Raw genomic sequence first — 72,089 nt, forward strand, 5'->3', positions numbered from 1 at the left:
CATATGTTATGTTTCTTACATGGTGATCTTCATAAGTTAAAGGAGAAAAACAAAGCTTGAGTACACAACTTCATTATTTGATAATGATAAGTGTCACTCATTACTTTTATGTTGTTGTCATCATGCCTTCAAAGATGCATAAATTTCATATGGTGCAGTTATGGATGAGGATTCCTATAGTTCTTGGCTCTCACATGGTATATTGTTTGAGGATTGTTGCTTTTGATGGTATCAAGAAAGTTTGACAAATGATTGTGAGTTCATGGTTTTCTTTCTCATTGATGAGATGCTAGATACATGATGTATCTCTATGATGGATACATTACAGATAAGGATCTCATGGATGATGATGGATACATTACAGATAAGGATCACATGGATGATTACTTAAGTTGCATATTGGTAAATGATGTTGGTATAAAATATCTTCTTGTATGAAGAAAATTGGCCAAGAGAATGGTGTTATTGCAGGTTTCATGAAGACATGGCTATTTGGAGACATGGCTTACTTAGTCACATAATGATGATGATAAGGAATGATGAATACTTCTTCCTATCTTACTTTATGATGATAGGCTTGGTTCTCACATATGTTGATTATCATGGTTGATGCTTATCAGATGTGGGATGTTATAAAACTCCCTAGTGATGACACATGGCTGATATGTTAAGGGTTGTTATGGAAATAACATGCAATTCTTACTACGATGATTTGAGGATGATGTTGTGGTCATGGTTGATGAATATGGTGCTTCCACATGTATATGATATGATGTGAATGGTTTTGTGAAGATATAGGCATTATTGCTTGGATATATGGCATGTGCTTAGTTGATTCATGAAAGGCTATGTTTTCTATGAACATAGATTAAGGCTTTTTCTACTAATGAAAAAATAGAAAGTTGATCTTGATAAGGTCAAGAGGATGAGTTGATAGCAAATATATATGAAAATCTATATGTAGCATACTTAGTCACAAGTTGATGGTATTAAAGCTACATTTTCTTATCTTGCAAATTGATGATGGACATATACAGGTTGTTGTTCTTGATGTAGCTGACAAATGCTTATGGTGCAAATCATATATGGTGTATGATAGTTGTTGATAACTATCATGGTCTTGTTTAGGTCTTTGGTCCTTGTTAAAAATGTCATGTATATAATTTGATGTAAAGGTCATGTGGAGACATATTATGTAATAATTTCCATATTCAATCATGTATGGACTTTTTAGATCATGTCAAATATGTGTCCCCACTCGATTGGATGATTGATGTAAGTATGAGTCCTTAGTGATACGAAGGTCATACTTGGTTGAGTTATAGAGTCATGTTCTTCATTTGAAAAATTGTATTGAAGATTTAGCATGTGCTCAAGGGGAGCATGTACAGTATAGTGAAAATCAGATCCAAAGGGGGAGCTTTGGTTTTCCCTTTACCCTTGATGTCAAAGGGGGGGAGTATCTTGGTGTTTAAATAATGGTTATTTGATGTATCTAATAGGTTTCTATAGGTTGAGGTGATCAACACCAACATGGTTTCCATTAAGTCCAAAGGGGTGGATTTGTGCATTATGATGCATGTGTTGTCCTTAATAGAAACTCACTTGTAACAGAACAAGTATATGGTAACTAGATGAATCCACAGGTTAGTTTGGAGGTGACAAATTGATGGAACAAAATAACAGAATGATGGGACAAAGGTTTATAGATCAGAATCATAAGTTTGATAAAGGTAAATATTTGAATATCTAAATGTGGGTTCGTCAAGGCCAAGTTGTGTATACACACAGGTTTGGTGAAGCAAAGTCACGTACAGTTTTTGCACCATGGTATTCTAAATACTAGTGGTCTTTACCATGGTATTGGTCCATAGTAATGAGCAAGACAACGAATATTGATCCCGTCAAAGAATATCATTGGCATAACTAAGGGTTTGACCCATGGTATTAGCTAAGGATCTAACTATATAAGGAGGTGAAGATCAAAGTGCTAAGTGTGCATGTGAAATGGTTTTTGATTAATACTTCAATCTAAAGTATATTTGCATGTAAGGACCATAGTTGACACATAGATTTGAAATAATTATGCACTGATGAATACAATGATGGATCATGATCATGAGACCTGAAATGACTTTCCATTGTATGATCTACTCATGGATTGACTAGATCTAAGTACTGGCACATGTTTTTATCTTTGAATATTATGATTTGGGTCTCTCTAAAGTTTTGAAGAGATGTGCAATTTTAGGTCAAAATTTGCAGATCTATATGCAGGTTGGTCTCGGTGAAGTTGTGTATACACGTGGGTTCACTTTTTCAAAGTCGCGTACATAAAGGAAGGGTTTCTGCAAAATTTGCAGATATGTATGCAAGTTGGTCTCAGTGAAGTTGTGTATACACGCGGGTTCATTTCTTCAAAGTCATGTACATAAAGGAAGAGTTTACGCAAAGTTTTCAAATCTGTATGCAGGTTGGTCTTAGTGAAATCGGGTATACACACAGGCTCATTTCTTCAAATTCATGTATATAAAATAAGGTTTTATGTTCATAAATGAATGATCAACCTGATCAGTTCTGTTGTATCTCTATTGTTTTTCAATGATGTCCTCATGTTGATCTAGGTTGAGTGACACTATTTGAATTAGAACTGATTTAATGATGAGGTTGAATTTGGTTACATGTTGATTGGTTGAAAATATTATTAATGTTGCTAATTGTATGAGGGTTATGTAAGCTAACATAATATTTCATAATAACTCTAATCAACTTTGTGTCTAATTCCAAATTACAAGTTTTTAGTATATTGAGATCTGTATGCAGGTTTCTCTACATATATACGTGTATACACGTGGGTTTCCTTAAGCAAAGTAGCGTATACATTTTGACAGATGGTTGATCAGGATTTGCAGTAATAGAATATGGTTTTTGTGATGTGCAGTATGATGTTTGATATTCTGGTTACAATGATCTGACTGTTCCAGTTGATTGGTTGAGTTTTGATTAAGTTTCAGTTGATTGGGTTTCAGTGATTGGTTGATTCAGTTGTGAGATTGATTCTTGCGTTAGAGTGATGAGTTACATTTTTATTATTGATATTGATCTTAAGTGTTGGTAGTGGGTCCAGTCTGAAAATTTGATGAAACGTGGCCTACAAGTTATGATATGTTGTAGCAGGTGGATCTAGTGTGAAATTTATGAAATGTGGTCTGCGAATGTTGCTGAGGGTTGGAGCCTTTAGTGAGGAAGTCGAAGCTTCCTGCTAGTGGTAGTTGGTAAATTAGATCAGGGGGTTGGAGCTCCCTTCCAATAGTAGCTGGAGAACGAGTGAAGGTAGTAGTCTTCTGCAAGTTGGTGCTTGTGTACTGGTATAAGTTTATGCCAATACAAGAGACATGGGGTTGGAGCTCCCTTCCAGTAGGATCTAGAGAATTAACAAAGGTTGTAGCCTTCTGCAGGTGGGTTCCTATGTACTGGTATGAGTCTTCACCAGTACAATATTGTAGAGATATTTTTCTTTATATTAAAAAGAAGTCAGAGAGGACAACAATAGTTGGTTTTTTTCTTGCATTAGGTTTCCACATTAAATCCTAGTGTTGTGTTTCTTATGTGTGATACTTTATTCTATTCTTACTGCACCTACTTACTACGTATGAAATGCTTGATAAATCTCTTACATTCTGGTTTAATTTTAACATATAAATAATTAGTTGTTTTACAAGTTTACTAAGAATATGCATGTTTCTTTTACAATAGTTGAATATATACGTGAGTTGGGTTAAGTGAAGTCACGTATATATTTCAAAAAAGAAAATTATTATTGTGAGTTTTTAAAATACTGATTCACCCCCCCTCTCAGTATTTTTTGCAACAATATCATCATCTAGAACATGTTCTTCTACATTTGGTTCAACTTCTTCAAGTTCTTCATCCAATAGAATGTAAATATCATATAGTTCATCCAAACTAACATTGTCTCAATTAACATATATTCCTTGAACTTCTTCGACTTCTTCGTCTAACACTGCATGAACCCTCTACTCCTCTACATCATCTTCTTCTTCAATTTCATCTTCTTTCGCTACATTATACTTTACGAGCCTTGCTTTGGGATCATATCTAAAAACATATGACCAACCCACTTTACCTAGAACATCTACATAAAATATCTATTCACATTGGCTTGGAAGAACATATCTCCTTTATCTTGGCTCAATATTCCTTGTATCAACCATGGTAAATCTGTTAGCATGCTCAATAACAGTTTTATCAGGGACACGTTCATGGATTCATAGCCTAAACCATTTGACATCGAACAAAATTAGTTTGAAGAATTCAAAGTCAGACTCAAGTATATCATTTAGATACCCATAATATCAATTCTCATATAGTTTTGGATGTTTGTCACCCCTTGAGGAAACATCGATAACTTGAAATATTGCAGTTATCCCACTATCAGAATTTTTCATCTTTTCATCCAACCTTTTGATACGAAATTTGTGGGCATTGAACCACATTTTGTTGTGGAGTTTCAATTGAAAAACATAAAACACATAAAAAATGCATTTTCAATTGATAATCATGCATATTTATACTTGCAAAATTTGAAAATTAAGAAAAAAACACGCCATATGCATAAATATAATTGTAAAAAAACTAATTAGTATGGGTGAATATGCTTGCTTGATAATCTTTCAAACCATATGATAAATCAATTTACCTTTATGTAAGATTGGTATCTCCAATACATCGATCTTCTTTAACTATTGAAGACACACCATACCATGATAACCTACCATTATTAGCTTGTTTGCATCGTTCAATCCATACCTCCATCCAATCTTTATTGTTCACAATGTATAAATGTATTGCATCCCACTCTGTACTGGTTTTATTAAAATAAAACAATTCATATATACATAACTAATTACCATGTTATACCTTCATAATAATGGATTATGTAGGAAGACTAAAAACAAAATTATAAGTATGATATACATAAAAAACAAATAAGCCAAATGTGTTATAAATTTCCACTATCTACTTACATCTCACTTTTCTCATTCTACCTTTTCCCAATAGGTGATCCCCTTCAAAATTTTCCATGGAGTTGACATCCCAAATGTGATCCAATACATTAATACTTTATCTTATTTCATCACTGTAATGATTAATATAAGCCATGGTTTGATATACCATATATCCCTCTACCATAAAATCTTGAGGACATGCTATTTGTCTGACCAAAGATTTCAGTGATTTCATTTTCAAGTGCCTCTCAACCATCCACATTGATCTTGTGTGTACAAGTCCAAACTTTTAAATCTCCTCAACTTGGTGTATAAGGTAGTGTTCTTGTGTATTGAAAAATGTCGGAGGTAGATACTGTTACAGGGAAAAGTGTCTATTTAGAACTGCTCTATCCCACTAAGGTGTGACAGCTGCCTTAGAAACAAATAGAGAAAAACTACTTTTGTATTTCCTTTATGAATTATAGATAGAGAGGAATAGAAAGAACCAACCTGTGTCTTGTGCTAATCCTTTGATACAATCCCTCTCTTCTTTGATAGTCTCCAGCTACCTGCTCCCTTGCTTGCCCAGCTTCACAAAGTACCTGTAACATCACAGAAGAAGAGCACTATACAAAGACATGGATCTATATTCATAAACAACTTAGGATCAGATTTAAGTTAACCATACAAATGTAACAAGCATCAATGATACAAAAGCATGGAGGAGAACTCAAATAGTTTTTATTGATAAACAAGAAAAGATCCAGGAGGAGTTACAACCAGTGGTTCCGACCCAGCATCAACCTCCCAGCAAAGAAGCCCCTCTTCACCTCAAACAAAGCATAAATCACCCAACAATCTGATGTTTGTCTCTAGAAACCAACAGCAATTCCTTACAATATGCAAAATTCCAGCCTCTGGATCTTTGGGATGAGGGATCCATATATAGATATCTGTAATGAGGATGAGTCAGCTTGTGATTTGATTAGTGTCTTCTCTCTATCAGTTCTTGCTTCCACTTGGAGACTGAGGGGCTCTTACTCATCCTTGGTCGAATTCAGTGAGGCAAGTGTCACAGGAGAAGATTCTGGAAGCTTCCTTTGCCTCTCCACCTCACGGAATGACACTGCCATTTGTCATTTCTCGCCCATCGCACCCTACAGAAGGGAGTTTTGAAATGCAACGCACCCTCACAATGTATTTCGGTGCAATGCAACGCACTTAGCCAGTGGAGCAACTGAAATGACCCTGTTTTGACCAATTCTGAGCAGTTTCTGGTGGAGAACTTCTGGGAGAAGCTGTAATCTGTTGACCTTGTTCCTTAAGGGGTTAGAACAACACTTTTAGGGACTTAGGAGCCCTTGGTTTATGGAAATTTCATGCTTGGAGTTGTAAGGCACAAAAATGTCTATAACAGTTGCCCCCTAAAGTATGAGGTCGTTAACCTTTTGGTGTCAGGTGAAATGCTTTATTATGAGGATCCGAAGTTCTTTCAATGCTGGGAGGAAACCTGTAATAAGATACAATACAATACATTATCTTCATACTGTTTTCATGATCTAGCTGAGGCGGGCATTCCCATGCTCAGCTTTATAAATTCATTTTCATGTACATAGGACAGACAATCGTCTGAGTGTAGACTGATGATTCTGATAGAGCCATCATCCTTTTGGTAGGATGATTATCTGTGCTGCAATGTTGTACATTAAATGTCTTTATTTCCATGAATATATATCGCAGCCCAGATGGATGAAACTAGATCCAGGGTCTTCAATCTTGTCTGATCTTCACTCAAAGTACAATTCGATCCATGTGAGAAATGTTCTGAAGTCGAACATGGAAAGACATCGCTTGATTACCAGTCAATGATGTAAACTGTTAACAAGTGCGAGAGGAATCATCGATAATGATAATGATCCTCAAGGTACTGCAGTACAATTCACATGGAGTGAATAAAGGACTTGGTGTCGAACACCACGCAAAATCTTTCGGTCAAAGGCCATTGATGTAAACCTGTCGCCGGAAGTGAGAAACTTGCCATTGAGGCATGCAAGCTTCAAAGTACTGAATGGGGTGTTCCTAGATCAACTTCTTGGATAATGAGATGATGTCGACAAGAAGTGATCTGTCACAGGAGGGCCTTAATGAATCCCACATCAATGACACGAAACGTAGCAAATTATTTTGATGGAGGTGAAAACGATCTGATGATATAAGGTTCAGGGTGGCTGTCATGAAAGAATGGAGTATAATGTATGGTAGTGGGTGAGACACAGGTGACTTCTCTGGATGACTTCCCTTGAACATAGCGGCGACACTGATGTGATGGATTGGTAGCATTAACCCCAAATGTGGATGGTATGGCGTGACCATGGTGATGTGACCGGTGAATGAAACAACCCAACCCGACTCGGACACGGAGTGGAAGTGTCATGTTCAAGAGCGACTTGCTACCAACAAAGTTTCTTTGAGTTTTCTTCCCAATTTTTCCCCAGTCATTGCTGACCAGTACCTCTTTATTTTTGTCAAGCTTGAGGAGGATAACATATGCTTGTTCTATAATTTGCCCTTCGGGCAAACCCATCGCTATGTTTTAACGAGCTTAGCGATAGTGAAACTCGTTCTCGTCTAAAGACAAGTTTGTCGCTATTAATCTTTTTAACGAGTTTAACGACAAAGATAACTCAGTCCTTTTCAATTTTAGAGAGTCTGAAAAGGAACATAAAGGTAACTCCAAAATTCCTTTTTCGTCATCTAATCCCTTAAGTCCGAAAAAGTATAAAACAATACAAAAGGGATGAATTTTCGATAGTTTTAACGAGCCGAACAAAACAAGCGCTCGATCTTTTTGTGTAATAATCCCTCAGGTCCAAAAAGATTAAAATCTAGAGGAGGGATAGCACTTCCTGTCCCTTTAACGAGATGGAGAGGCCAATGGCTCGGCAATCTTTTCATATTTTATGAGTCAGTTGAAAAGAGCTTAAAGGAGACTCGTCTTTTGAGGAACGAGTGATAAAACGGGTAGCAGCTGATTCCAAGTAAGGTTTGGAATTTTCCAATCACGGCAGTGTCACAAGGATGGCTAGTGAAATCACTCTTCGCAGTTGTTCCTCAAAAATGGGTAAACAATCAAATGGAGGTGAATGATCGACCAATGAAAAGTGGAGGTGACGGTGCAAACACGACCAAGGCTTTAACGGCTGAAGTATTACATTCACAATGGTTATTTACCGAGGAATAGTTCATTTTTTAATGAGCTTAAATGCGGGTGGAAACATTTGCTCATGTCTTATGTTTATTTTTTAACGAGCTTGAACTATGTGCTAAAACTGCTCGATTAAATGGTCTTGTTTTGATTTTACCATAAATAGCTTTGTCCTTTCAAAGATCGTACTATATTTTCAACTGCTTCATCAAACTAGTCAGAAACGAACAATATATGCTTGAAAACGAGTTAGAACACTAATATTTTACTTTGAACTGTGTAAAAGTAATGAAAAAGTGTTTTTACCTCTCATTTTACCATTTCATTTGAACTTGGTTTGTTGGAGCTTTGGAGGTGCTTTTCCCCCTCGATTTTCATCAGCTGATTTCGGGAGATTCTGTGGACGATTCTCGGCGCCGTCTGGACCAGGTAAGAGTTAAACCTGAGCTCTTTCATTTCATGGTTTCCATTTTGCATTTTGAGCTTGATTCCTAGCTTTTCTTAGTCCCTGGGGTTTAAAGAACTCATTCTGCCACTAGCGCACCCTCAGTGTATCGAAAACTGCGTTGAATGTTGGCCTGTCTAAAGGCTATCTGACATTCAATGCACCTAGAACACTGCTACAGGTGCGTTGGGCGCAAAAAGGGAATTTGATGCATAATTTTTGATGGAATTTTTGCCTGTTTCTCACCAAAATCAGGACCTAACTCCTCTCTTGTTTGTTTTTCAGAGATCTTTGGAGTAAGATTACCATTACATGGTGAGAACGTGAGCATGAAGAAGAGGACATGCTTGCCCTACATGATCCAGTTACAATGAACGCGCTGCGGAACTGTGGCTTGCTGAAGTTCTTCCGCATTTCTAGCATGAGACAACAGATCAACTTACTACAGTATTTGCTCGATGCTTGGGATCCTACCAATCAGGTTTTCCAAATCAGGGGCAAATCTATCCCCTTGACTGTAGTAGACATCTATTTCTTGACAGACTTGTCGAGGCGGGGTGCCCCCATCTCTTTGTTAGGTTCGGCTCGAGGAGGCGATTCTGTGAGAGATTATGTCCGCCGGTACTACAGAGAAGGATCTCAGCCGAGTAAAGACGGCAAGATCATCATCCGTGATGTCACTGACAGGTCCCTCAGGACTATTCTGTTTACTTTTGGTAGGATGGCCAGTGGTGCGGCTCTTCATGTAGCCAACCGATCTTACATGCAGCATGCCTTGGAATGCCTCCAACCGAAGGTGCTCAACTGGTGCGACGCAGTACTTCTTGTGATGAAAGAACAGTTGACCAAGATAAAGAGCGGGAGGTTGAAGAACTTTGGGTATGTTTCTATTTTGACTGCCTTTGCCTTGGAGAAGATACCACTGATGCAGCCGCAGTACATTGCACTCGATTTACCTTCTCCTACTGAACCACGTATGCAGAGATGGGTTGACCATATGTCTAGGCATGCTGGCCAGTCTCAGATTTCATTTTCTGATACCTTCTTCAGGTGTTTTGATCGTCAGGAGATGGTTTATTCTGAGTATCCATACACTGGCATGGACTTCCGGGGTGATCCAGATTTAGTACTGTCGGATGGCGAGCAGTGGGGCGCCATTGGTAAAATCTTTGACCGCATTCTTGTTTATAATGTCCTTGTGCTTTATTCTATCAAGACTTTAATCAAACTCATGTGTACATGCAGATGTTGGTCCCGTTCATCCAGTAGTTCGCCTGAGAGTACCAGTTGCTGCCCCAGTAGGAGAGGCCGTCGGAAGGGCTATTCTTCGTGACCTCGATGTGGCCGAGACTCTCATAGCATTACAGGAGCAGGTTGAGGGCCTCACTCTCGGCATTCCAGATGTGAGGACCGACGAGCTACCTTTGCGGTTACAGCGGCATACTACTGGCATGCCCAGACGATGGACTCGTCTCTTACGCATGGTCGCACAGGCTATGATTTGCTATCACGAGCATCATTAGACTAGGGTGACCCCTAGCATTTTTAGTTTTTGGGTCATTTGACCGATTTTGTCTTGGTTACAGAACATTATGTGTAAACCATAAACAGTTATATATATTTTTTATTTTCGGAGTTTTATTTTGGTTGAGCTACATGATCCACATGCAAAACTTTGATGGTGTGTTTCTTTTTACAAATGTTGCAAATGTCTATCTAACACATAGTTTGCTAATGAGTCAGTTAATGTGTTTAAGTTTCTGGAAATATGTTGATATTGAATAAGATCAAATTGTCTTTCCAAAATCTTAACCCTTAGGAACATGCGATAAATAGCTGGGTTTCAGACGGCATATATACCATTGAGTTGTAGTATTACGAGTTGTGAGTCTAGCCTGACAATTAGTCGGCGTATACCATGTGTGATGGCATCAGAGAGAAGTTCTATCAACGCGCTATATTCAGCAATGTTAAACTTACTAACTCGCCGCTTGGATCAAAAATGGCCCAGGCTGCGGAGGATAGGTTCCGCGAACTACGACTCGCTCCGTCGGCATATCCAACACATGACTCCAATATGTTTGACATCTGCAACAAATGTAAAAAGTGGATTACTTGACCAAAATAAACACTTTAGCGAAAACAAAAATATAACAAAAGCACACAGGTTACCATTACGCATAGTAACGCTTGAGGTACAACCCATTACGAGGTTGTGCCAGTGGAATTCCGTCATAATCCATTAACTCGTAGGCTCCTTTTGCCAACACTTGTTTAACAATATAGGGGCCCATCCATAGAGACTTAAATTTACCTGCTCCCAATTTATCGGATTCTTGGTCGTAAAGCAAGACTAAGTCACCTTTTGAGAAGACACAGGGTTTGACATTTTTGTCGAACTGCGCCTTGACTCGTTTCTTATGGGCTTCATTAGCCAAATCGGAATCACGACGGGTTTCATCCAATTGGATTAATTCCAAGAAACGAGCTTCTTCCTCTGAAGTTCTGGGGAGGAGATCAATTGCGAGTTTGAGAGACGAGATTTCACACTGGATTGGTAAGACTGCTTCCAGGCCATATACCAGTTGGAAAGGTGTGAACCCGGTTGCATTCCTTACCGATGTTCAGTAAGCCCACAAAGCTGAGTACAAGATCAGGTGCCATCTTCTTTTGTGAACTCCAATCATCCTTTGCAGCATGCGTTTGAGGACCTTGTTGATTGCTTCAACTTGTCCGTTGGCTTGCGGATAATATGGAGTAGAGCTGTCGTGAGACAACCCTAGTTTGGCAGCTAATTCGACCATCATGTGATTGTGAAAATGCGATCCATGATCTGTGACTATAGCCTGTGGCACGCCGAATCTGGCGACTACATGATTAAAAAAGAAGAGGGCAGCTGTTTCACCAGTATTATCTAATGTAGGCATCGCCTCGGCCCATTTGGTAAAATAGTCAACTACGACTATGATGTACCCATGCCCCCCGGTCGAGGTGGGGTTACATGTCATGAAATCGATGCCCCATTTGGTGAATGGCCCAACAGCAACTATTGGTTGCAGAGGTGCGGGTGGTCTTCTGGTTTTGCTATCGAAAATTTGACAAGCATGGCAACTTCTGACTACGGTTATGCAATCTTTGAACATTGTTGGCCAGAAGTATCCTGCTCGTAAGATTTTTTGTGCTGTAGCATATCCAGATTGATGTCCCCCACACGCGCCTGAATGACAATCATTCAGGACTTTTTCGGCCTCCTCATGGGTGAGGCACCTTCTCAGAACTGTATCGATACCACGACGGTAGAGTGTATCACCGACGATCATGTAGTCTTTTGCTTGGTATCGAATACGTTTTTGTTCGGAGTGGGAGGTGTTTGGCCTATATTTTTGAGTTTGGAGATAAATGATTATATCTCCATACCACTCATTGCTTGCAGATATCAGAAACAAACTTTCATCCACGATTGTTTCTTCTGATGTGTCATCGTTGGACGACGATGGGAGATCGCACAATAATTCTGCGAAAACTAGAGCTTTCTTTGACTTGGATTTTACAAATTCCAGATCAAACTCTTGTAGGATTGCTATCCATTTTGAATATTTACCCCCCAGCAATTGTCGCGACAGTATATAAGTCATGAGGTTACAATCTGACAGAATGGTAGTTTTCCGAAAGAGGATATAGTGTCGAAATCTCTGTATCGCTTGAACAGCTACGAGTGCTAGCTTTTCAACGTAAGAATATTTGCTTTCTGTATCATTTAAGTTTTTACTTAAATAATATATAGGATGTTCAATTCCATCGACTTCTTGGACTAAAACCATTGCGATGGTCGTATCCGCTGTAGCCAGATACAGGTTAAAATCTTTTTGATAATCAGGGGCGTACATTAATGATGCTTTCATTAGGGAATCTTTTAAAGCATCAAAGGAAGCTTGCGCAACCTGATCCCAGACAAAGGGTACCTCCTTTTTCAAAAGACGTGTATAACCTTTAGCAAGTTCAGCGTAATTTGGAATGAACCTCCTCAGAAAGTTCGCTTTCCCTTGGAGTTTCTGAATCTGAAGCAAATTGGAAGGTGGAGGCAAATTTATGATTGCCTGGACCTTACATGGGTCGAGGCGAATCCCATCCTTCGAGACTACAAAGCCAAGTAAACGACTAGAACTGACGCAAAATACACATTTGTGTGGATTGAGTCGTATCTTGTAATGTCGGCAACGTAGAAATATCGCTCTTAAATGCTGCGGGTGATCAGTCCACTTTCGCGAATGAGCTGGAAGGTCATCGAGGTATGGTTGAACGATGTTTTTGATGTCATGGAAGGCATAATTCATTGCCCTCTGAAAAGTCACCCCTGTGTTCTTTAAACCAAAGGGTAATTTTCAATATGCGAATGTGCCCCACAGACAAATAAATGCAGTCTTTGACTGGTCCTGTGGGCGGATATTTATTTGATTATACCCGGAGAATCCATCCATGAATGAAAATATTTCGCATCCGGCGCATTCATCAATTATCTGGTCAATGAAGGGTGTAGGGTAGTTGTCCTTTGGACAAGCTTGATTTACATCCCTATAATCGACGCACACTCTAATTGTTCCTTGTTTTTTCATAACAGGGACAATATTTGATACCCAATCGGTTAGAGGAACCGGGTAGATGAAACCAGCATGGAGAAGTTTTTCAACTTCTACCTTAATGGCAGAAGCTTTCTTGGGGTGCACCTACCGTAGCCATTGTCGTACTGGTTTGACATCTGGATACATCTTAATTTCGTGTTCAACGATACTCGAGTCAATGCCTGGCATTTCATCATATGACCAAGCAAAGACATCTCTGAATTCGCGAAAAAGAGCGTTATATATCTCTAGTTCTCAAGGAGAACAACATTTGCCAACATGAATATTCTCTACAACATCTATTTTAGTCGAGATATTTATGGCGATAGTCTCTTCAATATTGGACAAGTTTCGATCGGAATCCACCGTGTTTATAGTATTTGATAGGAATTCAAAAACTGAAGGATGATAAAGGTCATCTTGATTATCTTCTCCACAATCCGGAAGAAGGGAATGATGGTGGGAATCATTCCATGGTGTCCCTTCAATTACCATAGATTGGACAATTCCTTTGTCGGTGACATGCACTCGCGACCAAGGATCTGAAGGGGTACCATATTCTCTAGACCTATCTATCCAAACGCTTGATGAGCATTGATTTGGGTTTGCCTCCCATGCTAGGAACATTGATTGCTATAATATTTCCGTTGGGCTTGGGGGAAAAACCACTGCATGATCCATGTCGATATCGTTTTCTGAGATCTTTTTAGAAGATATCATGTTGCAGGTTCCTATCGACGCTACTTCCGCCAGATTGATTGGAGGTGGAAGAGCGAAAGTTCCCATTAGTATAGGATCTTTTAGTAGGCCTACTCCGATATTCTGAAGCGAATGGGGGCTTCCATGGATCATGGGAATGCTTCCAGTAACTTGAGAACCATTGGGGAGGAAGTTTTGTTGATCGACGATTGTAATCCCTCCTTGAAAGGGAAATTCAATCTTTCTAAAATAGGTCGACACAACAGCTACCATGGCATATATCCATGGTCTTCCTAGTAGTATGTTGTAATCAAGATTCCCATCGATGACTTCAACATCTACTTCTATCATTATCCCTCCTAGTTCGACTTTCAAGTTACTTAGGATACCATATGGGGTATATGTCCTTCCGTCGAATGATTTTAATGTCGTCGAAGATCGCGACAATGTTGGAGATCCTAAAGTCTTCCAGCAACTCATCGACATAATGCATGTAGATGCCCCCTCATCAATAATCGTTCGATGAACAGTTTTGTTGAGGGCTTTCACTTGAACAAGGAAAGTTAGTTGAGCTGGTAATTGAGGATCGTATCCTTTATGATCGAAGGATACAAGATTGGAATCTTTTGGGTCAATCCCTCCAATGGCCGATAATAAAGCCTGCCTTTGGGATGGGCAATTTTGTAGTACTTCAAGAGTCGACATAGCGGATGGCGATTGGGCCAAATCTTCCACTATGTTATAATGTTGTGCCACTCTAGCGCGGGGATTAAATGTCGACTTGTGTACTACTCCCTTTGGCGGTTTTATCGTCAATTCAGGAATGGTGGGTGGCACAACTTCTGTCGAAGTTGTTGTCGAACTACTTGGTTGATCTTTATCCTTGTTGTTCGACAGCTGTGGATTCCCATAATCCTTGTTCCTTGTCGATATCAAAGCATCATTTTGTTGTTTTGAAACCGACAATATTAGCACTTGAGACGGGGAAGCATTTCCACTCTCAACCAGATTTGTGCCTGGATTTGGAAATGGATCAATTAACACTGCGGAAGTTTTCGAATTCTTGAAGAATTTCTTAAGCTCAGCCCTGTGTGGACAATTTGCGGTCAAGTGATCCTCTTCACGTATAAAGCATGGATTTTTTGGTTTCCTATCTCCAGGAGGGTTTGAAGAAGATTTTTCAGGTGATGATTCCTCCTGTTTCTTCTTCTTCCCTTTGCCTTTTTTCTTGCTCCCTGGTTGTTTGGTTTCTTTGCCTTTATCTGTCGATACGGCATTTACTTCCGAAGCAAGAATTTCATCCTTTGCATTTTGGCCTGAAATCTTACGGGCCTTTTTGGTTGTAGCCTTTGTTGATTTCGTGTCTGTTATGCCAATCACGCCATCACCGGCATGAGAGTCATTGTTTGATTTAGGAGGAGGAGGAATTGAGAATTCCGGTCTAGGGGCGTCAGGTATTTTATCGTAGAGCGTGCCGGACTGAGTGTAAATCAAGTCCAGATATTGCGCACGAGTGATAACTTTCTCTTCTATTACGACTCCCCCCTTTGCCACATCTTCCGTGATGGAAGGCAGTAATGACTTGATAAACCATTCAGCTAATAGCTGATCGGGGACATATGTTTTTACCATTCTACGACGACGACGCCATTCATGTATATGATCAGATATGTGAGTGGCCGTCGTCTGTTTGAAATTGGTAAGAAGTGTTGTTCCCATTTCGTACCTTATTGGTAACTGAAAATGGGTTAAAAAGGTTGTGGCTAAGGTACTGAAGTTGTCGAACGAAGCTCTAGGCAATTCGATGTACCATTTTGCCGCCGGACCCGTCAATGTCCTCTGAAAGAGGCGAAGTCTTATCGAATCATCATTTAGGGTGTTTGATGAACACCATAGATGAAAGGTCATCACGTGATTCGATGGATCTTCACCCGGATTTCCATTAAATTTAGGAATATCCGATGGAAGTTTATGCGGAATCGCTGGCCACCAAGGGGCGTAAGCAATTGGATCGTTGGTTAACCGGTTTAAATCAGGTAACTCCAAAGTTGCCACAAAGGGTAACTGTTGGTTCAGGTTAGGTGAAGCATACCCAGGATAAGATGGGATTGCCTGAGCAGTTGGTCTTTGCATACCAGCATAATGCATTTGATGCTGGTAACTTTGGTAAGGTTGGTGGGCATGACCATTGTAAAATGGTTGATTTTGACCGTTTTGAATGTACGACTTCCCACTATTAGCAAAGATTTGTTGCTCAGAACCTTGGTATACTTGTTGGAATTGCGGTTGTTGGTATTGCACCAGCCATGGTTGTGAAGCCATGTGCTGTTGCCTGATACTAACAGTTTGACCAAGATGAGCGGTAATTGTACCCGTCTGAACCTGTATCATTCCACCAATCGGTGATTGTGGTTGAGTTGCAGGGTCAAGGGGCTGTTGCATTACAACCTGAGAAACCTGAGGTTGGCATACAACAGGCAGCGCTTGAACTTGCTACACCATCACAATAGCTAGCGTAGTCGGGATATTCGACATAGGTACACATTGTTGCATTGAGTACACAACTCTTGGTTGTCGAGGTAGTATAGGTACCCAACCACTTGAGGTAATTCCAGTATAACCTGAATGTTGTTGTGAACTCCCGTATGGATATCCTCCCAGAGGGGATAATGAAAGGGTATACTGCCCCCCATATGGTGGTAATCCAGAACTCAAGGGAATTGTTTGCCATTGGGGGCCGGACTGCCCAAATTGACCTCCAAATGGATCAATTTGTTGAGACTCAACATAAGAGTTTCCATATATTATTCCGGATGAACAAACAGGAACGGACCATACTGTCGAAATAGCCCCTAAGTGGGCTCCTTCTAGCGGCTGAGAGCTAGTCGGGACAGATGGTATACCGGCGAACATTGTCGGAGTGATAGCAGGGAGTTCTGTCGTCGCTGTGTCAGACGACACAGTCCTAGATGTTGACGGTTGTTCAGACATTTGTAGTCTATCCAAAAGATTACCTAGCGATTCTACAGGAGCTTCCACTGGTGGTAGACTAACTTCCGAAGAAGAAGGATATAGAATGATCCCGACTCCAAATTGCGTTGGAGTACTTGTTTGAGGATCTTCTACAATTTCTTCTATGGCAATCAGACCAGGTGGAAGGGGAAGACCGTCAGGTCCGTAAAATATTTTTGGTGCCGAAGAAGGTGTGAAATCGGCAGCGACAGATGTTTGAAGAGTAAGACTCTCCGAACCGATTGTAGATGGAACTGGTTCGGTAACACAAGTGTTTACTCTCATACTAGGATCAGTATCACTGTCCTTCTGTGGCTGCTCAACTTCTTCTGTAGAGGCAGGGATTCCAAAAACGTTCGGAGTAACCGGAGTCTCTGATGTCGTTGGAACACTTGTTCTAACTTTAATAGGAGATTTGGAACCGGTTAAACGAGTTCGCTTTGTCCGTACTGGTTTCGATTCCGGAGACAAAGACGGTTGACTCGTAAGCCTCCATGAACGACGGGGTTTCAATTGACTTTCTTCCATGATTATGGATTACTCAATCAACTAAAATAAAGGGGAAGTATGTTTCCGAATTAAATGAATTTTAGACGCTTTGACACAACTTGTTTTTTCAGTTTTTAAGAGTCGAGAAAAAACAAAAGATGACTCTAGTCTCCTTCGATTTTTAATGAGCTTGAAGTGACAAGTGCTTAGATGGACCTTTTCCGTTAAGGAGTCTGAAAAGGAATGAAAGGGACTGCTCTGGAGATCTAGGTAGAGGGAGTACCAAACCAATCACAAAACTGTAGAATACTTTTTACGGTACGGCAGTCAATCTTCCCGAATGCTGTGTTCAGTGCATTGCGATCGATAGGGCGGCAGACACGGCTTCCTAAGGATAAAGGATTCAAGCCTATAGGGGTCTCCCAAAATATATTTGACGGTATGTGGGAGCACAAGTCCGTATTGGCACTTATCGTCTCAAAGTGGAGGAATCACCCAACCATCAGTGAGGACAACAGTTACCAGGCTTTACGCACCGGAATACGTCTCTAGCCTAGACCTCTAAATGTTGTGCGTTAAGTTCCAAAGCGTTGTTAGATTCATTGAATTTATTTTAAGTTGATCTTGTTTATGAAGTTTTCCTTTCGGGTTCACCACGAGATGTAGATGTAATTCCTAAAATGCAATCTAAAGATGATAAACAAACTTTTATCTCTTTTGTGCAATGAAAATCCTAGCTACTAGGGGAAAAGAAAGACAGAATCTTTTCACAAAGAGCAAAGAGCACACTGTAAATGCACTTTCCTAAATCAAGCCAAACAGACTGTCTATATGCAAATGCACATGCATGTATTTTTTTTCAACTTTCTTAGTATTGATGCTAAAAAGAAAGTTGACGTACAAATCTGAATTTCTTTTCAAGCGACAAATATAAACAAGCTCTTTTTCGAAATCAAAAACAGAGATGATTATGACACCTTACGATTTTGAAATGAACACTTGTTCTTGACACTAGAAAATCACAAATTCAGACCAAAGGCAATAGTAACAGTATAATCGACCATCAACAGCAATCAAACTTTCTCCTATGATCGAAATCGACACTTGCGACAGATTCAAATCAAAGGACAACAGTACGACTATTCTACTTTTGCAATGGACAACTGTAAACAACTCAAAAAACACACAAAAACATCTACAGTTATTTTGTACAAAGGAGGTGGAATAACAGCAAGGAAAAGAGGCTTCAAACAGACATATACTGATCACAGGCAGCAAAATTCAGGGATAGAACTAGAAAGAATGAAGCACAGGAACCACAGCTGCATAGAGCTAGTCTGATCAGCGCACCTGTAACACAGAGAATCTGAAATGCAGCGCAGGTTGCCCCTTCGGGAAGTGCGCTGAAATTCAGGATCTCTGAACAATACCTGCATTGGGCCAGAAACGAGACTTTGTCCGGGTTCTGGGTCACAGTTTGCAGTTCAGTCCTTGGTTTTTGGCCGAGTAAAAAGCAATCAGTAATGCAACAATCAGGGGTAGATCTAAGGAGGATCTAAGAGCTATCACAAGGGCAATCAGATAGTTTGTGAATCAGTTGTTTAAATCATAAACAGATCCAGTGAATGGATTGAAGCAGCAGTTATCTACTTTGCATTTGTTATGGCAAATGCAGTTCGAAAGCTACTTATAAGTTTATGAAACAAACAACAAAGAATGATACACAAACAAACTAATTAGACATTCCCCAGTATGGTCGCCATTTTGTTACAGGGAAAAGTGTCTATTTAGAACTGCTCTATCCCACTAAGGTGTGAAAGCTGCCTTAGAAACAAACAGAGAAAAACTACTTTTGTATTTCCTTTATGAATTATAGATAGAGAGGAATAGAAAGAACCAACCTGTGTCTTGCGCTAATCCTTTGATCCAATCCCTCTCTTCTTTGATAGTCTCCAGCTACCTGCTCCCTTGCTTGCCCAGCTTCACAAAGTACCTGTAAGATCACAGAAGAAGATCACTATACAAAGACATGGATCTATATTCATAAACAACTTAGGATCAGATTTAAGTTAACCATACAAATGTAACAAGCATCAATGATACAAAAGCATGGAGGAGAACTCAAATAGTTTTTATTGATAAACAAGAAAAGATCCAGGAGGAGTTACAACCAGTGGTTCCGACCCAGCATCAACCTCCCAGCAAAGAAGCCCCTCTTCACCTCAAACAAAGCATAAATCACCCAACAATCTGATGTTTGTCTCTAGAAACCAACAACAATTCCTTACAATATGCAAAATTCCAGCCTCTGGATCTCTGGGATGAGGGATCCATATATAGATATCTGTAAGGAGGATGAGTCAGCTTGTGATTTGATTAGTGTCTTCTCTCTGTCAGTTCTTGCTTCCACTTGGAGACTGAGGGCCTCTTACTCATCCTTGGTCGAATTCAGTGAGGCAAGTGTCACAGGAGAAGATTCTGGAAGCTTCCTTTGCCTCTCCACCTCGCGGAATGACACTGCCATTTGTCATTTCTCGCCCATCGCACCCTACAGAAGGGAGTTTTGAAATGCAATGCACCCTCACAGTGTATTTAGGTGCAATGCAACGCACTTAGCCAGTGGAGCAGCTAAAATGATCCTGTTTTGACCAATTCTGAGCAGTTTCTGGTGGAGAACTTCTGGGAGAAGCTGTAATCTGTTGACCTTGTTCCTTTAGGGGTTAGAACAACACTTTTAGGGACTTAGGAGCCCTTGGTTTATGGACATTTCATGCTTGGAGTTGTAAGGCACAAAAATGTCTATAACAGATACTTTTCCATTTCACACATTAGGCGAGGAATTTTTTCTCTCCAATACTTTAAATCTTCTTTATCGATTTATTTATATGACAACTATCTACAAATGAAGCAAGAAAATAACAAGTTTCAACAAAAAAAATAATAATATAGTACATGATAACAAGGAAAACACATGGAGTGAAAAATATGTGACACACCAACTTATTGAACAAATTACACTTTGCACATAAATCTCCACTTACCTCATGTATTTTCCAATATCATAGATAACTTGTTTGACATTTTTATTAAAGTTTACTAGAAGAGATAAAGGTAGAACATAATGTAACAAAATGATCGATCATTTTATTTTCCCAAATTAGTAGGAAAAAAGCACTAATTAACAAGAAGTTTCAACAATGTGTGAAATATATATACACCAAAATAATTACCTTAATGAACATATGAAATCATGATCTTTTACCCCACCTAATTCACCTTTCTTTGTTATGATATTCTTTATGTTTGAAGAAAATTCAGTGGGAAATTTAATTTTTTCAATAACCTCTTTAACATGCTTTCTCTGTTGCTCTATCAATAATCATGGAAGGGTGCTTATATTTTTGTCATCTCCATCGCTATTTGAATGAATCACACTTTGCAATGCATGGTCGGCCTCCTTAATGTCATTACAAATCTTGACAATTTTTTATTTATCTCTCCTTTCATCTAAGATTGTCAATAAGGTCTTTGTTAGATTCTTTCCAATGTGCATTATATCAAACAGATGAACAATTTATAGGTGCTTATAGTAGGGGAGTCTATTAAATTCTTCAAGATAACTTTTCATTCCTCATGGAAATACCTTGTTATCAATTCCTTCATGACTTACAATGTGAATCATAGATAAATCTATTATAACAACAATATAACCTGTCAATTAGTACAGTGAAGAAAATTCCATAAAAAGATAAAATAATCCAAACATATAATGTATATTGATACATAGACAATTTGTTCCATACCTTGGGACACTTTATTATATTGCAACTTCCATGAATGAGGTGTCATTCTCTGTGGTCTTACTCCAGCCTCTTCTTACCCATTGAAAATATTTTTTTTTCGGTACTTTGGTACCTATGGTTATTAGAAAGGAAGTGCATATACTCATCAAACACCTCCTTTCCTAAGCTTCTTGAATGATGATATTTAATATTAAGACCACAAACTAGACAAGAAAATTTACCCTTCATTTGAAGACCTGCAAGAGATGGAATACTTTTTACATCAATTATTTTAAGTATGTACAATGAAGGTCAAACTATTTAAAAAACATACTTGAAATGAAATTCATAAATTTAAACACTATTAAAGTGCAAGGTAACATTATAACATATCATAGAAATGTGTTAGCATTGGGGCGTCATGAATTTTCCATACAAGTATTGCATGGAATTAAAATTCCCTTTGTGAAACTATTGGTTTAGAGATATCATACATAGTAACATCATTCCATAACTCCACTAACTCTTCGATAAGAGGCTCGATATATACATTCATATATTTTACCTGCTACTTACCTAATTGATTGAACATACAATACGTTATTAGTACACATATGAGTAAATAAAAAAATTGTAAGACATAATTGAACATATATGAGTAAATTAACAAAAAAATATATGAAATAATTATGAAACAAATAAGACAAATGAGATGTTATTGTGCTAAAAATATTATTCTAAACAAATTAATACCTGGAACAATCATTGTCAACATTATGTGCTCCCTCTTTATTGACTTCCATGGAGGAATGTTATTGTTGATAACAAAAATGGGCCACATCGAGTAAGTAGATCTGGCCTCTCCAAATGGATTGACACCATCAGCTGCTAATGAAATCCTAAGATTATAAGGTTCTCTTTTAAACTCTAGCCACTTTTCCTCTATATTCCTAAATGAAAATCCATCTGTAGGCATTTGAAGAACACCATATTCACTTATATTCATTGCATGGTAATCCATAAGTTTTTCTACGCTTTTGCACCTGAACAATTTTCACAGACATGGAATTATGGGAATATAACGAAGAACCTTGCAAGGCACCTTTTTTTTTACTTTATTGGTTTGATACCTACTCCCATCACGTTTTTGGGCATTCTTCTTTCAACGCGTGTTATTTATAATAGGGAATATCATCATTAGGACATGCATGAATATCTTGATAATCCATTCCAATATCTTTCATAACGGCATGTAAATCTCGGTACATACAAGGTAAAACATTTGACGATGGTAACAAAAATTCACCTAATAATCTACAACATAAAAAAATAGTATTGGTTAATGTACTAAACAATATTAATTATACATATTGCATCCAAATGTTACAAATTAATGAAATGATGAAGATCAATGTACTAACATTAAAACAATGGAAAAAATAATTATTTTATCACGTATATAGTACTAAATGTCAGAAAATATATTACATACCTTAGGAGTTGTGTCACACGTGTTTGATAAACCATTCACCACCTTTAAGTTGACCAATGACAATAGAGCAGAGAGGAGATGGTTTTGAGTCTTTATAAAGAGGTTTAGTTGCCATCTCAAGTACAGGTAAATCAAAAGCACGGTCATCATAATGGTTATCATCATCATCCATTCCAACATTATTAAATGTCTCCTAGATCAATATATTCGTTCCATATTCTTCAACTGTGTCATTAGCATCATTATCTTCTTCCATAGGATCATTATCTCGATCCTCAAAATTAATCGCTCCATGTTCTTGAACAGACACTTGTACTACAACCATCTCTTCCTCGTTGAGAAATGCCCTAGGGGGGAGATACTATACAATTAAAATCAATAGAATAATATTAGTATGCATAGAAATTATTGAAACATCTATATAACAATAGTTTACAAATATAATATATAAGGAAAACAAATACAAGAGAAAGACAACTTAGATGAGACCAAGAAACAAAGACAACAAATCAATGTTGATGCTTGTGCAAATTATCAATATATTTAAGAATATGTTGAAAAAATCTAATAAAGATGTTACTTTTCTTAACATGTATGAAGTGAGACACTTTTGTGATATACAGTCATAACCATAATAAAAAAACATATTGATATTTGTTTTAATTCATCATTGTAATGTCATATTCTTTCTTAATGTCATATTTTGCATAATACACTTTAAAAACGTATTAATAATTCTCCATAAAAGCCCATGATTAACCTCTAAATCCTCTAGGTCCAAATTAACCCCCTAAGCAATATAAATTAACCTCCTAACACCTTAACCCAATTCCCCTAATCCCTTAAACCCCTAACCCCTAAACCCTTAAACAATAACCCCTTATCCGTAAGCCCATAAATTAATTAACCCCTAACTCAACCTAACCCCTTAAACGACCCTAACGAAAATAATCAAATAATATTTCTAGTCCACATCAAGATGACAACATAGTTCAAACACCTCACAAAATAATATTATAAAATACATTTACAATAGAAATATAATACGATTTACAATACAAATACATACAATCTAAAATTTTATATTACAAACATTTACCAAAAATATCTACAATACAAAGATATATAATAAATAACTTACAAATGGATGATATTCATGACCGTCTTTTGTGTGTCCATATTCTCTACAATTATTTTTAGCTTATTTTATTATAATTCTCCTTGGCCTCAAGCCCTTACAATTTCTACAAGGGAAATAACTTTTTCCATCCTCAAAATCACTTGATGTCGATCCCACATATCATTGGTCTCCTTGAGGAATGTTATGTGACATTTTTTGTCACCAAACTTTCAATGATGATTTTGTTCAAAAATTAACCTCAAAATAAGCCTACAACCTTTCAAAACAATTGCAACTAATATATATAGAAACTATGTCAAAGTTATATGATGTTAGGGCCTCTACACACACACACACACACACACATTATATACACTTATTATAATTATAATAATATATTTAATAACTTTATATATATAATTTATATTATAATCATATAATATAATATTGATATATTATAGATATTAATATTAATATATATATTAATAATATTATATTTAATTATAATATTAATGTTATATTTATTTTAATTAGTCAAACTGATCAATGTAAAGCGGTCCCATATTAGACGTTGTCAGCACAAAAAGCCATTAATGGTGGAATTGAACGTTATGTAATAATTATTTACCATTTGTAGGAAATTGGACAACACATTTTCATATTGGATATAGCACCGGATATCCAATGATAAAAGAACTACCATCAGTTATTCGATGACAGGAGGGATTATAGTAAAATGTCTGATAACTAACGGGATAGGGCATTCCGTCTAATATTCAACTGGTGAATAATTGTCGTTGGATTTTCGACGATCGTCAGGATTTTAGAAAAACAAAAAACAAAAAAAAGCATTTAACTTCCAACACTTTTTTTGATTTTAGCCATTCCATTGGATTTCGTCGTCAAAATTTCTGCCCAAATGTAGTTGTGTTTGAGGACAATGATGTGGGGATTATCATTGAGATGATTGATGGCTCCAGCCTCTACTTTATAATTTTAGATTCATAGTCCTTCGTGTTCATGATGATAGTAGCATTGTCTTTTTCGTCTTTGCGGACAATGATGGCTTGGTTGTTATTGAGACGCTTGATTTCTTGGACCTCTTCTTTATAATTTTAGATTCATAGTCCTTCATGTTCATGATGATAATAGCATTTCCTTTGTCATCTTTGAGGACAATGATGTGGGGTTTATCATTAAGACAATTGATGGATTGGACGTATTTAGAATTTTAGATTCATAGTCCTCCATGTTCATGATGATAGTAGCATTTCCTTTGTCAACTTTGAGGATAATGGTGTGTGGGTTATCATTGAGATCCTTACTGGCTTGGACCTATTCTTTAGAATTTTAGATTCATAGTCCTACATGTACATGATGGCTTGGATATTCCTAATATTTTTGTCCTTTCCACACATATACTCACTTATCTAAATCACACAATATCTCTAGCCCCAAAAATATATATACATAGGCACATAGGACCCAAAACACTTATGGACATGGGCACACAAGCCCACCACATTCCATCTTACCATCCTAATAGAAATATGTACAAGTGCACTAGGGTCATCCTAGAGATGTCACAAAGGAGAAATTGAAGATAGTGTTTTGTGTGCAACCAAATTATCCAAGCAATCGATATTAGTGGGTGGATGATTACTTAATTGAATTGGTGGAAATTTCAATCAATTAGAGGGAGGTGGATGTGGTCTCCCATCATTTTTACTAATAACCAGTGGACGGAGGAAATTATAGGAATACAACATAATGATCCAAGAAAGCAGCAATTTTCAACCACATAATCAATTATACATCATTAAAATAAAAAATTACCAAGCTAGAGAAACCTGAAGGAAATATTCCAATGGTTATGCTCAATCTTTCTTTCTCATCTATTGTATAATTACAATGGTGTTTTGGCTCTTTAGAACATTACATATTACAAATACATGAATTTACTCAACATTCACTCTCTTTTCTACCAAAGTAACCATTCCCCGTTGTTGTGAAAGATTTCATAGCTAATTCTTCCTTTCTAGGAATAGTGGGAAGGTAAAAAATCTCATCCTCTTCAATGCCCCGACTACCACTTTTATTCTCCCCTATTAATTTTCCAACACCATTCCAATTAGTGTTCCTTTTATTTGTGTATTTTTCTTATTTAATTAGTTTTTAATTCTTAAAGTCGTCATTGACACTTTGCAAGGGATAGTATCTAGTTGAACTAGTATGGGATCCTTCACATTTTCAATCACATTATTTCACTTGGTCATCAACTTTCATTTCCACGAACTTCAATTTTTTAATAAAAACTTTTGGTTTTGTCAAGTGCTTTGCATTGATTTAATCCATTATCCATTCGATTTTTTTTATAGTTCCATTTTGAATCACAACCTACCATCAAGAAGCTTTTTATCCTTAAACATTTATTTACGAAGGATATGAAATTACACGGCCTTCACTTGTCTCCCCAAGTCCATTTCTCCATCAAATATGAAGGATACACCCTTGTCATTTGTCTTAAATAAAGTTGCTTGTATTTTTATTTCACTACTGATAGAGATATTCTTCCTTTCCCTTTGTGTGATTTGATGAAGTAATCCTTACCACCTTTAACCAAACAATGTTTGTTCTCTTTCTTATATAGAGTTGCATTCCTATCCCATAAGTATGGGTTACCAAAACATAATTTCACATGCATCAAGTGGAATAACTATGTAATCTACCATATTAACACAATCAAAATTAATGGTAAACTTGATTTGGCATCTCTTGGTGATTCTTATGACAAATTTATCTTGGATCTAACCCAACGAACATGGTTGTATTAAATCATAAATTTCTAGACCAATTTCATCTACTAAAGACTCAAAAATCAAATTACATTTATAACCACCTCAAATGAAGCATTTACCTTCCAATCCTTCAGTTGAACTTTGATTTACAATATTTAATTCATATCTTCATTTTCCCTTGATTGTTGCAATGTAGTGTAGATTATTCATCCACATCAAAGTTGTTTTCTATCTCTATTTCTTTTCTCTAAGTAGTTTCCCTTTCTCCTTTCTTATATTTTGTCATTTTGGACACTATTCTAGATGAAGTTTCTATCAATTCTCATCCATGTGCCAATCTACATCGCAAATTTTGTAATCCTTCTTTGAATTTTTTCCTTTTGGGTTGTCACTTCAATCATCTTTCCTTTAGGCTTAATGATCAATTTTTGGCCCTTTTCTCACTACCCCTCCTAAAGTCCAATGCAATGCTTCCTTGCTCACTTCATCTATGTTTTTTTCACACTAAGAAATTGTACCTACCTTCCAATATTGTTGAATAGTCCTCAAAGTTACTTCACCTCTACCATAATCTCTTCCAAAGAGATACCCAGCATAATAGCTTGTTATAGAATTTGGGAATGTAATATTGTGCACTTTTTCCTTGATCTTGCCAAAGGCACTGTGATTTTACGAGTTGTTGCTCTTTGTAATTGATGGGATAGAAATATGATTTAAACAATGCTTTTCTATAAGGATGGGCTCTTGGACATCTATAATGTATCTACATAACTCCCCCACCATCACAAAGCATGTGCATACATTTTCTCAGAGGCAAAAGAAATCAATTGTGATACTTTGATTTAATAGAGGTCAAAAGAAAACTCCAATTGTTTCAACCAAGTATTTAACTTTTCAACATTAGCTTGACCATCATCAGATGTTATTTCATGTTTTGCTTCAACCTTAACTAGAATAGTGGAAGATGAATTGAGGGAATCATTATCACCTAAGTCTCCATGCTTCTAGCCTTCAAAAAAAAATTGAACAACATTTTTTCTTCACGCTCAATCTCTATTATGTGTCTTACCTTACCCTTCTCTATAAATAGTTATGTTATTGTCTTGGTCAATGATAAAATGCTCTATTGCATTGGAATAAACCTAGCTTATAAATCTTTCATTACCAATAGTTGTGTTACCATCTCAATCAATGCAACAATGCATCACTCCAACTAAGTAAATGTGGATTCTGAATCATTTTTTGTTACAATATTCATGTATAATCCTCCATAGAACTTGAAACAATGCTTCTCCACTTTTTCATTATCCACTATGGATGCTTACCATATAAGTTGCTGACCAAATCCTTTCAAACATATATTTGATACCATGTTATCTATAAAAGGTAAGCCAATGGCCCATCTATATCACCAACATGTTTCTTTTTATGTGACATTAAAGTGTAATGTCTCTACAATTCACTACCAATTTAAGATTAGACTTCAATATGAATTCATTAACATGAGTTGGATATCTATGTTCAAATTTGGCTTCCATTCTTGGTTTATTTATTTCCAATACCAATACTAGTTCCAATCATGAAATAATCCATTGTAGTTTTGATACCAACTAAATCAGATATATATATATATGATACCAACTAAATCAGATATATATATATATATATATATGAAAAATGCTCATACTCAAATTAATAGCACATGTTATTAAAATATATGCTCATTACAAAAAAATCAATAAAGGCATGCCTTGACATCATTTTCCACCATAGCATGCATATATATTTGTGTGTGTGTGAAAAATCATGCCAAGGATTATATATATATATATATATATATATATATATATATATATATATATATATATATATATCAATTGGGGGAGGGGGTGAAGGGATTGGCTATAGAAGATTAACCAAATGTGTGACTTTGAGAACATATTATTTCCATGCATCTTTATGAATAATGTTTGAAACAACTCAAATGATCATTGCAGGTATCACCAAACATTTTAGGGAATGTGAGATCATGCTCTACTAATATACAACCTTTATATACTTAACCTTGGAAGTTTTTCTTACCATTTTTCTTACTCGAAGACATATTTTGGATTTTAACAGAAATGCTCAAACAATGTATTTTCATATATTTGCATTATGAACTAGGATAGGCATGAAGTAATTTTTCATATTCAACATTTTCTTTTGGAACAATTTCCAAAACTATTTGAGTGCGTAGGTTTTCACGATTAGTCATGATGATGTTGAATTTTCTAGAAATACACTATGTAAGATATTTAGTGTCCAACCTTTCGAGTCAGACACTTCAATCATAAATTGTGTAAGATATTTAAGTTTTATATGTTCCTAATGGTGGGTGGAGTATCCTCTGAAAATGTTGGACAATGGAAATCTCTTATACAATTTATTTCTAGAAAATTTGATATCATGATTTCAAAACTATGGCATTACTTGGATTGAATTATTTGATCACAAAGTTATAAAATGTTTTAATGCATAACTAATTGAAATTGTAGTGAATCCTTTGTCCATGAGACTTAAAGGACCATAGTTAATGCCAGATGGCTCCTTTGTTCCTTTCACACATTCTAATACCATGTTAGAAAAAACATATGGATTAAATTAGTCTCACAATCCTATCATTGGACAAGATCATAGTCACCATGTTTTGTTATCCACATGCTTCCTTACCTACATGTGTTTCTTTTTGCACTAAATCAAGGACATTATGTCAGTCATCATTATGTTGATGAGAAAGGGCATCAAAATGCAAAATTGAAGCTTCAAATGAAATATGAGTTTTGTCTCCATAGGGCAATAATTCCTTGCCTTATGAGGGCTTTCCACTCACTACTAATACCACATTACCTCATCCAGCTTTTCTCATTTTTTCATGAGTATTTGGTTAGTATTAATTTACTTATTGCATAATTATATGACAAACAAAGTGGCTTAAACAATTTTAATAGATTTAAAAAACAATTTAATAAATTTTCTATGAGTTTCTTACTAGGGGTAACCACTTGATGGAAACATTTACTCCTACCCACATGTAAACAAAGTGCACTCTAAATTATGCATGTTGCACCCTTCTATGGTAAGCCTAAATTGTGGATGGAAACATGTCTAGCGGAGATAGGTGTGTGCTTGGATTCACAGTTGTTTTAAAACTACTACAAAGATAAGAGCAACATCCCTTGTCTTTTTACAACATAGTGACATGGATTGGGCCTTTTTTGAAAGCACTATAGATAGAGGAATGAGAAACCATTCTGTATTTATGTGACCAAGGCCCTCCAAAAATTGGTGAAATGCTCTTCCAACATTGTTGCTTGTTTGAAAAAAAAAAATAGGAGAATGAAGAATCATCTACTACAATGGTTTCATAGACCCCAATGCATATGGAAATCACACTCTTATTTAATACACAAGGTTTTGGGATAGATTCTACGCTAGCAAAGGTTGGTAGTGAAATCTAGCCTTCAAAAAATTGTAAAAGATATTGTTGTGTTTTTTGTGGTAAGGATAAAATGGCAAAACATTTTTTTGGAGATGTTAGGTTGCCAAGGTGTTTTGCATTGTTTCAAGCTAAGTATCACTTTTTATTTTCTATTCCACTATCATGGAAAGTTGATGCAGGAGCATCGACTCAGCCCAAATTAGATTCTAATTCCCAAAAGACTCTAGAAGGAGCATTATAGCAGCTTAAGAAAATGGACACAATTTTTCTTAATTTTATGTAAATTTCAATTGAAAATGCAAGCCTCTATAAGGCAATTAGCTGGTAAGAATGAGATTCTCGCTCTATTAGGGTTGTTTAGGATCTTTTCATTACATATTTTACCTACAATATGTCAAAGTGCAGAGGGCTAATAACGATGTAGTCAAGCAAGAAGGCCTTATATTCTGAGTGGCCGCTTATGTAATTTTCATCTTTTCGGCTGTGCGTTGATGTCCATATAACCTTGTCTTTGCTTATTTTATGATTGTTGTATTTTGATATAACTCATGCCACTATTGTTTAAGTTGTGTCTAAGCATGTGTTGGCCAAGGGACACAAGAGTTACAGGTCTAATTGCATAAGTGTTGATGGAAGGAGAGGATTGATCATTGATCACCGGAGGGATCAATGATTGAAATCCTTGAGTAGCAGTCGATATTAGATCCAATGTGCACAGAAAAGATTTGTGATCGTATAATAATGGAGTTTGGTGGAGATTGGAAATGGAAAAGCCCTCAGATGGTCGTAGGAAATTATGTCAATGGAAGAGATGAGAAACACCGGATCAAGAAGCTGGAACCGAGTTGCAGAACCATGATGAGGAATCGATGAGTTTTCCCATCAAGTAATGAAATAAAATGACCAACCCAACCTCTAACTCGATTCGAGACATAGTTGGGCTAGTCGAGTCTCGAAGCACTCGGGGTGAGAACTCATTAGGGGAATTTTGAGGTCTAAAATGGGCCTCCTAAGAAAAATGTACAGCCAAAATAAACTTCATAAGAACCAATAGGACTCAATATGACGATGTCAACCATGGGGTATGATTCACCATTTTTGGAGTACAAAAGTAAAAAGATTAAAAAATAATAAAATAATAAAACTACTTTTTCAACTCGTATTTTCAACTTATCTCCCTAAGGTTTTACTCAAATTTCGTGCGAGAGTACTCGTTGGATGAAAAATTTAATTCCTCATCCGAGTACCCATGTTGCACACTTTCGATGGACCCTGCTACACGAAAAATGAGAAATACATGAAAAAACATGATTACAATCACGTTTTTCATGTAGCAGGGACCAATGAAACTATGGAACATGGGTACTCATTGGATGAGGAATCAAATTTTTCATCCAACAAGTGTTGTCACTCAAAATTTGAGTAAAGCCATAGGGAGATAAGTTGTAAATGCGAGTTGAAAAAATAGAATTTTTTCCCTCTAAAATTTGATAATGTAATCTAATCATATTTTATTATTTCCAATATTATTTTATAAATTCCTTAGGAGGCCCATTTTGAACCTCAAAATTCCCCTAATGTGTTCAGGATAAATAAGCCAAGGTATTAACCCCAACCTCGAGTGCAACCCACATGAATTTGATGCGGGTAGAAGCTATTGTCACAATATGTGTTGACCCCTAACCTCACCCCATAGCTTGACCTCCAACCCCAAGTTGGGACTCCCGAGTAACATTTCTCCTTCGACACTAAATTTTGTGAGATGGCAACTACACCAGTGGAAAATGGCTTCAACGCTATTGAGTTTCTTTTGTGATTTGGGAGCATGAATTGAGCTCAATTGTTGCTAATAAGAAAAGGATAACTAGTTTTGTTAGTCCATAATCCATAGGCTTCTAGAGTGAAGCCATTAGGGGATCGAAATTTGCAGACCCCTAAATTCGTGTTCATCAAGTGGTATGAGATCCCTTGAGCAGTTTTTATCATGTCGTGTGAGAGAATGGAAACATTTCTTATAAGAGAAAAACTTACAACTGCAATTGTGGGTAGAATTTTCAAGAGAAGTGAGTTGCATGCAACATCCATAGGAGCAGAGAAAGATTAAGAGATTCCAATGGAGGTGAACCTGAAATTCCCAAAGTTTGAGCTAGAGGACGAGATTCAGAGAGGTGTCAATGGAGGTTTAGTTGCAACTCACTACAAGTGTGAGGAGAAGCTCAAAGATGCATGCAAAGGAGGAAGAAGATCGAAGAAGAAAATGGATGAGAAGCAGCATGGTAGACACATGATCATGATGTCATGAAATTTTCAAATGCAAGAGTCTCATGCTAGAGCATCGACTCACCACAAATCATATTATGATTCCCAAAAGACTCTAGAAGGAGCATCGTGGCAACTTAAGAAAATGGACAAGAATTTTCTTAATTTTATGTAAATTTCAATTGAAAATGTAATCCTATAGAAGGTGATTAGTTGCAAGAACAAGATTTTCATCCTGTAAGGTTGGTTTAGGATATTGTTTTTATATATTATTCATGTAATGTGTCAAAGAGCATGTTACAATTTGGTAGCTTGGTAGGTAGTCCAAGCCCTAGGGTTCAGGGTTTGGAAGTTGGAGTGCAACAAATGACTTTGTGGGCTTGGAAACCAAGCATGTGAGCTTTGCACCCAAGCTGGTGGGTGTGAAACCATGAGGCATTTGAGTGATTATACACACACAGGTGTTAGATGACCCTTAGAGGAGAAAGGGGCAATGAAAATCACTCAAATATAAGGTGTCTTTGACAAGATATTAATTTTTATGTGTGGTTGCAGGTCAATTTGGCACATTGAGCAAGTTGACTTAGTGTTGTAATGTGCACAAGATATGGGTTGATGATATGACATGAGATTGTATAAATAGAAGTGAAGTGTGAGTAATTCTACCATCATCCAAGTGCATCTATCTCATAGAAATACATCTCTGAGGTAGCCGCATATAAAGGAGGACAAAGCCGAATTAGTTTGGGAGTCGTTTTTGTGTCTTTTGTTGGTTAACACAAGTCTGAATTGAAATGGGGAGATGGTTGAGTCATAGAACGTGATTCTGGGCAGGTTTTGGTGTGTATTAATGGTTGGGTAGCGAAGGTCCTGCGTAACAGTTTTGAGGGTGTAGAGCCTATAAATTAGGATAAAAATATTGTAAAAACTCTGAAATATGCAGAACATGAAATGTAATAGATCGATTCAAAGCATTGTCCGCCCAAGAAATAATATAAAAGAGTAGGAAGTAAGTCGACTTGCCCATGTTCCGCAGACCATGGGAATGTATAAATAGAGTGAGGCTCTATGGGTATAAGGTCAACTTTTGATATGTACTATTGGATCTTAATTGTAATGGGTTTTTAGGAGCGAAGTCTTGAAGCATCTGTAAGTCCGAGTCAAGGGTGTTGGTAGGTAGGGAGAGGCTCTATAGCTGTGTGTACAGAGGCCTAGTAGAGTCTGCAGCTATGTGCACTGATCCCTACACCTGAGTGCGTAGGCCAGATCTGAATGTATTGGCGAAGGAATTGAATAAAGATAAGTTGATTCTGAAATTCTGTGTTAAATCTGAGTTATTGCGGATCTAGCTAATTTGTGGTTAATATAACTGTTTAACCTATGCGCATATGCTTATGATCTAAGTTTATGCAAATCTGTATCTTTTCTAAGTTCGTGAACTGGTGAATTATGTTAAATGTTTGCTTAAAGACCATAAAAGGTAGATCTAATCTATAACGGCGCATTAATAAGAATTCAGGAGTTTCCAGATCTGTGCGGAGCAGAGTGGTGCGAACCCACAGAACGAGGTGTGAACCTTCCAAACCACATCAAGACATCCCAAGAGTGTGGAAACCTGGTTCCAGCACCCTCCCCTACTACCTTGGGTGAGACCTCGGTCCGTGCCCCACGGGCTGTTGCCAAAAGGGCCGGTAGCTGCAGGATTTGTTTAGCTAAATAACACTTCCGAACCTGGGTCAGCCCATATAAGCCAACAAATGTTTCCATTGTCGGGACCAGGATCTACCTAAGGGGTGTCTGATGTAGAAACGTTGGAACTATATAGAGAAAGAATTTAAGGATCAAAGGGATCAGGAATAGTAGTAGTTTAGAGCACACCGACATGCAAACTAGAGGTTAAAAATGACGAGCGTGATCCAACTACTAGTATTCAAAGGAGCAGGAAGCGAAGATCCAGAATAAATTTTGGTTCATGGTGACATCGGTATGGGACACACACAGAATTACAGATGATAATATCAGAAAGGCTACCTTAGTTAGTGCGCTGCAGGACCAAGCGTTGACATGGTATATAAAGTACTCAAGCGATCACCCGAATGCAGGGACAGCAGAGATCCGGACTGAATTGAAGAAATAATTTAGCCGACTAAGGTCAGAAACACAGTCAATCATAGGGTTCAAGGAGATCGCAATGATGCCTGGTGAAACCCCGTGGGATCTGGATCAAAGACTGAAAAGTACCATCCGCGAGGCGAACATGACACTGTCAGATGCACAGCACTGCGCTTGGTTTGTGGCATCATTAACACCGCATCTGAGGATGACTTTCTCACAACAAAAGATCTCAACCCAGGCTGAATCATTAGAGACAGCGATGAGATTGCACGAAACTCCGTTACAAGACCTGGGGTTGGGAGTTCAACAAATCCAAGCACAGATACAAAACCTGTGTTTAGAAATGAAGAAGTTAAAACAGGAATAGGCACCTCGCCCAGAAGCCCGGGAGGAAGTATGGTGTATAAAGTGTAGAAGCCAGGGTCACGATAAAGATCATTGTCCATTCTTTTTGAACTATGTGGTAGCGGGGGGACCAACGCCACTGCGACCAGAGGTACAGGCAGGGCCAAGCACGGCACCCGCACTCTGGTGCGTGATATGTCAGGAGGGAGGAAAGCATGCCACGGACAAGTGCCATCTATTACAGAACATGAGACAACCCCCCCAGCGGCTATTTTGCAACTTTTGCAGATCAGTGGGCCACGAAGAACAATACTGCCATAGTTATCAATTATTGATGGACCAGTCACTTGCCTATAGAATGCAGACTGAAGTGTGAGGTCAGGATCTAGCCATGGCGATAGCGCGTAGTGGGTTCCAAGGATGTGGACGAGGATGGGGAGGAATGGGACTGGGAAGGGATTGCGGGCAGCTCATCTGTTACAACTGCGGGGGACCAAGTCACTACGTGCGGGACTGTACTAATCCGACCAGAATATTGTGCCCTTATGGCGAACAATTCAACCATGAACTGATAGATTGCCCCACACTGATAGCATAGATTCATGAGAAAAAGGTAGCACAACCTACGACGACACAAAACATCCAGATGATGAGGTCCGAACCATGCGAAGAAGATCCCAACGTAAATATGGTGCTCAGAAGTGGCACAGTCACAGGAGAAGATAAGGGGAAACCAACCAAGGAGGACGCAGGAGTTCGCAAGGAGATAGGTCTAGAAGCTAGGGAGAGCTTCGCGGAGGTCTCTACCCCAGGTAGTAGGGATCAATCCAAGCTAGAAAGGGATCCCTCGATGCTGACTACCTTTTTAGAGACATGCATGAAATTGCTTCGCGACAATAGAGTGGTTAAGGGCTTGCAAGAATTGATAAATAGGTGCGCAGGGTCAAGTGAACCTCGCGTGATCCAAAAATTGGGAAAACATGTGTCGTGGACTGGGCGGGAAATGTGGTTAACAGCGCAGATTGGTGACTATGAGATGGATTAGATCATTCTGGACTTGGGCTCAGACGCAAATGTACTACCTAAACAAACGTGGGAATGCATGGGCAAGCCCACACTGCAATGGTCTCCTATTCAATTGAGGATGGTGAATCAATAGAAGATCCTGCCCATGGGAAGACTACAAGGGATTACGGTAGATATAGAAGGCGCAAGCACCCGAACGGACTTTGAGGTAATCGAAATTGTGGATGAAAGTATCCCTTACCCTGCATTATTAGGAATAGATTGGGCCACTGACATGAATGGAGTTATTAATTTAAAGAAGCAGAAAATGATCTTCGAGAAGAAGTCGCTCCGTGTAGTCACTCTGCTAGACCCATCTAAAGGACCGCGTTACACTGAACCCGTGCGTGATGGAGGCAGTGATGATGAATTAGATTGTATTTATAAAATCACTACATGACATCAAGTATGGGACAATCCGACGGCGAAAGGAAGAATATCGTGGGAGCATGCAGAATCCTGCACCGAAGATTCAGATGAAGAAGATGAGCGATGGCGTAACCGACTAAATGGGGTAACCACGTTAAATTGAAATATGGTGACTAAATCGATGTGTTGCATTAAAGCGTAGGACTATGAACTACCGATGTATGATGGGATAACAGTAGTAGATGAATCCTTGATCAAATTTGAAAGCACGGTACCAAAGCACCAGCGGTTCGATGCGTTGAAATGGGCATTGCATGTGATGCCTACGCGTTGGTGGGGCACACATGAAGGAACCTTTGAAAATTGGCGTGACTGTAGGTGAATGATGCAGATAATATTTGGGAGGTAGGAACTACGCACAATGGAGAAATACGATGGACGTAACGATCTGCACATGCACTTGACCAGATGGGTCCAAGCCTATGGAGAAGAGCCTCAACAGGAGTGGGTACACTTATTTAATCATACCCTGGACTTCGTCCCAAACAGAGCTCCGACATGGCACAGGTGAATGGGATATCCTGCGTGAAGGGTTTCTGTTAACGTTCCTCTTTGAGGATCAATGGATGGATACTGTGGACGACGCGTTGCAGGTGGTAAAGGCCACTATTTTCAAAATACCATCGAAACCAGAAGAAATCATGCAGCCAAACTGGTCGCGACAGTTGAGCCAGGCCCTGGAATGTTACAATGTGCAAGTAGAAGATGATGAGGATGACCCTAGAAACATCAATATTCCAGAAACAAAGGGGAGTTACGAGGTGCGTGGACCAGCAATTGAGGATCCAAACATCACCGCTCCACTGAAAATGAAACAAGTAAACATCGGAATAGAGGACGAGCCTAAGTATGCAACACTAAGAGACTATTGGGACGATGCCATGGTGGAAAAGGTGGTCAAGTTGCTTCGAGAATATCAAGATTTATTCCCCAAAAAAATCACGGAGTTAAAAGGGATCCTCGGTGACCTGGGAATGATGAAGATAACCCTAAAGCTGGATCCAAATCCATTTAAGCAGTAGCCTTATCGGTTGAATCCAAAATACAAAGCGAAGGTCCGTGAAGAGTTGGACAAGATGCTTGCAGCAGGAATAATTGAACCGGTAGAAGAGTCCGACTGGGTAAGTCCTATGGTTGTGCAGGAGAAGAAACAAAAGGGTGAAATTCACATCTGCATCGATCTCAGAAAGCTCAATGATGCATGTGTCAACGATCCCTTTCCGACGCCATTTACAGATGAGGTACTGGAAAATGTGGGAGGACAGGAAGCCTACTCATTCACGGATGGTTTCTCAAGTTACCACCAGATTAAGATCGCGCCAGAAGACAGGAGTAAGACAACTTTCGCCACCGAGTGGGGCTGTTTTCAGTATATGGTGATGCCCTTTGGACTAAATAACGTGCCGGCGATATTCTCCCGTGTTGTGGTAGCTACATTCAAGGAGTTTATACATAAGTTCTTAGAGGTATATCTTGATGATTGGACCGTATTTGGGCTAGTTAAGAAACATACCACAAGCTTACGGTTAATGCTGGATACTTGTCGATGGCACCAGATTGTGCTTAATCTAAAGAAGTGTACTTTCCTCGTCCCCTTCAGGAACCTGCTTGGCCATGTGGTTTGTAAGCAAGGTCTGATGGTGGATCCGGTGAAGATCGCTATCATACTCAATCTGCAAGCGCCGTGAAGTGTCAAACAACTGCGCACCACACTGGGACACACTGGTTACTATCATAAGTTCATAAAAAGCTACGCGTACATCACAGCACCAGTGGAACAGTTGCTGAAGAAGGATGCTATGTATTGCTGGAATGAGGAATGCAACAGAAGTCTGGAAACACTTAAGGAAAAGATGGCATCAGCCCTTATATTAGTCTTTCCGAAATGGGACATCGAATTTCATGTGCACGTTGACGCGTCGTGTACATAGAAAATTTTAGGGGCGAATGTTTGCCCTTTGGCGAAATTAAGGGGTTTTAAATTTTTAGTGGGCGAATATTTTGTATCATAGTACATTTTTACAAATCACCTCAAATAGCCCACCTTATTTTAAGGGAGAGGGTAAAAAAGGCAAATTTAGCCCTTGAAATTAGGAGTTACAACCTTCCATTCACCCATTTTCAAGAATAGATTTTATTTAAGTGAATCCATTCGCCCATTTTTAAGAATAGGTTTTATTTAAGTGAATCCTATGGGCCAAATACCATATTTATAAAAGAGGTATGGTAAATTAATAAAAATATAAATAAATGAGAGGTATGGTAAATAAATAAAACATTTTTTATATTTACTCCATAAGTCACCTTATATACATGCAAGGGTGTAAACAAATAAAAATATAAATAAAGTGGAGGTATGGTAAATAAATAAAAAGTCTTTTTATACTTACTCAAAAGGTATGGTAAATAAATAAAAATATAAATAAACTAGATGTATGGTAAATAAATTAAACCTCTTTCTATATTTAGTCCATAACCCTCATTCTATTTATGAAGGCTCAAGAAAGAGGTTTTATTTAAGTGAATCCTATGGGCCAAATACCATATTTGTAAAAGAGGTATGGTAAATTAATAAAAATATAAATAAACGAGAGGTATGGTAAACAAATAAAACATTTTTTTATATTTACTCCATAAGTCACCTTATATTTATGAACACTCAAAAAATGTGTTATATTTAGGTGAAACCTATGGGAAAAATACTATGGGACAAATACCATGGACTAGATTGTTATTAATACCATGCAAAAAAACATTATTAACCCTAATATTAGTATTAATAAAAATAAAAATGGCACATGGTATTGAGCCATGGAATTCACCAAAATGGCACATGGTATTGACCCATGGTATTCACCTTGAATGTAGTCTATTTAAATGGGGGAATTAAACCAGCATACATCCATCTTACTCTGGATCTACTAACCCCTGAGAGGTATCAAATATCGTGATATGAAAACTAGCATAGAGTGAAAAAATATTTGATCCCTCTCGGGGCTTGGTGGATCAAGAGTAAAAATGGATGTTGTAATTTAATGTATGTTAAACATTTTAGCTTGGTTAAAATAAAAATCAACTATTAATTTTATTAATTTTTATAAATTACTAATAGTAATTTTTAAGCTCCAGGTTTATGATAACCCATGGTATTGACCCATGGTAATACCAAGATCTTACAAGATTTTATAATTGAGTAAAATATTCGCCATGCCAGGTGAGAGATTCGCCAAAACGTTATATATACATATTATATTATTGATAAAATCGCCTTCCATTTTTCCTATATACCATGGAGATTCGCCCATTTATTATACATATAAATTTTGGTGGGGTTCTTAAAATTTTCCCTGGTCGTGTATCGCATTGAGCGCGGTACTCGCTCAAGAAGGAGCGAAGGGAATTTATCATCCGATCACATTCGCAAATCGATGATTGTTAAAAGCTAAGAAGAACTACTCCACTACTGAGCGAGAAGGATTGGCGCTGGTATAAACGCTCCAGAAATACCGCCACTATCTGCTCAGAGGACACTTTAAGATGTATACTGACCACTCAGCACTAAAATACCTAATGAATAAGCCTGTGTTGGGGGGTCGCATTTGTAGGTGGCTGCTATTATTCCAAGAGTATGACTTTGAAGTCATCATAAAGCCTAGACATCTGAACGCAGGCCCAAACCACCTATCTCGAATTGAGAACTGCGAAGAGCCCACAAACTTGGCAGAAGGACTACCGAATGCACAACTGTATGCAGTGTGCATCGCGGATGGCCATTTTGAGGACATAATCCACTTCTTAACCACAGGAACCGCGCCGCGGGGATATTCCGTTCAGCAGAAGAAATAATTGGTAATACATGCAGCAAACTTTACTGTTATTGCAGGACACCTCTATAATATGGGCAACGATGAAATATTACGTAGATATGTACCTAAATTCGAGCAAGGACAAATCTTGGCCGAAGCACATGGAGGGGTTGTTGGAGGAAATTATGCGAGTCGCGCCATAGCATAGAAGATTCTTTATGCAGGACTATGGTGGCCAACTCTACATCAAGACTCGAAAGCATACTATCGGGCTTGTGACATATGTCAACGGACTGGGAAACCATCGCGAAGGGATGAAATGCTGCTCAATCCACAGATGATGTTGCAACCGTTCGAGAAGTGGGCAATTGACTTCATGGGACCTATTGCACCTCAAGGGAAGACAGGTGTGCGCTATATCATCACCGCAACAGAATATTTGACCCAGTGGGCAGAAGCACAGCCAGTTAAGGACTGTACGGCTAGTATAATGGCGAAATTTTTGTTCGAGAACATGTTGACATGGTTTGGATGTCCAAAAATTCTAATGAGCGACCGGGGAACACACTTTCTGAATGAAACAATCAGCGCACTCACTGAGGAATTTTGAAATCTATCATAAACAGAGTACGCCATACCATCCACAAGCAAATGGGATCGTCGAAGCGTTCAACAAAATTTTGGAGACTACGTTGACTAAGGTCTATAATGTGCAACGAAATGACTGGGACTTGCACATCCCCACTGTGCTATGGGCTTACCAAACCACGTGTAAGAAGTTGATAGTCCAGACACCATTCCGGTTAGTATATGGTAAGGAAGCTGTTATGCCCATGGAATATATTGTACCCAGTTTGTGAATTGCGGCAATAACAGGCATTGCCGACCACGGGGCTTTGGAGGAATGGCTCGTACAACTAGAGGAACTTGAGGAGGAATGGTTTTTGGCCAGATTCCATTAGCAAGTACAAAAACATTGAGAGAAAGCGTGGCATGATCACCATATCAAGGTGTGCGCTTTCAAGGAGAATGATCTAGCATTACTGTATGACAGCAAGTTCGAAAAATTCCCTGGAAAACTCCGAATGCATTGGTTGGGTCCCTATGTAGTCAAAGAAGTTACAGATGGAGGCACAGTCTAGCTTACTAAGATCAATGGAGACCCCTTCTTGGAACGAGTCAATGGCAATCACCTGAAGCTCTACACGAGTGGGTCGACCGCCTGACTAACCGACACAAGGATAGTCTCACCGCTCTAGCCAGTTGAAAGAGAGTGCGGGACGATAAAGCAGTCTGGGGGGGAGCTGCGTGACCACCGAGGTGCGCATGGATATGGTCTGTCACAAGGATCAAGGTTGCACGGACAAGGATGCATTGCTACGTTGACAAGCAGAGAAGTGATCATTGTTGTCACTATTCATGACAAGATGTCTGAGTTATGGCAAAAGGGAACAGGCGGTAGGAAATTAAGAGACAAGGTACGAACTGGATCTGGAACGATCTGCCATAGGTTTAACATGAGGACACCAAAAAGGGCGGGAGCCACCAAATTTGAATTTCAAAACACTTATAAATCATAGAGGGACCTTCATCAAACAAGCTACGCTTCTGAGAACCTTAAGCTATTGTGCTTCCCTGCCGCTATGGAACTCTTCATTATCTATGCTCAAGGAGTAAGGTCGAGAATTGTGATATGGCCAAAGGTGCCGAGCTTTCTAAAAAATACGATGTGGACAGTTGTGGGCACTGTTACACAGCAATTTGTCACCGTTTGTCACCGTCCCTATTACCCCTCACCCGCACACTGGAGGACTCATTCCGGGACCTGTGAGAAGTGGCATGACCTGAAACCACTTGCATCATATTCCTCTAAGTGTGAGCTTCATGTGCCTTGAAGACATCTCCTGCAAAATACCCATGAAAACAGCTCTTTTTGCATTAGCACGGGTCCACAGTTCACTGCCCGTGCCAATGAGGGAAATCCTCTAAAGAGGGCGTGTCATTGGCGCTCTATCTCAGAGTCGCACTCGCGCCAACCGAATTGAGTAAAGTTTTTAACCAACAAGCTCCCGAAGGTTCTCTTCAACCCATTCTCCAACTGAATCTATGTTGAGATAGGATGGTTTGGCTTCGAATCTCCATATAAGGGAAAGTGGTTTGCCACCTTTCATGGAAGTTTCCAAGTGATAAAGCCAATCCCATGAATAATGTGGTTGATCCTATCTCTTTCTTCTCTATCTATAAAAGCTTGCCTCTATGCCTTGAGCAAGCTAGTTACAGTAGTTCTAGCCAGTAATTCCAGCATAGTGATAGAGAGTTTGAAGCTGCAAGAGCCTTCTTTGCACCCATAGGGCCAAATCTAAGTAAGGAGATTCTTGTCACCCAAAGAGAGAGAGGCTTGTTCCTCATCCCAACAAGCTTTGCAAGACTTGTGTAGCTGACTACCCAGCCAAAGGTGGATTTGACGTCAGAACAATGGTTGTATTCTTCTTTGTTATTTATTAATAATAGATGACTATCATTATGGTTCCACTCTCATTATCTTATGTTTGATGTTGAGTTATATCTTTTCTAACTGATATATAATTGCATCTACTAGATTTTATGCTTGTATTCATGTTGTTCTTTGCATGTGCAGGTGTCCAATCATGGAGATCGTGGGGATCGTGACCGGCCGAGGCAAAGGAACGAGGGCGACATCTCTTCTACGAACACTAGCGTTGGAATCCAAGTAGGTTCTCACCATCCAATTTTTATTTGCAATTAGGAACTTGCGTGATAGAATTGTGTGATTGTTGCTAGACCCAGTCTGGGCTAGTAGGGATCGTCTCTGTCCACAGAGAGGATTTACCTCCACAACAATTTGGCGACCACAGTGGGAGACCTTGTTGTTTGATTTGTAAACTTTAGACGAAGCCTGAAGCACGGCCAGGTAGCCTTCGAAACGCTATTGTTGTGCATTAGCGAAGTAGATCAATGCCACTTCAGTCAATCTCCAGTTTGGTTTACGGACTAAACAACTTGGAGTTTGTCTTGTCTCTTTGGTTTCTCTTGTTTTGATTGCTTAGATAGCTTTTTGGGTTGGATTTCTTGCTGTCTCTTGCTTCCTGGTTTGCCTAGATACTGTTTTCAAGCCCTGGGTTGCTTGTTTTTGTTTTTGACTTAGCAAACTCGATTAGCGCGCTTTTTAGCCTTACAGTCGCACCAATTGGCGCAAGTTGCTCAAAGAAAACCCGCGCCAATCCCATAAAAGCACGAGTTGCAGCCTGACAGTCGCGCCAGGCCTGTCAACTTTTCCAGTTTGCTTGTTTTCAAGCCCTCTGAGCTTGGATTTTTATCTTGCCACGTCTTTTTCGATTACTGGAGTGCGTTTGATCCTTGTTTGACTGGTTTTAGACCTCCATCCTGTGGGTGTTTGCTTTTTTCTATCGATTTCACATTTTAGCCCTAGGGCATCTAGTGGCTTTGTGCATCGAGCCTTCCGTAGGAGTCTTGGGTTCTTTGATTGTCCAGTCGACTTTGTGATTACCTTTTTGCACTTGATCAGTAGTTGTCAAAGCCTTTTATTGATATTCAAGTGATTTGCTCCTTTTCCGCTTGGATGTCGCTTGACTTCGTTTGGGCTTAGATTACATAGCTCGTAGAGGTCTTTGTGTTCTCTTCTTGATCTGAAGGACTGTTTTGGTGTTTTGAGGATTCGATTGTGTTCTCATTGAGTGAAATTTGTCTCTTTTTCTCGGTGTTACTATCTCTCAAAATTTGTTTAGTGCACTTTTCCATTGAAAAAACACAAACAATCTCTTTTGCATTGAATTAGTTAATTGAAATTAGAAGCTTTTCATTGATTAGTGATTTAGGAAAAAAAAGTTTCGTTTATTTGTCATTAGCTGCATTAGAGTGGTTCTTGATTGTTTGTGGTCGTTTTGTTTGAAAATTTCTCAACTCTCTCGTAGTTAGTATTCATCGAACGAAATGATATTCTTTGGCATATAGTTTGCATTTAGGGAATTGTGAGAGATTACATACGGTAGGACCTGGAAATTGAAACTTAACTAAAGATCAACCATAAAATGAACTGAATGAACTTAAAAACGCATTGGAACATAATGCTCACTGATTAGAGGTCTAGGCTAGAGACGTGCTCCGGCGTCGTTACACCTAGTCACTGTTGTTTCACACTACGGTTGGGTGATTCCTCCTTTTGTGACTCGATAGTGGTCTAGCACGGACTTGAGCTCCCACGTACCGTCACGTATATAGGGGAGACCCTACTAGGTTATCATCCTTTATCCACAGGAAGCCACGTCTGCCACCTTACAAGCCGTAACGCACCGAACACAGCATTCGGGAAGATTGACTGCCGTACGGGAAGTCCTTGGTTTTCATATGACTGCCAAGGTGTATATGCAGTTTTACGGATTTGTTTGGTAAACCCTTTGCCTAGTCTCCCCAGAGTAGTCACTTTTGATCCTTTTCGGACTCCTTAAAAGAAAAGGCTCACTCGAGCAGTTTGTCACTTCGGGCTCACAAAACATTCGAAGGCGACTAGAGTCACCTTTTTGTCCTTTTCTCGACTCTTAAAACATGAAAAGGTCAAGTTGTGTCCTTGCGTCTTAAAATTTATTTGGCCACGATTAACATTACCTGGTTAGATCTTGTGTGCATTAGTTTGAGTAGGGTCCTTTATCGTTAGATTCCCTTAAGTTTTTTTTTAAGTTTGTCATCCTGGCTGAACCGTTGACTCCCGTTCCATGTGATCAAGGGTCTCCGTCTTCCATTGCTCCTGAGGTACCGGTTGTAAGTGATACTCTTCCTATCATCGCAAGTATCCAACCGATCAACTCTCGCGCCCTGGATGACAAAGGTTACGAAATTCATTGGAACCCCATCTGGGAGCCTGACGAGGACGATATTCCTGTTACCCCCCCTGGTGTTTCGTCTCCAATGTCTACCTCTCACATGGATGATACATCTCCTAGAGTAAGCGAGACACCTGTGTTGTCGAATATCGACACTCCCATCCCAGCTACTTCTCCGCTCCCCCCACGCTACCAGTCGTTAAGGGATAGGGTAAATGACAGGATCCCTGCTTCGAGTATGTGGGACCCCCACATCACTCCCACCACGGGATCTTTTGTTTCACAAGTCCACACTACACCTGTCACTTCAATTCCGACAAATCCAACTGTTTGTATAGCACATTCAACTCCGGTTGTTAATGTCATTACAGCGTCTTCAGCTTTGAACATTGGTGCTGGTCCCCCTCACGGTCAAGTGAGTAGTGGCCAGCCGGCACACACACCTAAAGTTATCCATCCTGCACAAAGTGCACCACCCTCTTCTGGTCCCGTCCCAGGAGGGGGGCCATATGATTCCTATGGACAAGCTGTTCAGGATCCGAATGCGCAAGGTCCATTCTATTATTACGATTCTACTGGTCAATACCTTCAGCTTTCTCAACCCTTGCCTACTCAACCCATTGTTGAGGTTTTGGTACCATTATCCGTTACTTGGAACGCCACCACTTTCCATGGGGGCCAAGTAAGGCCTGCGTAGCTTCAGGGACCGCCTAACCAAGGCCAGCCATCTTATGTGCAAACCCCCCAAGGGCAGCAATATTATGGCCAGTCTCACCCAGGACAACCTGGGGGCCTACAAGGACAACCCTATCAGGGACAACCTTTGGCCACTGGTGGTCCATCTTTTACTTATCTGACTCAACCTTCTGGTTACTCGGGGCAACCTAGTACCCAGCAAGGTTACCCGTCTAGACAACCAGGACAACCTTATATCCAACAAGGCCAACCTGGTATCGAGCAGGGTTATCCCTCTGGACAAGCTAGAAAAACTTATATTCCACAAGGCCAACTGGCAGTCCAACAGGGGTACCCTTCTGGGCAAGGGGGACAGCCTTACGTACAGCAAATTCAACCCACTGCCCAGTCTAGTCATCCTTCTGGGCAAGCGAGTCAACCTTCTGCACAGCAGGGCCAACCCACTACCCAGCCTAGTCATCCCTCTGGACAGGCTGGCCAACCTCAAGGTCAACCGGCCGTCCAACCCGCTCAACCGTCTGTTCTGCAAGGACAACCCTCGGTTGCTCAAGGACAACCTGGTACCCAGCAAGCTCATCCTTTTGGGCAAACGAGTCCGTCCCAAACCCAACCAGGCCAACCTTCCGGGCAGATGATCCAAGCTCAACCTGTTCAAGAGCATCCTTCTGGGCCCCAGACTCAAATTGGTTATCAAATGCAAGGTGGGCCACGACCCCAACCTTCTTACCAAGCGCAGCCTTCTTATCAGGCTCATTATGGAGCTCAGCAAACGTATGGCTACCAGCAACCCCAGGGGAAAACTCAATTTACCCCTTATCAAAATTATCAACAAATGCAGGTCACTCCTTACCAGAATTATCAGCAACAGTATGTTGCACCTGCAGGTCAAGTTGCTAATCCTTGGGGTGTTGGGGGGTAGACCCAGGGTCAACTGTCTGCTTATGGACAGAATCCTTATGGACAGAATCCATATGGACAGAACCCCTATGGGAAAAATCCCTATGGGTAGAACCCTTATGGGCTAGGCCCATCCGGACAAAGTCCATGGGGGCAACCACCACCTGGTTGGAACCCTGGTACTACCTCTCTTCCACAGCCACAAATGTCCTTTAATCCTCAGTTGCCTTTCTTAGCGACATTGGAACTCCCAGATGTATCCAAGTTGATGAATGATCCCATTCTTCATAATCCATATTGGCCACCAGTTCCAACTAAGATACCCGGTGATTGCCCGAAATTCGATGGCAAAGCTGGTGAAGACCCTCAAGCCCATGTCATGACCTATCACCTTTGGTGCTCATCCAACTCATGGCTTGATGATTCTATCCGGCTCCGCCTCTTTCAAAGGACTCTCACCGGCTCGACCGCTAAGTGGTATATTGAGTTGAATCGCGGAACATTTCAAGATTTCAACTCGCTGGCTATGGCATTCCTAACTCATTTTTCAGTTACCCATTCGGTATGAGACAGGGACACATCTCCTTACGTCTCTCAAATAGGACACAGCCACGCATATATCCGTTCATATACATGAATGGAGACGGCGTCGTCGCTTGATCAATTTTTGGATTCCTGATCAGCTCCTGACCGATTGGTTCACGACTTCCTTTGTCCCTACAATCATGCGAGACATCGCCATGGGAGCTTGTGTAACTGAAGAGCAAGCTATCGTGCGTGCTCAGTACCTCAACTTAGTATATTCTCAATCAGGTACTTTATATGATTATTTTCCAGACGCCCCGAGACCCGGAACATCCAAAGCTCCGCCAAAACCCTCTATTGACGGTGTTATTGGCTCTGTAAACGCATCTTCAAAGAAATCATCCGCGAACCCTGGGAAGCAAAAGAAGGAATGCTTCTAATGGAAACACTTCTCAGGGTCAATATAATTCTGGAAATACTTCCGAGGTTAACGCCGTTCAGTCCACCACGGCGGATAAATCCTCGAAAGGGAAAAAGAAATGGAAAGCTAAAAATAAATCCGAACAGCCCAAACAGGACTCCCCTAAACCTCCACCCGAGGAAGGAGCCAAACGTAAACCTAAGTATCCTTGTCTTATCTGTGATGAGGACCACTACACTAAAGACTGCCCCAGGCGGTCCGAAGTTAGTCGATTGTTGAAAGGTGCTCCTGGGACTCCTGTTGTGCTTAAATAACCCTTCCCTTCACAGCAAACTCAAATGGTGGCAGATCCATCGCAACCCTCTTCTTCATTTGGCTCCCAAGTATTTATGGCTGGGACGATTCCCATCCATGTCACTACTTGAGCAAAAGAATATCCATCTCATGCCGGGAAAGAGCCGTAGGTCCCCTCCAGCGCTCCTCCGTCCAGTTCGGGTCCACTCCACATCGAAAGACCTAGCACTGAGACGACTATCCGACCCCCTCCAAAAGGTGTACTCTGGAAGTCTTCTTACAACCCTAATGCTCGTGCTGCCCAGTACTACAGCATTGTTGAGGACTTAGCTCAGGCTCCGTCTGCTATGTCTGCTTTAGAAGTGCTCCAGAGTTGCCCCTCCCAGAGGAAGTCCTTGCTATTGGCCATCGGTGGCATAGAGCCGCTAACTCGGATCTGATTTCTTTTGATATCGAGGGCTATACGCCGAGACTACCTCACCAAATCGCTTTCCTTATACAGGTCATCATCAATGGTAAAACGATTCATTGTACAGTCATTGATGAGGGTGCCTCAACTTGCATCATGTATGTTGCCTGCTAGAAAGCTATTGGTTCTCCAACACTGAGCCAGTCTCCTACGACATTAGAAGCCTTTGACAGAAGAGAGTCCCGTCCTTATGGTATCCTCCAACAGTTGCCCATCTCCTTGGAAGGGAAGATGGTAGAAGTGGAGGTTGAAGTTGTCGACGCTAATCTTACCTACAACCTCCTCCTCGGACGTAGCTGAACATACGCCATGCAAGCCGTGGCTTCCTCCCTTTTCCATGTCATTCGTTTCCCTCATCAGGGGAATATTGTCACGGTAGACCAGCTCTCCTTCTTCGCCTCTTCTTCTGAAGGCAATGTGCCTTTCGTGGAGCATACCTCCAAATCATTCGAGAGTGTGGGAGTCGGACTCTTTAAGGATCCCGCCCTAATGGGTGTCTTTCCACTTCCACCTCCGAATCTCGCCCCTATTAACATGATTTCCGTGCGTTCTGATCCGTGGGTCCTTCCTCCCACTAATCAGATAGAATCCTAGGCCGATATGATGCCTTTGAGTCCTGCTGAGCTCAACTACGTCGAAATCGTTGTTGCATCGGCTCCCCCTCCCGAACCTGCTCTTCCGAGCGGTGTTCCCGACTCATATGTTCATTTCCCTTGGCTTGGAGATGATGCTACTTCGGATCCACTAAAGGAAACATTTCCTTCCGATGAAGCCATCATAGAGACCATGTCTCTTGAGGAACCCCCTTGGTCAGATCATCACCACCGTTCCTCGTTTCTCCCTGCCCATCAGGAAATGATCGCATGTCTCAAACGGTTTGCTTTGTGTATCCCATTCCAACCCTTTCAAACACCTATTCAGATTTACCAAGTGTCTTCTGAAGGCAATATGGGAAACATTACGCAGACCCAACCCATCGACATCTCTGTGGAACCAGGGATTGTCGAGCATATTCATATTGGAGTCACCTGCACTCCAGAGGAAGTTCAACTTTACACCAATCTATTTCGCGAATTTCGTGATGTCTTCGCTTGTTCCTACAAAGAGATACCCGGCATCGACCCTAGCATAGTGGTGCACGAGATACCTACGTATCCAGGTGCTAAGCCTGTTCGTCAACGCCTACGCTCTGTGCACCCCCGAAAGGCCGCAGCCATTAAAGAAGAAGTCGAAAAGTTTCTCAAGGTTGGTTTCATTTACCCCATTCCACTCACAAATTAGGTTTCTAATATAGTCCCTGTGAACAAAAAGCAAGGTACTATTCGAGTCTGTGTTGATTATCGTGACATTAACCGCGCCTATCCTAAGGATAACTTCCCCACACCTTTCATCGATCAGCTTATTGATGAGTGTGCAGGAAATCTACTCGTTTATGGATGGTTTTTCTGGATATAACCAGATCAATATCGCGCCCGCTGATCAACATAAGACGGCTTTTATCTGTCCTTGGGGCACTTTTGCCTATAAGAAGCTCCCTTTCAGTTTAAAGAATGCTAGCGCTACCTTCCAACATGCAATGTCCTACGCCTTTCATGACATTCGTCACATTGTATAGCCATACCTGGATGATCTTCCAGCTCATTTAGTCAAGCGCCAGGACCATCCCTCCCATCTTCGCGAAATTTTTCTCCGCTGTCGACACTACCGTATTAGGCTCAATCCTCATAAATGTGTCTTCTGCGTTGAATCAGGCTGACTACTCAGGTTTATTGTCTCCCGAGAGGGCATCCGTCTGGACCCCCTCAAAGTCGAAGCTATTTTGAACCTTCCTCCCCCTGCTTCTTTGCAGCAGTTGCAGAGTTTGCAGGGCAAAGCAAATTTCTTAAGACGATTCATTCCGAACTATGCCAAGGTGGCTAAGGGTTTTACACGGTTATTGAAGCAAGATACACCCTTCCATTGGGATGCTATCGCTTAGGAGTCTTTCGAGCGACTCAAGGGTCTCCTTGTCTCTGCTCCATTATTGTGACCTCCGAACTACCACCATGATTATACTCTGTATCTAGCCGCCGCCGATACCACTACGGCATGGTTCTCGTGCAAGACGATGATGATGGCAATGAACATGTCATATATTATCTTAGCCGCAACCTCCTGGATACGGAAACTCGCTACGCTTACGTTGAGAAGTTGGCATTGGCCGTTGTTTGTGCCATCCAACGTTTTCGGCATTATATCTTGTTGCGTACCACGACCGTGATTTCTGACTGCAACCCGATGACGTACATCTTGTCACGTTAGTTGCTGGGGGGAAAATACTCAAAATGGATCGTAATCCTCCAAGAGTTTGACTTGGAATTTACTACTGCCAAGTCTAAGAAGTCCCTGGTCTTTGTTGAGTTACTCTGTTCTTTGTCGTCTCCTTCTGCACCCTCTCTTTCAGAAGATCATATCCCAGACGAAACTCTTTTTCTGATCAGCACCCTCGATCCCTGGTACGGGGATATTATCGTTTATTTACAAACGTCCTCTTTCCGCCCCGCTGTATCCAAAGATGCTTGGCGGCGGATCCGCCATCAGTCTCAACCCTATCGTATCATAGGGGACACCCTGTACCGTCTCGGCGTTGACTCCGTTCTCTGCCGATGTCTTACCCTCGAGGAAGCTGAGAGAGTCCTGAATGACTGCCACTCTGGCGCCTGTGGTGGCCACATGTCCGGATATGCCACAGCTCAAAAAATCCTTCGCGCTGGTTATTTCTGGCCATCCATTTTTAAGGATTGCATTCTTGTTGTCCGCTCATGTCATGCATGCCAGATTTACCAGCGGAAGATGCGTGCGCCACCAGCCCCGCTGCACCTTGTAGTGACCGTAGGCCCTTTTGCAAAATGGGGCATTGATTATACAACCTGTAAGCCTCGCTCGGCCAGGGGGCATGGGTTTATCATCGTTGCCATCGATTACTTTACAAAATGGGCTGAGGCGATGCCCACATTAACTGAAGACGGTCATACAGCAGCGCAGTTTTTGTTCAATCATGTTATTACGTGGTTCGGAGTTCCACAGGCCATCGTCACAGATCACGAAAAGCATTTCCGTAATCACATGATGATCGAGCTGACAACCCAACTAGGCTTACGGCATGATAGTTCAACCCCGTATTATCCTCAGTCTAACGGCCAGGTTGAAGCCGTTAACAAGATTTTGGTTACGATGCTTCAATGTACTGTTGACATGCATAAGTCTAATTGGCATCTGATGTTGTTTCCCGCCTTGTGGGCCTATCGAACCTCTGTGAAGGATGCCACCGGTTTCACTCCATTTCAACTAGTTTACGGACTGGAGGCTACCCTTCCTATAGAATGTGAAATTCCTTCGTTGAAAATAGTCGTCGAGTTGCTTCCCAACACTACTCCGGTAGAGGAACAGCTTCTTTATCTAGAACAGTTAGACGAGACCCGTCGCTTAGCCTCTCCAGCCATCGAAGCTCAAAAGAAGAGAGTCAAAACTCATTTTGACCATACCATTCATCCTCGTTCCTTTGTTGAGGGAGATCTAGTCCTGTTATACGACCAAGCAAATGACAAGCTGGGGGCAGGCAAACTCGAGCCCATGTGGCTAGGCCCTTACATTGTAAAGAGAGTGTTGCAAAAAGGGGCATACGAGCTAGTTGACTACAAAGGTAATCCTCTTGATAAGCCCAACAATGGGTTGTACTTGAAAAAGTACTATGCATGATTCATGCGCTTCGATTTGTACATGCGTGTGTGTGTGTGTGTGAGTTTTCATGTTTTTGGTTTGGTGTGAAAGCGTGATTGCCCCTTATTGTGTTTTTTTGCTTCTTGTGCAGATGTCGGGTGCACCTTACATTGGTTTTGCTGATGGTGCCTGCCGCAGCACTCGTAATTTGTCCTCTGCGGCGTGGGTGATCTACGATCCTCACGGTGAGTTGATAGATCTTCAAGGTGTGTGTTTAGGCTGTACTACAAACAATGTTGCTGAATATAGCGTTGTTATTGAAATATTAGCCGAGGCAATTAATCTCGGTATTCGTACATTGCTTGTTAACCTAGACTCTCAACTTGTCACCCATCAGCTCAATGGGCGATATTCCGTCAGAGACCGTCACATTTTAAGGTTGTACTTACGTGTTAAATTGTTAGAAAGTAATTTTGACTTTATCACATATCAACATATTCCAAGACGATTAAACACATTATCTGATGCATTGGCTAATCATGTATTAGATAGACATTTGCGTAATTTATAATCAAAACATTATACAAGCAAGCACATAAAAGCACAATAATAAACCATAAGCATATGTATATATATGTGTGTGTCGCAAAGTTTTGCACCGCGTGCATTACATAATCCAAAAATAATACATGTTCATCCTGATACATCCTGGGACGACATGTCCCTCAAAAAATATGCATGAAAAAGCCTAGGAGTCTATTCACGGTGGTGCTCATGATAGCACGTCACCGCGCACCAAGCGTCTCAACAGACGATGGATGCAGGTCGGCACCCCCACTGTGTGCCTCTAGTATGCAAAAGGCACGTCCGCCAATCTGGCATAACCCGGAATCCCTTGGGTAAGTCCCTCGAGATTCTGCACCAGCTCTTCCCCCACGGCACCCCTTGCCTGAGGATTAGCTGCGGGTTGGCCCCTCCGTGCTATAGGAGACAAGCCGGCTGGTCGCTCTGGGCCCACATCTGCATATACATACAACTGTTTTCAGAACATGCATGTATTGACAAAAAAAAATGAAAATACATAAAACATCAAAAAGAAGGAGATCGTACCTAACTCCTCTTCCCACTCCTCTCCCTCTGGCAGTGGGAGGTCTGGATCCCCCATGAAGTTGGTTCCCGCGTATGGCCAATCCTCTACCACGATCAGCTGGCGGCGAAGCCATATGAAGAACTCGGGCCGCCAAGACATCTTCTAGCCCCCTCCTCCTCTGGGCATCAATGCTGCCCAGCGAGCCATCCTAGGCTCTCGTGGCAATGGGTCCGCCACTACAGCTCCCTGATACTGGAAGAGGGGTAATCGTTCCAAGAAGAACGACACCACAATCGAGCCATACCCGAACTGTTTCACTCCCCCGCGCTTACACTTTGTAAGCTGCCTTTTGATATTTGTAGTCACCGCTGTAGCCCAGTCAAAAATGGTGGGGCTGAGGCATTCTGTCGCTAGTAACAGATGATTCTTGCTCGCCTCGTGGGGCGCCTGTACCCCAGCTGCACGCGTGATAGTGAACAGTATCACCTTAAGAACCAAATCATGGATGGTGGCGATATCCACCTTGGCACTGTTTTTCCCAAATTGTGCCTCTGGACACACTCGGGCCTTCACTTCACCTATTTTCTCTCCGGAAGGCCTACTTCCGGTCAAAATGGGGCTCGCCCCTCTCCGTGATAGCCCAGTAATGAAGTACACATCAGATACATCTAGCTCTAAGGTTTGATCCCGTAAGCGAAATACTTGGTCATCAACATCCCAAGCATCCACTATGAACTGTAATAGCTCCGGTTGAGCTCGCAGATAAGAGGTGAGGAAGAACTTCTTGAGACCACAGTCTCTCAAAGCATTCATACATCCCTCATCCGCTATGGCCAAGGCATCTACGGCATCATGCTCCCATTCTTTCCATTCCACCACCATTTTTGCCTGTTTCCTGCACCCACAAGGATGAATAGATCATTATTGAAACCCTGGTAGGCTTACAAACCGGACAAATTTCAAAAATGATGGGAAAATTCAAGTAAAAAGTTAGGTCGCGCGGTTGGCGCGACTATTTCTAAAATAGTCGCGCCAATGGCGCGGCACCTTTGGGAAAATCACCCCATTGGCGCGGACCCGTGCCGGATACCCGCGCCAATGGGGCGCAACCCTAAATTTTAAAATCCCCCTTGCGGAGGCTCAATTAGGGAACAAAATGCATAAAAAGAGTATGAAAATGGAGCTAAAGGAAGCACCTCTTACCTAGAACTGGCAGAATCTCAAATGGTTGCATGGATTGGCGGTAATCACTGCTTGAAGTTCGCTCCCCAAATGGACCACTACTACTATGCAGGAGGTAAAAAGTAAAAGTAATTTTATTTTTTACATTTTCACCATATTTATAGACTTTTTTTTACTTGTAATTAGGTTTACAAAGTGGTTTTTCGAGTATTTTAATATACTTTTGGTCGAAAATGGATTTTACGCTTGCTTTTGGTGCTATGACAGGTCCTTTTTGCAACTTCGATGGTGAAACAAGTTGTATTTTATACTTTTTCGGACTCAGTAAATACACGAAAAAGTCACTATGGAGTCATCTTTCAGCTCTTTTCTAACTCGCTAAAAATGAAAAGATCGCCGAGCTACCCCTCTTGACTCGTTAAACGTAAATAAGAGGCGGTCATCTTTAAACCCTTTTCCGACCGTGTAAAAACGAAAAGATCGTCGGACCCTTGTCGTTTCAGGTTCGTTAATGGTTACGAAACGACGTGATGTTGATCGCTTTTTTACTTTTTCGGGTCGATGTCACTATAAATGAAAAGTACTCCTCGATCGTAATGGTCGGGTGGTTCTTTCGAGCATTATTTTATACTTTTTCAGGCTCGGGAGACACAACTTTACGAAAAAGGACCCCCCTGGAGTTTTCTTTTCTGCTGTCTTTTCAGACTCTCTAAACAGGAAAAGTCGCCGAGTTCTTCCTTTGTCAGACTCGTTAAAAATTAATGACATCGGGTTCCGTCGCAATGACGCTCACAAGCATATGCTATCCTTGTCAATCTTGTTAAAAATAACTGGGGTACTCGCCAGAAATGGTGGGGAAAATGGACCCATAATTATTGTCGTGTCGGCAGTGTGTCGCTCTTGAACATGGCACTAGTCTGCATTCGTGTCTGGGTGGGGACATCTCATCTTGTTTTTACACTTGCCTCCGTGGGTTTGGGTTATCCTATTTGACCTCTCATCTACTCATTCCCTTGTCACCATGACCTCTGCTCATTTGATGTCAAATACTGCCAAGTCCACTGTCGTGCCACCGATATGTTCAAGAGAAGTTGACCTCTGCAGAATTACAGCCTCCCTCTGATACCTCCCATAATTTTGATTCACCACAACATTCTTCCTCTGCCTCGTGTCGATGATGTGGGAAACATTATGGCCCACCTTCGATCAAGGTCACTTCCTGTCGACTTCAGCTCATTATCCAGGAAGCTGATCTAGAGACTCCCTTCCGGTGCCTTGGAGCCTGCATGCCTCAATGGCAGGTTCTTCGTGTTCGACTAGAGGTTTCCATCATTGGCCTCCGATCGAATGATTCTACGGATGTTCGATGCCAGCTCACTTATTCGCACGCCGTAGATTGTACCTATAGTACCTTGAGGGCCATTGTCATTATTGGTGGTACCTCTCGCGTCTATTAACAGTTTTCATCATTGGCTGGTAATCAAACGATGTTCATGCATGTTTGACTTCAACTCATATATTCGCATGCCTAAACTTGTACTCTGTTTGGGTCGAGATGGAGCACAAGACCCTGGATTTTGTCTGTTGGAATCCAGGCTACAATTTGTGGATTATTATTATCATTACATGACTCATTCACTGGATGGCTGCGACCATGCCTGAGTCTATTTATCGATCCTCTCTGGATGGCTGCGTCCATGCCTTGGATCTAGATTATTATGTACTTTGTTATGGATGGCTGCGCCCATACCACCTATATCATGTACTTGAGATATCAGTTGTACTTCTTTACGCAAGTTCTCTGGCGGTCGTGTTTTCAGTCACGCATGTTCTTGTAAAGCATTTCACCCCTCTCTCTCTCGGGCCTCATGCTTTAGGGGGCATCTGTTACACAGCAATTTGTCACCGTTTGTCACTGTCCCTATTACCCCTCACCCGCACACTGGAGGACTCATTCCGGGACCTGTGAGAAGTGGCATGACCTGAAACCACTTGCATCATATTCCTCTAAGTGTGAGCTTCATGTGCCCTGAAGACATCTCCTGCAAAATACCCATGAAAACAGCTCTTTTTGCATTAGCGCGGGTCCATAGTTCACTGCCCGCGCCAATGAGGGAAATCCTCTAAAGAGGGCGCGCCATTGGCGCTCTATCTCATAGTCGCACTCGCGCTAACCGAATTGAGTAAAGTTTTTAACCAACAAGCTCCCGAAGGTTCTCTTCAACCCATTCTCCAACTGAATCTATGTTGAGCTAGGATGGTTTGGCTTCGAATATCAATAGAAGGGAAAGTGGTTTGCCACCTTTCATGAAAGTTTCCAAGTGATAAAGCCAATCCCATGAATAATGTGGTTGATCCTATCTCTTTCTTCTCTATCTATAAAAGCTTGCCTCTATGCCTTGAGCAAGCTAGTTACAGTAGTTCTAGCTAGTAATTCCAGCATAGTGATAGAGAGTTTGAAGCTGCAAGAGCCTTCTTTGCACCCATAAGGCCAAATCTAAGTAAGGAGATTCTTGTCACCCAAAGAGAGAGAGGCTTGTTCCTCATCCCAACAAGCTTTGCAAGACTTGTGTAGCTGACTACCCAGCCAAAGGAGGATTTGACGTCAGAACAATGGTTGTATTCTTCTTTGTTATTTATTAATAATAGATGACTATCATTATGGTTCCACTCTCATTATCTTATGTTTGATGTTGAGTTATATCTTTTCTAACTGATATATAATTGCATCTACTAGATTTTATGCTTGTATTCGTGTTGTTCTTTGCATGTGCAGGTGTCCAATCACGGAGATCGTGGGGATCATGACCGGCCGAGGCAAAGGAACGAGGACGACATCTCTTCTACGAACACTAGCGTTGGAATCCAAGTAGGTTCTCACCATCCATTTTTTATTTGCAATTAGGAACTTGCGTGATAGCATTGTGTGATTGTTGCTAGACCCGGTCTGGGCTAGTAGGGATCGTCTCTGTCCGCAGAGAGGATTTACCTCCACAACAGGCACCACGCAGAATTCAGCATCGACGGGAGGGGATGTGCCAGAATTTTATAAACACGAAGCAGAACTGGTCTGAATGCCGTCACCCTACCCATGGGTTGGTCGGCGAACCATAAAGTTTAAAGGAAAAACTATGAATACAGAGCCAATTGGTGGAATTGTAGTTAACAAGTCGTCTCTGGGGTATCTTGAAGCTTAGGATCTCACGAACAACAGCAATGGTCTTACAAAATTGCAACACAAGCTGCAGTAGACAGTGCGAAGAGAAGCTACGAACTTAGAAATTGGTTGCGTTGGTACGAGGAGGTCCCGTATGCGGCACCCTCGCTAGAGCTAAAATCCTATAAGGGGGTGTTCTGTGTTAACCGAGCAGAGTAGAATGAGCAGTATCGGTTGCGAGAATTGGTAGAAATGACGAAGAAAGAGCAGGAAGAAGCGTTGCAGGAGATGAAGAAGGAGCAGCAGAATGAAGGATGTCACTCACGGGGAGGTCAACCGCGGAGCCTAGGCAACATGTCTCGCCACACCAACGAGTGACTCGGGACGAGTCATGATGATTTTGTTGGGGGCCTGTTGGGTAGCGGAGGTCCCGCGTAACAGTTTTGGGCGTGTAGAGCCTATAAATTAGGATAAAAATATTGTAAAAACTCTTAAATATGCAGAGTGCGAAATGTAATAGATCGATTCAAAGGGTTGTCCGCCCAAGAAAAAATATAGAAGAGTAGGAAGTAAGTTGGCTTGCCCATGGTCCACGGACCATGGGAATGTATAAATAGAGTGAGGCTCTATGGGTAGAAGGTCAGCTTTTGATATGTACTATTGGATCTGAACTGTAATGGCTTTTTAGGAGCGAAGTCTTGAAGTGTCTGTAAGTCCAAGTCAAGGGTGTTGGTAGGTAGAGAGAGGCTCTGCAGCTATGTCTAGAGAGGCCTAGTAGAGTCCGCAGCTGTGTGCGCAGACCCCTGCAGCTGAGTGCGTAGGGCGGATCTGAATGTATTGGTGAAGGAATTGAATAAAGATAAGTTGATTCTGAAATTTTGTGTTAAATCTGAGTTATTGCGGATCTGGCTAATTTATGGTTAATATAATTGTTTGACCTATGCGCGTATGCTTATGATCTAATTTTATGCAAATCTGTATCTTTTCTAAGTGCGCGAATTGGTGAATTCTGTTAAATGTTTGCTTAAAGACCATAAAAGGTAGATCTAATCTATAACAGCACATTAATAAGTAATCAGGAGTTTCCTGATCTGCGCAGAGCAGAGTGGCGTGAAGCCACAAAACAAGGTGCGAACCTTCCAGACCACATCAAGACATCCCAAGGGTGCGGAAACCTGGTTCCAGAACCCTCCCCTGCTACCTCAGGTGAGACCTCAATCTACGCCCCACGGGCTGTTGTTGAAAGGGCCGGTAGCTGCAGGATTTGTTTAGCTAAATAACTCTTCTAAACCTAGGTCAGGCCCATATAAGCCAACAGTAGATAGTCCAAGCCCTAGGGTTCAAGGTTTGGAAGTTGGAGTGCAACAAATGGCTTTGTGGGCTTGGAAACTAAGCATGTGAGCTTTGCACCCAAGCTGGTGGGTGTGAAACCATGAGTCATTTGAGTGATTATACACACACAGGTGTTAGATGACCCTTAGAGGAGAAAGGGGCAACGAAATCACTCAAATCTAAGGTGTCTATGACAAGATATTAATTTTTATGTGTGGTTGCGGGTTAATTTGGCACATTGAGCAAGTTGACTTAGTGTTGTAATGTGCACAATATAGGGGTTGATGACACGACATGAGATTGTATAAATAGAAGTTAAGTGTGAGTAATTCTACCATCATCCAAGTGCATCTATCTCATAGAAATACATCTCTGAGGTAGCCGCATCTAAAGGATGACAAGGCCGAATTAGTTTGGGACTCGTTTTTGTGTCTTTTGTTGGTTAACACAAGTCTGAATTGAAACCGGGAAATGGTTGAGTCATAGAACATGATTCTGGGCAGGTTTTGGTGTGTGTTAATGGGTGGTTTATCTTCTAAATAGTAGGTCACAAATTGTTTTGCTTAGTACAGGTAGGCCATAGGCCTAGACTTCCTTGGATAGGGGGCTAAAAAGTTGTGTGGTAGGCCACAAGCCTTATATCCTTGGAATAGGAAGGTCGTAAGGCTTATTTGGGGCTGGAATTAGCCTAGAAAAATGAAGGAGTGTAGACAAAGATTGTAGAAGGTAGGCAGCATCCTTGGAGTAGGTTTGGAAGGTGAGGTAAGGTGTTGTAGTAGCTTGATAATAGCCCTAACTAGTGGACCAGACCTACAATAGTACTACATCAACCCATGAGGAGTTAAGGTATCTATTTGTTGATGTATTTTTGTTGAGTTAGATGCTAGTGGATGAGTGTTCCTATGAGAGGACTTAGAATTCGACACTTGTGGTCTATTGGAGGGCAGAATGAGAGTGGACTAAGTGTAACTAATAGCAGTACCTTGATGAATTAAGGTGGTTGCTAGAAGAGGCAGAAAAGAGGAGCTCAAGGTCCAGCCATCTAGGAGAAATTTGGATAGCCCATGTTCATTGTTGAAGTGACATTTGACAATGATAGGTGGCATCCCCCGTGCCCTATTATAGCCTTCATTGGAGTAGCACAGGAAGACTATAGTGGGAAGAAGTCCTGAGTAGCTGAGGAGAAGCAGTGGGTAAGAAGTCTGAAATTGTTGTGGCCTTGAATGACGAAGGAGTAGCTAGTGAGAGTGAAGACCCTATGTGTTGGTTATAGATGGACTTATGATCAGCTAGGGGGGAGATTGGAGAGCCGAGTTCAGTGGCTTAAATGAGATGATGCATTGATAGAGACAGTTGTTGCAAAATGGAAGCGAAGGACCTACAGTGTATAGGATATGACAAAGCAGTCGTGATTGCATGCTACATCAACTAGATTGTCAGTGTATCTTGTATCATGTATTCTTGTAGTGGTGGATGTATGAGGACCATTATCCCTAGTATGGGAGCACTAGAATGTTGTATTATCAGATCGTTAATATAACGAAGTTGGGTTGTTCTATAAATTTCTAAAAATTTGTGTATATTTTTTACACTAGTATATTTACTATTGTATCTTGTTCCACTGTGAAAACTAGTCTTGTTGTGATACTTGGATTGGTAGCATCAGTGATTTAAGATTCTATCCTAGACTCCAGTATCGTTGAAAAAAATGGTATCATAGCTACTTTGAAGGGCCAGTGAATCAGATTGTGCACAACAAACTACAACTTAAGAGGGAGGTGGTCACATTGTTCTTCAAGGGCTCACACAATGTCAAAGTTGTAAGCTGGTCTCCGGTATGAGGATAGGTTGGAAGGGTTGCCCAACTATAGTTCATGGAAGGAAAGGATCAAAGTTGGTTTTGATGTTCAATCGGATCTTGGAGTTCGCCAAGAAATAAATCAAGAATCCAATAGACCTTAAGGAGATGGAAGTGTATGAAGAGCTAGATACAAAGGCAAAGTTCATCATCCTAGATAGTGTCAAGAATTCCTTAATACCTCATCTGCCTAGGAATAACACTACCCATGAGATGTGGGAGGCTCTTCAAAATTTGTTCCATAATAAGAACGAGAACCACATATTGGTATTGGAGAATAAGTTGAAGGCCACTAAGATGACACAGGGTGACTTCATATTTGACGAGGTTGTCTGAAGTTCGAGATGAGCTTATTGTCATCGATATGACTATTGTAGATTATGAGATAATGAAAATTTCCTTGAAGGGGTTTACTCCAGAGTGGAAGTCGTTCATCAAGGGGGTCGTTTCTAGGGACAAGATGTAATATTGGAACAGGTTGTGGGAAGACTTCATTTAGGAAGAGTTATGAGATGAGGATATTCATTCAAATAAGAAGGCTTTAGATGAAGACATGGCACTTGCAACGAGAATCAAGGGCAAGTAGAAGAAGGAATGGAGTAATATCAAGTGATTTAATTGTGGCAATATGGGTCATTTTTCGACAAGATTCCCAATGAAGAAGAAGGGAGATGATGAGAAGAAGAAAAACAGGAAGCAGGTTGCAGGTGTCACCACTTCTGCCGAGATAGATGATATCTCCAAGAGGTTGGAGAAGGAGCAATTTTCTTTGATCTCTCATTTCTCGCATGGTACCATTGATGACGCTACATGATACATGGATAGTGGAGCATTGAAGCATGTGACAAGGTCACGGGAGGTGCTCGAGACTCTAACTGAGTGGGACTCGAAGTTGCACATTGGTGTAACAACCCTGGTGACAATTCCATGTAATAAAAGTTAATAAAGGAAAAATAATAACCATAGTTATGGGACACTTATTTCAAGTTGAATGTTGGGCAAGGCATCCTAGTGTGGGTGTTCATTTCGGTTATTATGGCTAAGGAAATTGGCAAAGGCAACGGATAAGGATTTGGAAAGGAAAATTATCATTAATTGGCAACTTATTTATGAAAATAATGGAAACTAGGAGAGAACGAAGGCAAAAGGTCATAGGTTGCATGTGAGGAGGAAAATGAAGGAAAATAATGGAAAATTGAAGAAAATAGAAGCCTCATTGATAAAAAAAAAAGTTTATCTCTCTCTCACTCTTGGACACTTAGAGTTTTCTTGGAGCACTTTAGCATTGGATCAAGAAAGGAAAAAGAAGGCAAGAGGAAGAAAAGATCAAGAAAGAAAGAGCAAGATCTAGTACCTACAGCGGGATTATTTGCAGGTATCAATTTTCATGTATGATTTCCTTGCTATATTCAGCATGCATGGTTATGCATTTTCATTCTTGGGCATGGGATTTTTCAGGTGTGACTGTGTTTTTCGGGGTAGCCTTGTCATTTCCAGATAGCCATGGTGTGGTGGATTATTTTGCATGTGGTTGATTTGGATTGTCGGATAGAATCAAAGCTGAGTGGGGTGGTCCTACGATTATTCACAAGTCTTAGGAATCCAGGGATGGGATACATAGTAAATCCATAAATGGAACAACTCGATTGAGCCTAGGAATCCCGGGATGGGATACACAGTAAATCCATAAATGGAACACCTCGATTGAGCCTAGGAATCCCTTGACCAATAATGGTGGGATACACAGTAAATCTCAATGGTGAGTACCCTTGATTCGGCTTGGGAATCCCGGAATGGGATACACAGTAAAGCCCAGAGGGAGGAGACCGCATAGGCCTAGGAATCCCTTAACTAGTAATGGTAGGATACACAGTAAAGCCGAGAGGTTGGGACAACCAAATTCCTCATGGTGTAGGTGTAGAGATCCGGTGACATCCATGCTTTTTTTTGGCCTAGTGATCTCATGAGGATTGTGGTAAATCCTAGTACTATATGTTTATTGTTTATGGACTAGTGATCCGATGGGGATTACGATAAAACCTGGTTCTATTGTTGAGGGTGAGGTAGTGTAGCCTCGAGAGACCCTGGTTTATTTTGGTTATAAGTACCACATTCATGCTTGGAATATGGCACGAGGGTGATTGGATGAAAGAAAGATTTGGTTCAGCCAATCTACGGTCGGGTGGAACATGGTAGTCCCATATCAGGTTAGATTTTGCATTCATTAATGAGAACTATTTCTCCTTGGTATTTTATGAGAAAATGTATTGGTTCATATGAGACATTTGTGTCTTATGTATCCTTGATATTTTTGTCGGTTATATTATGGTTATGAGCATGTTTTATGACAGCGATGATGTATGGCTCTCATCATGTCTTGATTTGTAATTGAATGTACAATGAATATATGACCTAGTAGATGATGTTAGGGTCCTATGTTATAGGAATCTTGGTCATGTTAGTCTTTCTATTTTATTTGAGGTCAATTTGTAAATATTAGTTATGGTGACCTTACTATTATGGTTTAAAGAGGTCTAGGTTTGGTTTAATTGTCATGTAAAGTCTGTCTAATTTGTAAAAGTTCAAATGTCTAAAGTCATGAGGCTTCATTATTAAAGGAGTAATCATAGGGAGTCATTGGGTCACCATGGAAGAGTAGTGAGGGGTCATGTCATCAAACTTTGGTTATCATAAGTTAGTCATCTAAATATGGAGATTGAGTCTACATCAAAACAATCATGACAAAGGATTGGGCATAGATTTGGAGGTTTTTTCAAGTCAGTCTAGATGTCATTTCAAGAGTGGTTATGACCTCAGCAGGAGTACAATGGTCATAAGGATAGTTAGTTTCCTTTCCTCAAGCGATGTTCTTTCCAGGAGATGTTGCGCATTCATCATTTCCACTTTCAAATCGCAATCATCACTATCATTTCCACTCAAAACTGTTTTGGAAGGTTATTTGAACTTTGTTCTTCATTCAACATCACTTGGTTCTTCTTCATTTCCATCAGAAGTCGTGGTGTACTCATGTTGATTTGCTGCACAAAGGAGGCAGGGGCGATGCGTTCCCACACAGTGTTGCATTACTCACAAACAGGTGGTCAATTCTCCTTCACAAGCGCAAATCCAAGTTTATCCTTGTTCCTTAATGTTGGATGTATCTCCAAATTAAATATATGAGCTAGAAAAAATCGTATAAAGCCTACAAGATAGATGAATTTATCTGCGCTGCATTTTTTAAATCGTTGCTTTTCTACTTATTTCGCAGTTCTTTCTCCTTGTTGTGTTTCTACACAATGTTATTTTTCTTCTCAATCTGAAGTCCAAACTCTTTTCACAAGTGAAAAATTGAATCACTCTTTGTTCCTTAACTATGAAATATTTTAATTTGCATGCCTGAGCCGCTAAAGCCATTTAAAGCCAGAAAAGAGAGCAAATTCATAATCGTTGCATTTTTTGTAATTCGTTGTGTTTTCTCCTAATTGTTGTGATACCACACAATCTTCATCTTTTGCATTTCTTCGTTTCCAAGACTGCATTCTTCTTCGTAGAGCTTCCATGTGTAGATTTTCCTATGTGTTGAAATTTCATTGAAGCCCCTCACCCAATTTTTGTGCTTGTTTCAAACCCAATTGCCTTGAACGTTGCATTTTTCACAAAGCGTTGTGATTGTCCCTTTCAATTCTCTGCCAAATGTTGAAAATTTGCTAGTCTTTAGGGTTTGTTAGAGAAATTATACATTGATTAGTCTTTTGTGTAAATCTTGTTGTTTATTAGTCATCACCGGAGGTTTAAACTATCATCACTCCTCCACTGTTTCACAAAAAAAGTTGCTTCATAACCCTAGACTATTCACGACTACAAAGAACCAAAACATGTCAACTCCAAAGGAAAAGAAGCACAAGGGAGGTGTTATTGTTCAGTTTGAGCCACAAGATATCACATTTATTAATGCAGACCCAACCATCAAAGTGGATTTTGAGTAAGTTTGGTGTTTGAGGTTTTGCGAAAAGATTCAGGGTACAATCTACCAATGACTAAGGATTTTGCCAAGGGTTTTGATGGATTACAGGAAAATCTTGGAGCACTTACTTTTCCAAACACGACCTGGTAAATAGTTGATGCCACTGAGATCCCTTTACATGGTGAGGAATGGTTTAAGGGTATGGAGTTAGATTTGGTTCATTTCAAAGACTTTTTGAAAGCACAATACTAGGAGGGATATGGGTATGTTGTTCCAAGGAGCTATCTATGGGACCACCATAGTAAATTGTTGGAGGTGATCCAAACATATTCCACATGTGAAGGTAGGTTCAATAAATTTTATCAGTATCATATAAGACTCCTAATGCATTTTACAAGAAAAAAACCTTTGAATCTTCCTTACTACTTATTTAGGAGTCTTAGCAAAATGGTTGATAAAGTTCAAGCCAAGGGGAGTTAGATTGAACCTAGTTTGTTTCATTTTTCATTGATCAAACTATTGGTGATAAAGGAACTTGACAAGAAGGAGTAGTCATGGCAGTAATTTTTTATCTCTTTAGGGTGGATGACACAACCTTCTGACAACCAAAGGACTAAGAGAGATACCCCATTAGTTGAAATCAAATAAGCCTCGCCTGTAGTAGTTAGCTCAGTCAAAAATCCTTCGACTAAGAACAAATTAGTTGACAAAAGAAGTGTCAAAAAACTTCACTTCTCACCTAAGGTAGAAACAATGGCTAGGGGACCGAGAACAAGAGCTTTAGCCAAAATATTTCCTATAGACTCTTCACCTATTCAAGTTGCTGAGATGTCATAAAGTGCACATGGAAAAGTGGAAGTTGATGAAAGGGATCAGAAAATCAAAGACTTGCAAGATCAAATGGACAAAGCTCATCTAACAGTAGCCTATTTGCAGTAAGAAAATAAAGAACTAAGGCAGAAAGTGTCACAAGAATCTACCCACCCCAGTGAAGGAGAACCATCAGGGAGAGCATTAGCACAGGTTGTTAAAGACAAAAGCAAGTAGATCATAGATGTTGAAAATGTTCAAGTGACAGTTGAGCAATCAAGGAGACCTAGGATTAGGTCTGCTACCAAAATGGAAATGAAAATGGAGGAGACTATTCAACCAGAAAAAAAGGTGGTTTTTGATGAGTAGAAGGAGTTTGAAAAACTATTGGAACAACTTGATGGAGTTCAGCAGCAGATAGATTGGCTTGCAGAAAAATATCAAAGGGATAAGTTGAATTTGTTTAAACGGTTACAAGTTGTTGAACCTGTCCTTGACAAGACTAAACACAAGTTGAATTGTACCTTGCCTCTGCATATGCAAGTGAGAATTTTGTATACCCAGAACTTGGTTTTGAAGAGGAGACTCAGATTAGTGAAGCAACAACTTAATAAGGCCAAGAAACCTAGAAGAAAGAGGAAAAATGGAAAGTTGGATATACTAGCAGAGGCCAGAACAAAGGTAAATCTTCATTAGGAGGATTCTACTAAGGTTTAAATTTTTTATTTTTACTCAACAAGTCATAAATAGGTCAGTTTTGGTGGAGTTTACAAAAATCCATTAAGGGCATGTTGCACATTTTGTATATTCTTTTATGATGAGGAGATATCTCAATTTTTAGGTTTTTGGTTGTCTTGTGAGGTGTTTTTATGATGTAACAACACTTACATGTTTCCTCCATCTCTTTATATCAAAAGAAACCATCATATACTCATAGTTTTGAAGGTGTTGCGAAAGTTGATAGTTTGTTGTGAAAGTTGACAATTTGTTGTGAAAGTTTGCTACAGGTGATCAGGAGGTCTGCAACCATTTCAAATCATGTTTCAGGAGTTCATCACCATTACAAGGATATTTTGAGACTACCCAGTTTCTTCTTTCTCCCATAGGAAAAATACAAATATACATAACTCCAAGTGTTGTGAAAGTTGTTGCAAAACTAGGAATATTGCAGCAGATGTTGTGTTTTCACTCAGTCTTGTTTTTGCCTTGTAAATTCGAAATGTTTGTGTTTCCAAGGTTGTTTAATCATGTTGTTAGGTGGAAAAATGTCTTAGGATGGTATGGTTAGTATTTGTTATAAGTATTTCTAAGTTTAATGATGTATTAAGTAGAAAACTGTGTTTGGTAAGTAGTTCTTACTTTTATGCGGAGTAGGTGAATAGTTCGATGTATCTAGTTGTTTAACTATTTTCCTTTTGGAAAATTTGACCTAGCTGGCTAAGAATGGAATATCTTTGATATATTTAATATGTAAAAAGCTAAGAGAGGGTTATGTTGGTTAGATTAGAGAGAAAGGGACTGTGTGCATTGTAATTTCTGAAATTCTTTGTCAGTGAATGAAAGACAGAAGGTGATTTGCATAGATTCCTGTATCAGATCTTGTTGGTGTTTTGCTTCTTTCATGTTGTAATTTTTTCTTATGTTTTTACATATCTTGAATATATGTCTTCATGCTTGGAAGAACCAAATGTTTATCTTAGAATTCATCTAAAAGATGCTCTGATTTAGTTTTACCAAATGATCTATGTTTTCTTCTTAAAAAAAACATTTAGAATTTATCTATAGCATGATACTCTTAGTGTTGTTTCCATTTTTTATCTCTTCAGGGTGGATGACACAACCTTGTGACAGCCAAAGGATTAAGAGAGATACCCTATTAGTTACAATCAAAGAGGCCTCGCCTGCAACAGCTAGCTCAGTCAAAAATCCTTTGACTAAGAACAAATTAGTTGACAAAAGAAGTGTCAAAAAACCTCACTTCTAACCTAAGGTAGAAACAATGGCTAGGGGACCGAGAACAAGAGCTTCAACCAAAATATTTCCTATAGACTCTTCACCTGTTCACGCTACTGAGATGTTAGAAAGTGCACATGGAGAAGTGGAAGTTGATGAAAGGGATCAGAAAATCAAAGACTTGGAAGATCATTTGGACAAAGCTCATCTAATAGTAACCTATTTGTAGTAATAAAATAAAGAACTAAGGTAAAAAGTATCACAAGAATATACCCACCCAGTGAAGGAGAACCATCAAGGAGAACATTGGCAGAGGTTGTTAAAGACAAAAGCAAGCAGATCATAGATGTTGAAAATGTTCAGGTGATAGTTGAGGAGTCAAGGAGACCTAGGACTATGTCTACTGCCAAAATGGAAATGAAAATGGAGGAGACTATTCAACCAAAACAAAAGGTGGTTTTTGATGAGTAGAAGGAGTTTGAAAAACTATTGGAACAACTTGAGGGAGTTCAGCAGCAAGTAGATTGGCTTGCAGAAAAAGATCAAAAGGATAAGTTGAATTTGTTTAAACAGTTACAAGTTGTTGAAACTGTCCTTGACAAGACTAAACACAAGTTGAATTGGACCATGCCTCTGCATATGCAAGTGAGAATTTTGTATACCCAAAACTTGGTTTTGAAGAGGAGACTCAGATTAGTGAAGCAACAGCTTACTAAGGCCAAGAAACCTGGAAGAAAGAGGAAAAAGGGAAAGTTAGATATACTAGCAGAGGCCAGAACAAAGGTAAATCTTCATTAGGAGGATTCTACTAAGGTTTAATTTTTTTATTTTTACTCAACAAGTCATAAATAGGTCATTTTTGGTGGAGTTTGCAAAAATGCATTAAGGGCATGTTGCACATTTTGTATAGTGTTTTATGATGAGGAGATGTCTAAATTTTGAGGTTTTTGGTTGTCTTGTTGGGTGTTATAATGATGTAACAACACTTACATGTTGCCTCCATCTCTTTATATCAAAAGAAACCATCATATACTCAAAATTTTGAAGGTGCTGCGAAAGTTGATAGTTTGTTGTGAAAGTTGACAATTTGCTATGAAAGTTTGCTACAGGTGATCAGGAGGTCTGCAACCATTTCAAATCATGTTTCAAGAGTTCATCACCATTACAAGGATATTTTGAGACTACCCAGTTTCTTCTTTCTCCCATACGAAAACTACAAATATACAGAAATCCAAGTGTTGTGAAAGTTGTTGCAAAACTAGGAATTTTGCAACAAATGTTGTGTTCACTCAGTCTTGTTTTTGCCTTGTAAATTCGAAATGTTTTTGTTTCCAAGGTTGTTTAATAATGTTTTTAGGTGGAAAAATGTCTTAGGATGGTATGGTTAGTGGTTGTTATAATCATTTCTAAGTTGAATGACGTATTAAGTATAAAATTGTGTTTGGTAATTAGTTCTTGCTTTTATGCAGAGCAGGTGAATAGTTCGATGTATCTATTTGTTTAACTATTTTCCTTTTGGAAAATTTGACCTAGCTAGCTGAGAATGGAATATTTTTGATATATTTAATATGTAAAAATCTAAGAGAGGGTTATGTTGGTTAGATTAGAGAGAAAGAGACTGTGTACATTGCATTTTCTGAAATTCTTTGTAACTGAATTGAAAGACAGAAGGTGATTTGCAGAGATTCCTATATCAGATCTTGTTGGTGTTGTGCTTCTTTCATGTTGTAATTTTTTCTTATGTTTTTACATATCTTGAATGTATGTCTCCATTCTTGGAAGAACCAGATGTTTATCTTAGAATTCATCTGAAAGGTGCTCTGATTTAGTTTTACCAAATGATTTATGTTTTCTTCTTAAAACAACATTTTGATTTTATCAATGGCTTGATACTCTTGGTGTTGTTTCTATTTTTTATCTCTTCAAGGCGGATGACACAACCTTCTGACAGCCAAAGGACTAAGAGAGATATCCCATTAGTTTCAATCAAAGAGGCCTCACCTGTAGCAGCTAGCTCGGTCAAACAGCCTTCGACTAAGAACAAATTAGTTAAAAAAATAAGTGTCAAAAAACATCACTTCTCACCTAAGGTAGAAACAATGGCTAGGGGACTGAGAAAAAGAGCTTCAGCCAAAATATTTCCTATAGAATATTCACATGTTCAAGCTACTAAGATGTCAGAAATTTCACATGGAGAAGTGGAAGTTGATGAAAGGAATCAGAAAATCAAAGACTTGCAAGGTCAGTTGGACAAATCTCATCTAACAATAGACTATTTGCATTAAGAAAATAAAGAACTAAGGTAGAAAGTATCACAAGAATCTACCCACCCCAGTGAAGGAGAACCATCAAGGAGAGCATTGGCATAGGCTGTTAAAGTCAAAAGTAAGCAGATCATAGATGTTGAAAATGTTCAGGTGACAGTTGAGCAGTCAAGGAGAACTAGGACTAGGTATGCTGCCAAAATGGAAATGAAAATGGAGGAGACTATTCAACCAGAACAAGAGGGGGTTTTTGATGAGCAGAAGGAGTTTGAAAAACTATTGGAACAACTTGAGGGAGTTCAGCAGCAGGTAGATTGGCTTGCAGAAAAAGATCAAAGGGATAAGTTGAATTTTTTTAAACAGTTACAATTTGTTGAACCTGTCCTTGACAAGAATAAACACAAGTTGAATTGGACCTTGCCTCTACATATGCAAGTGAGAATTTTGTACACCTAGAACTTGGTTTTGAAGAGGAGACTAGGATTAGTGAAGCAATAGCTTACTAAGGCCAAGAAACCTGGAATAAAGAGGAAAAAGGGAAATTTGGATATACTAGTAGAGGCCAAAACAAAGGTAAATCTTCATTAGGAGGATTCTACTAAGGTTTAAATTTTTTCTTTTTACTCAACAAGTCATAAATAGGTCAGTTTTGGTGGAGTTTGCAAAAATGCATTAAGGGCATGTTGCACATTTTATATAGTCTTTTATGATGAGGAGATGTCTCAATTTTGAGGTTTTTGGTTGTCTTGTGGGGTGTTATAATGATGTAACAACACTTACATGTTTCCTCAATCTCTTTATATCAAAAGAAACCATCATATACTTAGAATTTTGAAGGTGCTGTGAAAGTTGATAGTTTGTTGTGAAAGTTGACAATTTGCTATGAAAGTTTGCTACAAATGGTCAGGAGGTCTACAACCATTTCAAATCATGTTTCAAGATTTCATCACCATTAAAAGGATATTTTGAGACTACCCAGTTTCTTCTTTCTCCCATATGAAAACTACAAATATACAGAACTCCAAGTGTTGTGAAAGTTGCTGCAAATTGGGAATTTTGCAGCAGATGTTGTGTTTTCACTCAGTGTTGTTTTTGCCTTGTAAATTCGAAATGATTGTGTTTCCAAGGTTGTTCAATCATGCTTTTAGGTGGAAAAATGTATTAGGATGGTATGGTTGGTGGTTTTTATAAGTATTCCTAAGTTCAATGATGTATTGAGTAGAAAATTGTGTTTGGTAATTAGTTCTTACTTTTATGCAGAGTAGGTGAATAGTTTGATGTATCTAGTTGTTTAACTATTTTCCTTTTGGAAAATTTGACCTAGCTGGATGAGAATGGAATATTTTTGATATATTTAATATGTAAAAATATAATATATGGTTATGTTGGTTAGATTAGAGAGAAAGAGACTATGTGCATTGTATTTTCTGAAATCCTTTGTCAGTGAATGAAAGACAAAAGGTGATTTGCAGAGATTCCTATATCAGATCTTGTTGGTTTTGTGCTTCTTTCATGTTGTAATTTTTTCTTATGTTTTTACATATATTGAATGTATGTCTTCATGCTTGGAAGAACCAGATGTTTTTCTTAAAATTCATCTAAAAGGTGCTCTGATTTAGTTTTACCAAATGATCTATGTTTTCTTCTTAAAACAACATTCAGAATTTATCTATAACTTGATACTCTTGGTGTTGTTTCCATTTTTTATCTCTTCAAGGTGGATGACACAACCTTCTGAAATCCAAAGGACTAAGAGAGATACCCCATTAGTTGAAATCAAAGAGGCCTCACCTGCAACAGCTAGCTCGATCAAAAATCCTTCGACTAAGAAAAAATTAGTTGACAAAAAAAGTGTCAAAAAACTTCACTTCTCACCTAAGGCAGAAACAATGGCTAGGGGACCGAGAACAAGAGCTTCAGCGAAAAGATTTCCTATAGACTCTTCACTTGTTCAAGCTGTTGAGATGTCAGAAAGTGCACATGGAGAAGTGGAAGTTGATGAAAGGGATCAGAAAATCAAAGACTTGCAAGATTAGTTGGACAAAGCTCATCTAAGAGTAGCCTATTTACAATAATAAAATAAAGAACTAAGGCAGAAAGCATCACAAGAATCTACCCACCCCAGTGAAGGAGAACCATCAAGGAGAGCATTGGCACAGGTTGTTAAAGACAAAAACAAGCAGATTGTAGATGTTGAAAATGTTTAGGTGACAATTGAGCAGTCAAGGAGACCTAGGATTAGGTCTGCTGCCAAAATGGAAATGAAAATGGAGGAGACTATTCAACCAGAACAAAAGGTGGTTTTTGATGAGCAAAAGGAGTTTGGAAAACTATTGGAATAACTTGAGGGAGTTCAACAGCAGGTAGATTGGCTTGCAGAAAAAGATCAAAGGGATAAGTTGAGTTTGTTTAAACAGTTACAAGTTGTTGAACCTCTCCTTGACAA

This window comes from Pinus tabuliformis, chromosome 2_2 (assembly GCF_031772625.1).
Source record: "Pinus tabuliformis cultivar Carrire ecotype Pingquan chromosome 2_2, CPIR1, whole genome shotgun sequence".
Classification (NCBI taxonomy): domain Eukaryota; kingdom Viridiplantae; phylum Streptophyta; class Pinopsida; order Pinales; family Pinaceae; genus Pinus; species Pinus tabuliformis.